Below are 72,089 nucleotides of genomic sequence, written 5' to 3'. Positions count from 1 at the left end.
GACTGTGTGGATCACAACAAACTGTGGAAAATTCTTAAAGAGATGGGAATACCAAATCACCTGACCTGCCTCCTGAGAAATCTGTATGCAGGTCAGGAAGCAATAGGTAGACCTGGACATGGAACAAAAGACTGGTTGCAAATTGGGAAAGGATTACATCAAGGCTGTATATTGTCACCCTGCTTATTTAACTTATATGCAGAGTACATCATGAGAAACTCTGGGCTGGATGAAGCACAAGCTGGAATCAAGATTGCCAAGAGAAATATCAATAACCTCAGATATGCAGATGACACTACCCTTACGGCAGAAAGTGAAGAAGAACTAAAGAGCCCCTTGATGAAAGTGAAAGAGAAGAGTGAAAAAATTGGCTTAAAGCTCAACATTCAGAAAATGAAGATCATGGCATCCGGTCCCATCACTTCATGGCAAATAGTTGGGAAAACAGTGGGAATAGTGACATACTTTATTTTGGGGGGCTCCCAAATCACTGCAGATGGTGACTGCGGCTAGGAAATTAAAAGATGCTTGCTCCTTGGAGGAAAAGTTATGACCAACCTCGATAGCATATTGAAAAGCAGAGACATTATTTTGCCAACAAGGGTCCATCTAGTCACGGCTATGTTTTTTCCTGTAGTCATATATGGTTGTGAGAGTTGGACTATAAAGAAAGCTGAGCACTGAAGAATTGATGCTTTTGAACTGTGGTGTTGGAGAAGATCCTTGAGAGTCCCCTGGACAGCAAAGAGATCCAACCAGTCCATCTTAAATGAAATCAATCCTGAATATACATTGGAAGGACGGATGCTAAAGCCGAAGCTCCAATACTTTGACGACCTCATGAAAAGAACTGACTTATTTGAAAAGACCCTGATGCTGATCAAGATTGAAGGCGGGAAGGGAAGGGGATGGCAGAGGATGAGATGGTTGGATGGCATGACTGACTCAATGAACACGAGCTTGAGTAAGCTCTGGGAGTTGGTGATGGACAGGGAGGCCTGGCATGCTGCAGTCCATGGCCTCACAAAGAGTCAAACATGACTGAGTGACTGAACTGAACTGAACTGGAACTGTCCTGCCACCTCTAGGGGTGTCATTTAGCTTGCAGATTGGGGATTAAGGTTTAGTTGAATTTGACTTGTCATCTGGACCCATTTGATTTTAATTGGTTTATGTTATGCCCTTGGGATATGTCATTCTTTCAAAAGTTGTGCCCTCTCCCCTTCTCTCCTGTTTCACACTTTTTTTCCTGAGCCTTGTCTGGGCCCACAATGTTGCCTCTGCAATTGTATGGAGGGACAATCAGAAAATAGCTGGCCTTTGGGAAGGAAATACTGTATGATATCCAATCCCTCTAGGTATTCAGGTCTTCATCTTCCATGTTTCCTACAATGTGTGCAACAACAGCATCTCTCAGTGAACCTGCTAAGGCAGGTGACAAGCACACAATACCTGCTAGAAGTTCATCTGGTGGTGGCATCCCTTCAAGGGCAATTGGGCTTCCAGGGATAATGTTTGCCACTTTGGGAGTTGTTAGCCCTGCAGGCTGTTTGGGCCCAAACATTTACCACCCTTCTAAAGTAACAAACATACCTGGATCCTTCCACTGGGAACCCCCAGCCTATTATCTTCCATTATTTTGACCCTAACAATTGACACACAATACCTGTTTTCACCAGGTTCCCAGTCTTAGAACATAGGCTTGGATTACATCATGGTATCTATTCCCATCCACGGTGGAAAAACCAGCAATGAGTTAAAATACAGTTCAGTTCAGTTGCTCAGTCATATCTGACTCTTTGTGACCCCATGGACTCAAGAGTCTTTTCAAATGAGTCAGTTCTCATCTAGTGGCCAAAATATCACGTTTGTTCTTGTATCTCCTTGTTGTCCAAGGGACTCTCAAGGGTCTTTTCCAACACCGCAGCTCAAAAGCATCAGTTCTTCAGCACTCAGCTTTCTTTATAGTCCAACTCTCACATCCATATGTGATTACAAGAAAACCATAGCCTTGACTAGACAGACCTTTGTTGGCAAGGTTATGTCCCTGCTTTTTAATATGCTGTCTAAGTTGGTCATAACTTTTCTTCCAAGGAACAAGTGTCTTTTAATTTCATGGCTTCAGTCACCATCTGCAGTGATTTTGGATCCCAAAACAGTACAGTCTGTCACTGTTACAACCCCTTAATCATACACAGCACTGGTCATGCTGGAGACTTTGGGGATGCCCAACTCCTGTCTGGGGATCCTAGGAAGTCAACCTCCCTCGACCTGCCTAGGGATCTAGTCTTGGAAAGATTGTCATGTCTCAACCTGTTTGGGGATCCGCCATTCCAGGCATCCCAGGTGGTCAACATTCTTCGACCTGCCCAGGGACCCGCCCAGGGGCCCAATTCTTGGGCAGCCAACCTGCCTTGCCCAGCCCAGGGATTCTATCTCCAGGAGGCTATCATGCCTCAGCCTGCCTGGGGATCCACACCCTGACCCGGGGACACCTGGCTCTCAGGTTTTGACAGTACTGGGTAGGATAAGCTTCAGAAAGACTCACCCCTAAGTCCACCCATGAAAATAGAAGGAAGCTTATTAGTTGTGGTACTGTGCCCAGTCTCAGCAATCACTCAGGAATCCAATGAGAACCCCATTGCTTTTCTGGAAAGTCGAAAAGACCCTTCAAAAGTTTACCAATCTGGACTTAGACTCTTACAAAGAATGGATGATTTTAAAGGACAAATTCCTGTCCCAATGTGCACCAGACATCAGGATAAAGTTACAACAGATACAGCAGCAGGACCCTGATGCCTCTTTAGATGAGATGGTCCAGATAGCCACCAATACCTTTTATAACAGAGAATAGGAGAGGGAGACCAAGGCCCAGGAAGGGGAGAGGAGGAAACAGACAAGGCATACCCAGATGCTGGCTGCCCTCCAAGAAAGCCCTATGACAAACCCCAAGTTTTTAAAGGACAAGGCATGAAGCAAATGCTTAATCTGTAGACAGGCAGGACATTGGGCCAAATAGTGTCCAAACCATGGCAAGCCTCCTAAAAGGGCTTGCTACAAATGCCATCAATTGGGACATTGGGCGACACTCTGCCCTTGGGACCCAAGAGCCTCAAGGTCAAGTGCCAAGCCTTCCCTCAAGATAATTCAACAGGACTGAAGTGGCCCACTCAGCCAGCCCATCTGTCACAGATAACCATCACTGGACTGGAGCCAAGGGTGCAACTGGATATGGCAGGTAGTTCCAAGAGTTTCTTGGTTGACACAGGGGCTACCTACTCTGTCTTGATCTCCTGTTCCAGAGCCTTCTCCCCCTAAACCTGTACCATTTTGGGAGCTACAGGAAAAACAATTACAAAAAGATTCACTTGAGCACTTCTTTGTTGCTGGGATGGACACATATTTTCCAACCAGTTTCTGGTAGTCCCTGAGTGTCCAACTCCCTTATTGGGAAGAGGTCTTTCTTGCCTTCGAAATCTTGCAGCTAATGTAGTCCTGATAGAAGATGCTTTAAAACTCTCTCTTGGGGGCAAATTAACTATTTTTACTAGCCATCAACTGAAACAACTCCTGAATGGGAGAGGCTATTTATGATGTCTGATCAAAGGATTCTCAGATATCAAGTAGTGCTGATGGAAAATCCAGGCATAACTACATCCCCTTGTGAGGTTCTTAACCCAACCCAACATTCTCTCCCCTTTCACTCTTCCATAGAAACTTTGGCCCACTGGACAAAACACTGAGAGGGATTGTCAGAAGATCCTCTTACTAATCCTGAGGAAATTTGGTGCACTGATGGAAGCAGCTTTGTCTTAGATGGAAAAAGAAGAGCCAGATATGCAGTAGTTTCCAATTTTGAGACCATAAAGTCTAAACCTTTTCCGCCAGGTACTTCAGCCCAATTAACTGAGCTCATAGCCCTGACTCAAGCTTTAGAGCTAGGAGAAGGAAAAAGAGTAGCCATTTACGCTGACTCCATGTATGCCTTTCTGGTGCTACGTGCACATGCTGCTATTTGGAAAGAAGGAGGCCACTTGACCACCCAAGGGTCCCCAATAAAATATGGTGATCAAATCCTTAGGCTCTTAGAGGTAGTACATCTGCTTGCTGAGGTTTGGGTCTCCCATTGTAAAGGACACCAAAAAGGGAGCATGAAAGTGGCATGAGGGAACTAAGCAGCTAATTAGGCAGTTAAGAGAGCAGCATTACAGAACAATGACTTAACAGGGGTTAACAGGGGAGAAGGCTCTGGAACAGGAGATCAAGACAGAGTAGGTAGCCCCTGTGTCAACCAAGAAATTCTTGGAACTACCTGCCATATCCAATTGCACCCTTGGCTCCAGTCCAGTGATGGTTATCTGTGACAGATGGGCTGGCTTGCCACCTTGGTTCCACAGACTAATATGCCAGAAACTCCTGCATATACTGAAGGTGAGACTCTTAAAGCTAAGAGTGAGGGCTTTCAAGAAGACCATATGGGGGTGGTTCAACAAGGAGGGACTCCTTTTTCTGCCTGGGAACCACCAATGAAAGTTGTTAACTCCTTACATTTAGGGGAGAAGGCTCTCCAAAGATGGGGGTCTCTTCTTGTCCCTCTTGCCAATTAAACAATCCCCAAACAGCTCAAAGATCCCAGCTGGCCCAACCTGTCCAATGGCATGGGACCTACCCAGGAGAGGACTGGCAGGTGGACTTCACCCAGATGCCAGTTTCTCAAGGGTATAAATACTTACTAGTCATGATAGATACATTCACAGGATGAATTGAGGACTTTATCACCTGGACTGAGAAGGCTGAAGAGGTGGTTAAAAAAAAAAAAAAAAAAAAAAAAACTGCTCCATGAAGTCATTCCAAGATTTGGTTTTCCCAGGTCATTACAAAGTGACAATTGGACATCATTTACTTCTAAGGTCACCCAAGCAGTCTGTAAAGCATTGGGCATTACTTATTATCTCCATTGTGCCTGGAGGCCTCAGTCTTTAGGAAAAGGAGAAAGAATCAATCAATTCTTAAAATCAGTGATGAAAGATAACCCAGGAGACCTCCCTGGGATGGAAGGAGGCTTTACCAATAGCTCTCCTCCGCACCCGTATTGCGCCTAGGAATAGGTGGTCTTAGTCGTTATGAGATGCTATATGGGAGACCTTTTATTTATGTCAATGACTTCTTCCTAGATCCAGAAGTTCAGACCCTCTGGTCTTATACCATAACCAGTGGGCAATTCCAACAGGATGTACACTTGTGGGATATCAACCAGGACTCAAAAGATTCTAAAGAGTCACCACTATATGCTCCAGGGGCTCAAGTCCTAATTGAAGTCTGGAAAGATGGGTCCCCAAAGGCTCAGCTCCAGCCCACGTGGAAGGGCCCCTACCCTGTAATACTTTCTACCCCCACAGCAGTCAAGGTACCAGGACATGACTCCTGGATTCACTACTCACAAGTCAAACCATGGAAGAAAACAGAAGAGGACACTCAATATACCTGTGAGCCCCTGGGAGATCTCAGATACCTATTCAGAACTGCCATTCTAATGCACAACCCCAAAATTAAGTTTCTGGAGATAAGATTTCTCAGGACAGCTCTAAAAAGCCAACACAGCTTGGCAGGGGTTGTACTCCAAAACAGACAGGAGATAGGTCTCTCGATCTCTGAACAAGGGGGACTTGAGCCATCTTGAATGAGATATGTTGTTTCTGAGTAAATACCTCCTGCTAGGTTAAAGAAAGTCTCACAGTCCTCAAGAAAAACATTTAAATCCTACTGGATCTCAAAGAATGAGCTGGAGAGTTCTCAGGGTGGCTACAATCTCTCTTTGGGGGATCCTTCTCCTGGCAATGGTGAATTTGGAGTTTGCTAAAGAAGGCAATGGCACCCCACTCCAGTACTCTTGCCTGGAAAATCACATGGACGGAGGAGCCTGGTGGGCTGCAGTCCATGGGGTCGCTAAGAGTTGGACACAACTGAGCGACTTCACTTTCACTTTTCACTTTCATGCATTGGAGAAGGAAATGGCAACCCACTCCAATGTTCTTGCCTGGAGAATCCCAGGGATGGGGGAGCTTGGTGGGCTGCTGTCTATGGGGTCGCACAGAGTCGGACAGCAGCAGCAGCAGCAGCAGCAGCAGCAGCAATGCCCCTACTAATCCTTGTTATCACCGTATTGATGCTGCTTATATTGATGTTGCTTATATTGATGCTCCGTATATTATCAATAGTCTAACTCCTTTTGTCTCTGCCTAGGTCAACAAGCTACGGGATGTTGTGCGAGTTCAACAAGGATATATAAAACTACAGCCAACCACAGAAAATATCACTCACCCTTAGATGGACACCGCTATAAGGACTCTGAGGCTTGAGACTAGCAAGAGAGGGAGGCCCAATAACCCTTGCTGTCTCAGTTCATCAGGAAGTAGCCAGAGAGACCTTGATGCCCCTATTCCCAAAAAATTGGGCCTCCCACCTCTTGAGGGGGAAGGTTAGGTAGTTATAATAGGAAAAATGGGTCCCAAATGGCAGTGGCTGAAAGACAAGAAGGGAAAAGCACATGAAAATAGCACAAAGGAAGGTCTAAGGACCAGAGTGAGAACCTCCGGTAAAACAAACAGCCCTCCTGGCTAGCCCAATTTACACAGGGCAGGCTCAGGGGGGAGGAGACAAATGTATAAAAGAAAGAAGCCTAGAAGGATTGGGACCTCTCTTCTCTTTTCGTCTTTTGGGTTGGCATGCCCTCATGCCTCCAGGATGTATATTCCTTTACTTTCTAAATAAAACTAAGCTGTAACACAGATCTGTAACACTGGTCCATTCGAGGGGTGTAACACTGGTCCATCACTTCAAATTTTTGTTGTGATGACACAGAACCGAGGAAATTACACACTCCCCTGACATCTGTCTCACTCCAGTCCTCAGACTTTCCTTTGTTCTATGTTCATGGGCTTTTCCCTTCTTTGTCTTTAGCCACTGTCATTTTGGACTCCTTTTCCCTATTCTAACTACCTAACAGAAATATTTATGCAGTTGTGGCAATATGAAGTCAGTTTCCTCTTACTAACATAATTATTTATGCTTTTATGTAATTGATTTCTTTTTGGTTCTTTATTAACAGACAAAGGAATAATGTTTTTGATACATTAGCAGTATAGGTCTCAGTTGTTAGCCTATTGAAATTTTCTGATAAAATTTCAAAATTTGAGTATTTGGTTTGGTTTAAACAACAAGATATTTTTCCCCCCACAGTGACTTGTTTCTCAAATTAGCATATGTTTCAATAAGAAAATGATATATGGATATTTCTATTATACTGCTTATATCTCTTTTTAAAATTATTATTCTAAAAGAATGAAGAAACTGAAGTTGAACGGTTTTATGAAGACCTACAAGACCTTATAGAACTAACACCCAAAAAGGATGTCCTTTTCATTATAGGAGACTGGAATGCAAAAGTAGGAGGTCAAGAAACACCTGGAGTAACAGGCAAATTTGGCCTTGGAATGTGGAATGAAGCAGGGCAAAGACTAATAGAGTTTTGCCAAGAAAATGCACTTATCATAGCAAACACCCTCTTCCAACAACACAAGAGAAAACTCTACACATGGACATCACCAGATCGTCAACACCGGAATCAGATTGTATTCTTTGCAGCCAAAGATGGAGAAGCTCTACACAGTCAACAAAAACAAGACCAGGAGCTGACTGTGGCTCAGATCATGAACTCCTTATTACCAAATTCAGACTGAAATTGAAGAAAGCAGGGAAAACCGCTAGACCATTCAGGTATGACCTAAATCAAATCCCTTATGATTATACAGTGGAAGTGAGAAATAGATTTAAGGGCCTAGATCTGATAGATAGAGTGTCTGATGAACTATGGAATGAGTTTCGTGACATCAGAGACGAGACAGGGATCAAGACCATCTCCATGGAAAAGAAATGCCAAAAAGCAAAATGCAGAGTTCCAAAGAATAGCAAGAAGAGATAAGAAAGCCTTCTTCAGCGATCAATGCAAAGAAGTAGAGGAAAAACAGAATGGGAAAGACTAGAGATCTCTTCAAGAAAATTAGAGATACCAAGGGAACATTTCATGCAAAGATGGGCTCAATAAAGGACAGAAATGGTATGGACCTAACAGAAGCAGAAGATATTAAGAAGAGGTGGCAACAATACATGGGAGAACTGTACAAAAAAGATCTTCACGACCCTGATAATCATGATGATGTGATCACTAATCTAGAGCCAGACATCTTGGAATGTGAAGTCAAGTGGGCCTTAGAAAGCATCACTATGAACAAAGCTAGTGGAGGTGATGGAATTCCAGTTGAGCTGTTTCAAATCCTGAAAGATGATGCTGTGAAAGTGCTGCACTCAACATGCCAGCAAATTTGGAAAACTCAGCAGTGGCCACAGAACTGGAAAAGGTCAGTTTTCATTCCAATCCCAAAGAAAGGCAAGGCCAAAGAATGCTCAAACTACTGCACAATTGCACTCATCTCACATGCTAGTAAAGTAATGCTCAAAATTCTCCAAGCCAGGCTTCAGCAATTCATGAAGGTGAACTCCCTGATGTTCAAGCTGGTTTTAGAAAAGGCAGAGGAACCAGAGATCCAATTGCCAACATCCACTGGATCATGGAAAAAGCAAGAGAGTTCCAGAAAACATCTATTTCTGCTTTATTGACTATGCCAAAGCCTTTGACTGTGTGGATCACTATAAGCTGTGGAAAATTCTGAAAGAGATGGGAATACAGACCACCTGACCTGCCTCTTGAGAAATCTGTATGCAGGTCAGGAAGCAACAGTTAGAACTGGACATGGAACAAAAGGCTGGTTCCAAATAGGAAAAGGAGTACGTCAAGTCTGTATATTGTCATCATGAGTACATCATGAGAAACGCTGGACTGGAAGAAACACAAGCTGGAATCAAGATTGCCTGGAGAAATATCAATAACCTGAGATATAAAGATGATACCACCCTAATGGCAGAAAAGTGAAGAGGAGCTAAAAAGCCTCTTGACGAAAGTGAAAGAGGAGAGTAAAAAAGTTGGCTTGAAGCTCAACATTCAGAAAACAAAGATCATGACATCCGGTCCCATCACTTCATGGGAAATAGATGGGGAAACAGTAGAAACAGTGTGAGACTTTATTTTTTGGGGCTCCCAAATCACTGCAGATGGTGACTGCAGCCATGAAATTAAAAGACGCTTACTCTTTGGAAGAAATGTTATGACCAACCTAGATAGTATATTCAAAAGCAGAGACACTGCTTTGCCAACTAAGGTCCATCTAGTCAAGGCTATGGTTTTTCCTTTGGTCATGTATGGATGTGAGAGTTGGACTGTGAAGAAGGCTGAGCGCCGAAGAATTGATGCTTTTGAACTGTGGTGTTGGAGAAGACTCTTGAGAGTCCCTTGGACTACAAGCAGATCCAACCAGTCCATTCTGAAGGAGATCAGCCCTGGGATTTCTTTGGAAAGAATGATGCTAAAGCTGAAGCTCCAGTACTTTGGCCACCTCATGCAAAGAGTTGACTCATTGGAAAAGACTCTGATGCTGGGAGGGACTGCGGGCAGGAGGAGAAGGGGACGACAGAGGATGAGATGGTTGGATGGCATCACTGACTCGATGGATGTGAGTCTGAGTGAACTCTGGGAGATGGTGATGGACAGGGAGGCCTGGCGTGCTGCGATACATGGGGTCGCAAAGATTCGGACACAACTGAGCGACTGAACTGAACTGAACTGAACTAAATTCTAAAAGAAGAGTAGATTCTTTTATGACCTATTCAGATATGCCACCGTACTAAAGAATGTGACTATCTTGTATATATTGATAGAGTCCTGTGGTCTCAACTGCCTCTCAACTGCTGGTTGAAGGACAACCAGCAGCTAATCACTTACATGATATTAACTAACATGAAAACAGAAATTAGTTAGAATCTCATCTGCCAGTAGTCCTTTCCATTGTCACAAATCTATTTTTATAAATTGAAAATGAATATCTGTAAGATATAGTTGTGAATATTTTCACCAAAGGCCCAGCAGCTCTAAAATACAATTAGCTTTTGATAGTCTTGGTAAAAAAAAAAAAAAAAAAAAAAGTATATATAGAAAATCTCTTGAGTGTTTGAGATCTTGGATTTTCCTTTTCTGTTTTATTTTGAGAAACAATTACTGTCCATAGACCCAATCTTTCTAATTGCAGTTTTATAATTATTTAATTCTCATAATTCTGTTTGGATGTAAATATGATTAATCCAATTTTGAAAATACTAAAAATGTTTTTCAAAGAGTCAAACTGAGTATTCAAACTTTCAAAGCAAAGCTACATTAAGGTAGAAATTGCTCTCTTTATCTGTCCGATTAATATATTTCTCTTTAGATGACATTCTTTCAGAATTATTGAAGACAAAGAAGAGTGAGGTAATTTAATCTGGTGCAGTATATTTGACTTTCTAACCCAGTTCACATTGGATAGGAGCTATATAAACCATGAACAAGGAAAAGTTACAACAATTTACTGGTTCACAAACCTCCAAGCTTTCTTAAATAAGGGGAATAGATAAAAAGAATGTAACAATTAATAAAGATGGGGCTTAAATTCAGTTTGGAAAAAAGGCAAGCAGATCAGCAGGAAATCCCACAAAGAAAAAAGAAAGAACAGGCCCTGCATTCTCAATAAGACAGCAACATTATATGCTCTAGCTAAAATTAATAAATTAGGGTAACAATATTTCAGCTGAGGATAAGAGTTTCCCAGGAAGGAGCTGTTCAACTGCACACAGGAGGGCAAGAGTGGGAAAGGGCTACCTTCAGTCAGAAAGGCAGGTCAAAATAAGTTTAGCTGGAGAATGTGGAGATCCTGCAGGGCCTTGAGGCTAAAGGGGAGTTATTAGACTTCTCTCCAAGCTGGGCTTCCCTGATGGCTCCCACGGTAAAGCGTCTGTCTGCAATGCGGGAGATTCGGGTTCAATTCCTAGGTCGGGAAGGTCCCCTGGGGAATAAATGGCAATCCACTCCAGCACTCTTGCCTGAAAAATCCCATGGACGGAGAAGCCTGACAGGCTACAGTCCGTGGGATCACAAAAAGTCGGACACTACTGAGCGACATCACTTTCACTTTTCTTTCAAGCTGGGAAGCCACTGAGATAGCTTAGCAGAGAGTGCTGTGATCTCTGTATATTCTCAAAAGGAAAACTCTAGCTGAGTGGGAATATACTATCTGAAAGATAAAATAGAGGACCATGACTCAAAAAAGAATACAAAATATAAAATTATACCAGTTGAGCTTCTGCCTCACTCATTTTTTTTTCTAATGGTTAGAATCAATTTTGATTAAATATAACAAAGTCCTATTTATTTTTATTCTTATAAAAAAGAATTAAAACAAGACAAATTTCACTTCTAGTATTATTTTTGTCAAATTTAAGAATCCAATATGATAGAAGAGGGTAAAAAAGAAAATAGAAATTTACAAACAGTCCCTAATGTTTAATATTAACATGTTAATTTTTATTGCTAAAAATATTTAAGAAAGTGATTCACTCAAATCTTATGATTGGTTGATAGTATAAATGCACTTTAAGTTGATTGGTGAGCAAATAAAGCTGCTTTGAAGAGCAAGAATAGAAATAAAAGTGGAAGAATAAAAAGTTTTAGAGAAACTCAGATGTACTAGTCTTTGTAATTAGGTGTTATTTTTATAAGAAAGTACCTCTCTAAAAAGACAAAGCAGGAAATGGAAGACAAAGTGAGATAAGTTCAAATAATTATCTGGAAATAATGTAAAATCTATATAGAACTGCCATAGAAATTCTAATCAGGATGTGTCTTTTTTCACTTTCAAATCAGAAGATGCAAGATATATTAACATATAATAAATTGTCTAGCAGATAAAAGCAATGCCTTCAGCATATCAGCACAGCACAAAAGCTTGTCTGTAAACTTTCATTCTTTGCCAGTGAAAAAAGAGATAGGAAAAATAATTTATGAACATTTCATTTCTTAACCTTTCCATTCTTGAGAAGACTTTTTAATTTTTAAAATCAACTAATTTGAAATAAACAATAAATTATATAAAAATCCCAACTCTTATTAAATCCTCTAAACCTCACTGTTTCCATCTGCACAATGAAAATAATAACAATGATAGGATTATTATAATGATTAAATAAGAAAATGCTTTTAAAGTACCTATCGAGTGTAGATATAATTCATTTTTCCACTAGTCATTTTTTAATACAACTATTCAAAGAAAATCAGAACAAAATGGTAATTTAAAAATTATAGCACTTATGGTCTTCTAAAGTTTTCTTCAGGTTTCTTTGAATGTCTAAGCATCTTATTTTATATTCACTAACTTAAAAATATTTTTCATCAGAACTCTTGCACATTTGCAACAAAAATCCACATATTTTAAGGAGCTATGATTAAACACTGGATTATAGTTTTAAATGTCAATTATTTTCTATTAATTTAATATGGTTCTGAGATACTAATTGTACAGATGTTAGTTCTTTCTTGACTGTCTTCCATTTCAACAAATTTGTACCTGGCCCTTAATTACCTTGCTTTTTTTAGAGCCCCTTATTACATCTTCATTCAAATAAATTCCACTTTAGGCATTTAGTAAATTAAGCTTTACTTCTGATTTTTTTCGCTATTTCTTTCACAATTTCAAACAATTCACATTTTACTTCTCTTTATTTTTGTCCACAATTCTTCACATCCTGTTGAGCATATGCAATTATATTTGGATGTTGCAGTATAATTACCATTAGCTTGTTTTTTGTTTGTTTGGTTGGTTTTTGTTTGTTTGCTTTGTTTTGGCAGAGAATTTTCATTAGCAGATCTTTATTACCACATCTTTATTTAAGGATCTTCAACCCAATGTAGACTGATATATTGCGATTCTCTTCTCTTCCTTTTTTGAGGGTAGCTTGTAGAAGTTTAATTACCAGACACATGTGGACTTACATCTATTGATTTTTTTTTCCAGTAGTTTTATATGGCATGACCTACTTTCTTCAGCAGGGTTTTCATTATGAGAATACCTCATTCTGCCATTTCTGATCTATTCTGTTCAGTTTCTTTTATGGATGTCTTATTGGTTGTTGTAGAGAGATGACTGGCATGTCTTAGTTCTTTTCATTTCTATGGGATCCTTATTTTCCTCCATTATTTCCTGTGTTTTTTTTTTTCTTGAAGTCCACCAATCCAAGAGGATCAGCCCCCTCTGTATGCATCTGATTCTACCTTAGAGGTGATGTTTCTCTGTGTCTAATTCTAATAGCCCTACTCACTTTCAAACTCCTCCCTAGAGTGAGAGTTGTGATTACCAAGTCCCAATCGGTTTTAGTATACTAATATTTAATTTTGAATCTTTACTAGTTTGGATTAGTTTTGTCTATCCATCATCTAAGTTATTCAGGTGTCTGTTCTGATTTCACAGAGTCTTTTAAGTCTTTTAAGATTAGAGAAATAGGTAACAGGGTAATAGATAACAGAATTTGATTTATAACTAAAAAGTTGTAATATTTTAGTTCTTTTATTGTATTGTTTTTATCTTTATTGTTTTATTTGTTTCCTTGTTGATTGCACTGTTTTGGTGAAGGATTTATAGAGAATTTCAAAATCGGGGAGTTATCATTGTCCTAAACCCTACAATTCTTTGTGACTGATTTTTTTTGTAGTCAAGAATATTGATGCTAATAAGATTTCTACTCAGCTTCCTATTCCCTACAGTCCTCACAAAAATATTTTTTGATAAATTAACTTTGCACCAGAAAGAATCATCAACTTTCACATTGTAATGTTAATAAACAACCAAAATATATAACCAGCTATATGCATATGACTAAATAAATGCATAAAGACAAAAATTATCTGGTATGTATACACATGGTTAAACTATTATATACTTCTTGTCAAGATTTTAATTCTACTCAACATTTTCTCATTCAAAGAACAGCCTCATACTCAGAAAACATGATGATTCAAGGAAACAATAATGATCAACATTGTTAATCATTTGGTTTCTAACTTGATATAATCAAATATCTTTGAATATTATGAATTTGTAAAAAAAGATTGCTAAAATGGAAGCAAGAATAATATCAGTTAAAAGGAAGTTACAAGGACAGATATTGCCTCAGTATTTATATGTTGTCATTACTAAATACTTCCAAGAGGTCCTGAAATGAGACTCAGACTTTAAAAAGCTAGTTCAGAGGATAATGTCCCCAGCATAAGCAATTGCAAATAAAACATTTTCCATTATTGAAAGATGCAAATATTTAGAATGTTTATATTTAGAATGGAAATCAAGTTAAGTGTATCGTAGACCAACGCTAATCACTCTGGAACTTTCTCCAAATTTTGCCATGGCTGTGATCTCTTATCTGACCTCACCCACCTGCCTAGTTTATCCTCTTAGAGCTCCAATATCACTTGATTTTATAAACATAACAGATTTCTTACATCAGTGTGGCTTTCAGAAAGTATTAATACTTCATCCATTATAATGATGAAAATATAACCTAGTGAAAAAGATAAAAATTGGTAAGGCTATTCCACCATATCTTCATTTGAAGTTCACCATACTAGCTATTTCCCATGGGTACTTTTCTATTTATTCCTTTTAAAATATGGTACACAGTGACTCTTGCCTTCAAATGTCACTAAAATTGGTGGAGTGTAAATCTAGAAAAGAAAGATAGAGGGAACAGAGGAAAGAAGAAAGGAAAACAAGGATAAGGAAAGAGAAATAGAAAGAAAGATAATATAAAGAGAAATTTGAAAGTTGATAAATTTTGGTGAGAATGCTATCTATTATTATGCATATTTTCTGAAATATTTATCTGCTAAGTATGCTAACTAGACATGCTTCATAACCTCCTACTCGGAGACAAACTTTTTTTAAAGATATCTGTTTAATATATTCAGGATTTGCCAAAAATTTTTCCAGCAACTAATAACTGGCTTAAATGCATTTCTGAAATCTGTAAGTATATATCTGAATCTGTTCTCATTTACTATAATAAAAAACTTCAGAAATCCAAATGTATCAGCCATTCAACTAAATTTGTAGTTCTGGACAAGTTTGGGGGTTTTATAGTATGTTTTCTTCTACTATTCCTAAAAAATTTATAATTTTTCCATTAAATGTTTCAACATTTATTTAGCATGAAGAGGTGAAGTCTTTTCAGGATAAAAGCTTTTAGTGAACAGCAGGGAAAAATCTTACCACAGTGCTACTGCTATTCAGGCACGGCCTGAACAGGCTTACTCTTAAAGGTTCAGTTGGAAACCCACAATCACAAAGTCCATTCATTAGAGGCAATCAGTGTGTCCTTTACTGCCACTAAACATAGCTTGTTCCATCAGAATATTGGTTGATAGCAGTAGGCAGAAAGCTACCCAGACTTAAGTAGATAGAAAGAAAATGAAATGAAGTGTTTGTGGCAATTACCAGAACAAGTCAGGATTAGAGAAAAAAAAAAAATAGTGCCAGACTGAAAAGAAAAATATTAAGGCTAAAATTGTGGTTGGGTTTTTGTTTGTTTTGTTCTTGCTTTGAAACTTTCAGAATATTGCATCAATATTCAAGTCCACTTTATCAGTAAAGATGCACATTTGTATAAAAGTACAATAGAGAATGAAAAGTTCTGTGCCATATTTGAGACTGAAGAAAGCTTGAAATGACCTAACAGTGGACAACAACTTATATGCAAGAAAGATCTAGCAATAAAGAAAAAGAAGAAAATTATTATCAAACAGTGTCTATTCACTACAACTTAGTTGGGGTATAAGTTCAGTGTTGAAGCAAACAAGACCTGGATTCTGATTGTGAATGCCATTTATTAATTTTGTATCATCACTGACATGTCCTGAGATTATGTTCAGCCTGTTTCCAATAGCGAAAAAGAGAATTAGAAATAATGGTTACCTTGCCTACCTTATACAGAGATATGGATAGTGAATGATAAAATGTGGATGAAAGAGACTACTAAATTTTTATGTTCCATTCACATTATTGCATATGGTAATTTCTAACTAATGTATTTAAACCTATGATTTCCAAGCACTTTCTGTTTTTGCCATCTTTACTATCTTTCACGAAAAAAAAGGAGCAAATAAGTTACATCAGTTCAGTTCATCAGTCGCTCAGTCACGTCCAACTCTATGACGACATGAATCGCAGCATGCCAGGCCTCTCTGTCCATCACCAACTCCCAGAGTTCACTCAGACTCACGTCCATCGAGTCCGTGATGCCATCCAGCCATCTCATCCTCTGTCGTCCCCTTCTCCTCCTGCCCCCAATCCCTCCCAGCATCAGAGTCCTTTCCAATGAGTCAACTCTTCGTATCAGGTGGCCAAAGAACTGGAGCTTCAGCTTTAGCATCATTCCTTCCAAAGAAATCCCAGGGTTGATCTCCTTCAGAATGGACTGGTTGGATCTCCTTGCAGTCCGAGGGACTCTCAAGAGTCTTCTCCAACACCACAGTTCAAAAGCATCAATTCTTCGGCGCTCAGCCTTCTTCACAGTCCAGCTCTCACATCCATACATGACTGCTGCTAAAACCATAGCCTTGACTAGACAGACCTTAGTTGGCAAAGTAGTGTCTCTGCTCTTGAATATACTGTCTAGTTTGGTCATAACTTTTCTCCCAAGGAGTAAGCGTCTTTTAATTTCATGGCTGCAGTCAACATCTGCAGTGATTTTGGAGCCCCCAAAAATAAAGTCTGACACTGTTTCCACTGTTTCCCCATCTATTTCCCATGAAGTGATGGGACTGGATGCCATGATCTTCGTTTTCTGAATGTTGGGTTTTAAGCCATCTTTTTCACTCTCCTTTTCACTTTCCTCAAGAGGCTTTTCCTCAAGAGCACCTCTTCACTTTCTGCCATAAGGGTGGTGTCATCTGCATATCTGAGGTTATTGATATTTCTCCTGGCAATCTTGATTCCAGCTTGTGTTTCTTCCAGTCCAGTGTTTCTCATGATGTACTCTGCATATAAGTTAAATAAGCAGGGTGATAATACACAGCCTTGATGGACTCCTTTTCCTATTTGGAACGATTCTGTTGTTCCATATTCAGTTCTAACTTTTGCTTCCTGATCTGTATAGAGGTTTCTCAAGAGGCAGGTCGGGTGGTCTGGTATTCCCATCTCTTTCAGAATTTTCCAGTTTATTGTGATGCACAGAGTCAAAGGCTTTGTCATAGTCAATAACGCAGAAACAGATGTTTTTCTGGAACTCACTTGTTTTTGCAATGATCCAGTGGATGTTGGCAATTTGATCTCTGGTTCCTCTGCCTGTTTGAAAACCAGTTTGAACATTAGGAAGTTCATGGTTCACGTATTACTGAAGCCTGGCTTGGAGAATTTTGAGCATTACTTTACTAGCATCTGAGATGAGTGCAATTGTGCAGTAGTTTGAGCATTCTTTGCATTGCCTTTCTTTGGGATTGGAATGAAAACTGACCTTTTCCAGTCCTGTGGCCACTGCTGAGTTTTCCAAATTTGCTGGCATGTTGGGTGCTGCACTTTCATAGCATAATCTTTCAGGATTTGAAATAGCTCAACTGGAATGCCATCACCTCCACTAGCTTTGTTCATAGTAATGCTTTCTAAGGCCCACTTGACTTCACATTCCAGGATGTCTGGCTCTAGGTGAGTGATCACACCATCATGATTATCTTGGTCTTAAAGATCTTTTTTGTACAGTTCTTCTGTGTATTTTTGACACCTCTTCTTAATATCTTCTGCTTCTGTTAGGTCCATACCATTTCTGTCCTTTATCAAGCCCATCTTTGCATGAAATGTTCCCTTGATATCTCTAATTTTCTTGAAGAGATCTCTAGTCTTTCCCATTCTGTTGTTTTCCTCTATTTCTTTGCATTGATCACTGAGGAAGGCTTTCTTTTCTCTTCTTGTTATTCTTTGGAACTCTGCATTCAGATGCTTATATCTTTCCTTTTCTCCTTTGCTTTTCACTTCTCTTCTTTTCACAGCTATTTGTAAGGCCTCCCTAGACAGCCATTTCCTTCTTTGCATTTCTTTTCCATTGGGATGGTCTTGATCCCTGTCTCCTGTACAATGTCATGAACCTCATTCCATAGTTTATCAGGCACTCTATCTATCAGATCTAGTTCCTTAAATCTATTCCTCACTTCCACTGTATAATCATAAGGGATTTGATTTAGGTCATACCTGAATGGTCTAGCGGTTTTCCCTACTTTCTTCAATTTCAGTCTGAATTTGGCAATAAGGAGCTCATGATCTGAGCCACAGTCAATTCCTTGTCTTATTTTTGTTGACTGTATAGAGCTTCTCCATCTTTGGCTGCAAAGAATATAATCAATCTGATTTCGGTGTTGACCATCTGGTGATGTCCATGTGTAGAGTCTTCTCTTGTGTTGTTGGAAGAGGGTGTTTGCTATGATAAGTGCATTTTCTTGGCAAAACTCTATTAGTCTTTGCCCTGCTTCATTCTGTATTCCAAGGCCAAATTTGCCTGTTACTCCAGGTGTTTCTTGACTTCCTACTTTTGCATTCCAGTCTCCTATAATGAAAAGAACATCTTTTTTGTGTGTTAGTTTTAAAAGGTCTTGTAGGTCTTCATGGAACCATTCAACTTTAGCTTCTTCAGCATTACTGGTTGGGGTATAGACTTGGATTACTGTGTTATTGAATGGTTTGCCTTGGAAACGAACAGAGATCATTCTGTCATTTTGAGATTGCATCCAAGTAGTGCATTTCAGACTCTTTTTTTGACCATGATGGCTACTCCATTTCTTCTAAGGAAAATCTGCCTGCAGTAGTAGATATAATGGTCATCTGAGTTAAATTCACCCATTCCAGTCCATTTTAGTTCACTGATTCCTAGAATGTCAAAATTCACTCTTACCATCTCTTGTTAGACCACTTGAGGAAGAGGGTACTTATCACCGTATAGAAAAATTAAGGAAGGAAATGCCTGGATTCCTTAGCCCCTGGGAGAGGCTTGCCTCTCCTCCTAATTCCTGAATATTCAGGAATTAATAAGGAACAGATAATTCCTGACAGATCCAAAAGAGCACATAGGAAGCCTCCTGTTGAATGTTTCCTGACATCAATCTTATTTTCAGTTTTGTCCATTAAAATTCCTAAAATCTCAATTTTAGTAGAATCATCCAACTACCTGCTACCCTACCCTTCAGATCTAGTTTTTTTCCTACACACAATTCTTTATCTCTCACAAACCTTTCTTTGTGTAATTGCTATATGCTCTATGTTAGTGAATGGATCTCCTCTGACTACATTCCCTCATATCCCTGTATCTAATAGAAACCTGCCAGTTCAATCTTTATTACTGCTTACATCAGAAACATCTTCTCCATATCCACTTATACTGCATATGTTTAGATTCTCACTATTTCTCAAAATGAACTTCTGCAATTATTTCCTAAATGATGACTGATTTATGCATGTGTCTAAGAATGTTATCTCATTTAAACATTTCAAGTTTCAAGATGAAGTTTTTTTGATTGCTTAAGTACTCAAGTTTTCCTGAGATTATGATACTGGTTTTATCCATTATAGCTTTTAGTAGGATTACTCCTGCACCCTTATTGCTTTGCCATTAAAACAATAATAATACAAATCTTACAGCTCTTTGTATATCCTGGGCTAATATATACCTGTGTACTTTTGCTCAGAACACATAATTCTATGTGAAGATGCTTACTTCTAATTTTGTTTCCACTGTATCTCAAATTGGCCTCTGATGAACACAAATCATCTTTTGTTTCAAAGCTCAATAGTCAACTTCTCTAACTTGCTCAAGTAAGTTTACAAATCTTAATCATACTAATTTCAAACAAACTAATATCACAATACTTCTTGCAATTAATTCTGTTTTTTTCTTATGAGCAGCTTTTTCTTTTTGGTTTAAATTATGAGAGGTTGGTCAAAGATTATCTCTTACTGATCTGAACCAGTTATTTTTTATTTATTTAAACCAAATTTAAAGTCTGATATATAAAACAATTGAAAATATTTATTAACATATATAAATGAATTTAAGCTAGGATTAAGCAAGTTGCCAAGTTGAAAAGCCTTAAGGACTAAGGATCTAGCAAAAGTATTTATCTTTTCTCTTTTTTTTTTTAATTTTTTTTTTAAACTAAAAATATCACATGAGATTTGCCAAGAAGCCAAACTGGCTTACAAAGTACAGGTAAAATCTCCAGGGTCAGAATTTGACTGATGTTAACTGAATAGTCTCCTCTTATCTGGAGGTCGGTCATTCATTTCAAGGCGCCAGTGGATACCTATAATCAGGGATAGTACCAAACTCTATATGCACTATGTTTTTGTCTATACATACTAACAAGGCAAGGATCCTGTACAACTTAAATACTCTGGATAAAGGGATGATTTCATCCTAGTCCTGAGCAGGAAGGGGAAGGATAACGTGAGATTCCCTCATGCTACTCAGAATGGCAGGCAATTTAAAATGCATGCATTTTTAATATCTGAAATTTTGTATTTTGTAGTTTTGGATCATGGGTTGATTGTGGGTTACTACAATCACTGTTGTGAAATGGAGACTAAGCGGGGAACAACTAAAACTTAAAATTTCTTAAGAGTGGTCTGATAACATTATAATCTTTATAATCATCATAATGTATTTTCAATAATGGGATGAGATTTTCCACTTAAGCTTCATCTTTTCCACTTATAGTTCATCTCTTGCTCCTTTTTTTCTTCTTTTGTTGTTTTATCAAATTAAGCCATGCTTTGATTGTTTAATCAAAACCTATTTTTGGCTCTTAAAAATATCAAACAATTATTACAAGTGGATGCAGCCTCAGGGAAGACAGACAAACATATTTCTGCAAAAAAAATGATCTTTGTATATTATAGCCACTGGGAGATAAAGCTGTCAGAATTTGCTGAGTATTGCAAAGTGTAGTGATACAGTCAAGTTGAATTTCTTTAAAGATCTAACTTATTCATTTAATGTACATAATGATGCTTCATGCACTCTGAAGAAATATCTTAGCTGTGGATTGTATCTGATGTCAGACACATACATTTCCATTTAAAGTAATTATAATTTAATAGATTAAAATTAACTCAATATACTATTATCACCTACAATGGGAGAATAATGTGATCAATCTTTATTACAAGATTAGAAACCTGAATTCAGACTGGTTTTTACATTCTTCATTGGGGAAATTAGGTCTTTAAAACAGGCAAGAACATGTCAAAGTCTTATTTGTATGCATGTGCCTTAGCCATGTCTGACTCTTTGCAAACCCAGGGACTACAGCCCACAGGGCTCCTTTGTCCATGGTATTTCCCATGCAAGAATACTGGAGTGGGTTGCCATTTCCTCCTCCAGGGGATCATCCCAACCCAGGGAGTGAACACAAGTCTCCTTGCTGGGGTCCAGCCCCCGCAGGATCCAGGGGAACCTGAAGGAAAAACGTCGTCGGCAGATGATTTAGAGAGAGATAAGGAAAGAATATTGTAGATAAGACAACAGAGGGGAGAAAGAGGCTGATATTCCTTGGTTTACATACAGAAACAATAAAACTCCGAGACAAAAAGTTTGCCCTGTTCACGGAGGCCACAGGTGCCCTCCCAGTCTCCCGAGGGAGTGAAGACACAGACGTCTTCACGTTCAGGTCTTAGAAACCTGGGCAGATAAGTGAATGCAGGGAGCCTCTATGCTCCAAGGGATCAGCCTGAAAAAGAGAGGGAGAAGGAGAGACAGAGAGGGAGAGAGAGAGAGAATGATTGACATGGGGTGACCAAGCTTCTTCAAGCGAGGCCCATTTTTTTTTTTTAAGGGTCTTTTATACCTTTACTTGTACATAGAGGGAAATGAAAGATGCAAAGTCATACAGAGTCATCCCAAACATTACATCTGTTTTGTCTTTACTGAAACCAGGATTTTTTCTGCAAGCCTTTCCCATAGACAATGTTGTGTACGTTATCTTCTGGCCTTGGAGGCCTGTGAACATTTTATGACCCTCTTTTGATAAAGGCTGCTCAACCAGAAAACTTATTTTCCCTTGAAATGTTTTTTCTTTGCATTTCTAATCTATGTCAGCCTCAGAAAGTATTAAACAAGTTACATTTCTCAAGGAGCAAAGGTGCAGTGAGTTACAAGAAAGAACCAATTAGCTCAAAAGTCTGATGTGGTTAATTTCAAGGCTACACTTGTTTTTCTTACATGCTAACTATGTTAACTAATGCACTCCCAGGTGCACAGTGGATAAGAGATATGGGAACTTAGCAACAAGCATTGGCCCAATAATGAAATCCAACACCAGCACTACTCTAATAACTTTTAACTCTTTGAAAAGCTCTATGTTTTAGGTTTCCTGTGCCTCTCACAGTTGGGGGGCTGTAAATAATTATATACATAGCTGCAAGAGTCTGGATATACCTGCCAAGCAAGCTAGAATGCTAACAGAGAGGGTTTGATTTGAAATATTCCTCTCATGTCCAGGAGACTTATTAGCTATAGCCCTAAGCTGATTTTCTTCAGAGAAAGGTGGTCGGGGATAGCCCCCTGTTAATGTCAGAGGAGTTGGTGAAAGTCATGAAATAGTAAAACAGACAGATTCTGGTTTTGGGGTAGATGCTCGAGAAAGCCTAGGGAACACCTTGAGTCCTGAAGCCTTGCTTAACAGTTCTCTTCCACATGACCTTGTCATGGGTGGGATCTCACGTGGTGGCTCCCGGCATCTCCTGCATCGGCATGCAGATTTTTTACCACTTATGTGGCCACTTAGGCGCCACAAAAGTTTTATTTCTTTTAAGATAAACATTTAACTACATTCCAGACTATAATAAAAATTTATATTTACAAATAGTTCAGTCGCTCAGTTGTGTCTGACTCTTTGTGACCCCATAGACTGCAACACTCCAGGCCTCCCTGTCCATCATCAACTCCCGAGCTTACTCAAACTCCTGTCCATTGGGTCAGTGATACCATTCAACCATCTAACCCTTTTTCATCCCCTTCTTCTCCCGCCTTCAATCTTTCCCAGAATCAGGGTCTTTTCGAATGAGTTAGCTCTTCACATCAGGTGGCCAAAGTACTGGAGTTTCAGCTTCAACATCAGTCCTTCCAATGGACACTCAGGACTGATCTCTTTTACGATGGACTGATAGGATCTCCTTGCAGTCCAACGGACTCTCAAGAGTCTTCTCCAACACCAATTGCATCAATTCTTTGGCGCTCAGCTTTCTTTATAGTCCAACTCTTGCATCCGTAAATGATTATTTGAAAAACAATAGCTTTGACTGGATGGACATTTGTCGGCAAAGTAATGTCTCTGCTTTTTAATATGCTGTCTAGGTTGGTCATAACTTTTCTTCCAAGGAGCAAGCATCTTTTAATTTCATAGCTGCAGTCACCATCTGTAGTGATTTTGGAGCCCAAAAGAATAAAGTCTGTCACTGTTTCCACTGTTTCCCGTCTATTTGCCATGAAGTGATAGGACCAGATGCCATGATCTTGGTTTTCTAAATGTTGAGTTTTAAGCCAACATTTTCACTCTCCTCTTTCACTTTCATCAAGAGGCTCTTTAGTTCTTCTTCGCTTTCTGCCATAAGAATGGTGTCATCTGAGGTTTTTGCATATCTGAGGTTATTGTTATTTCTCCTGGCAATCTTGATTCCTGCTTGTGTTTCATCCAGCCCAGCATTCCTCATGATGTACTCTGCATATACGTTAAATAAGCAGTGTGACAATATACAGCCTTGACATACTCCCTTCCTGATTTGGAAACAGTCTGTTGTTCCATGTCCATTACTAATCATTGCTTCTTGACCTGCATACACATTTCTCAGGAGGCAGGTCAGGTTGTCTCATATTCCAGTCTCTTGAAGAATTTTCCACAGTTCGTTGTAATCCACACAGTCAAAGGCTTTGACACAGTCAATGAGGCAGAAGTTCATCTAGAACTCTCTTGCTTTTCAATGATCCAGTGGATGTTGGCAATTTGATCTCTGGTTTTTCTGCCTTTTCTAAATCCTGCTTGAATATCTGGAAGTTCACAGTTCGCATACTCCTAGATAGAAGTATATCTGTATAGTAATATATATATATTTATATATTTATGTTCATTCCACATATTTATGTTATGTATTTATTATACAGCAAAATATTGTATACAACATATAAATATTTACTAATATTTTTAACAATTATATATATATTTATACAGCATTTATTCATCTGTAGCTCTTGAAAATGCATTGGAGGTGACAAGTTAACTGCTTCTAAAAACTGTACCTATCTTAATAAAGAGGTTTTGATCTTTGCATGTGCTTCTTTAAACATCTTTAGGCTGGAGATCTTCTCTTTTTTGTTCACTTTGGAATCCCTAGTGCCTTCAACCTAATAGACACTTGATAAAAATCTACTGAATAAAAAATAAATCAACAATGGATACCTGTGTTGAACTCTGGAGGAAATAATTATTGGTTTGGCTATTATTGTAGCTTATTTATTTACACTTATTATTTTATTTGGTATTTTAACTTGGTACATCCACTAATTACATAATATTATTATGAAAAAGAAAAGGAAGAAGACAAAAAGAGGGAGAAGGAGGAGAAAGAAATAGGAAAGAAGCAAAAGATAGAAGGTGAATGGCTGCAAAAGGGAAGGTAGAAGAGTGGTATGAACTTGAGAGAAGAGGAGAAGAGAAAGTATGTAAAATAGGAAATAGAATAGGAAGTGGTGAAAATTACATATTCAATAAATAGTGTTGTAATAATTAGCTATCCATATGGAAAAATAAAATTAGACTGCTTTATCACACCTCATAAAAATAAATTCCAGATGGATTAAAGATTTAAATGTTTCAAATAAAACTTTCAAACCTTTTTAAAGAACCTATGGAAGACTATTTTACAGCCTCAGAGTAGGAAACATTTCTTTTAAAAACAAATGAACATGTTTACAAGTAAAATGAAAATACTTTCATTGGTGTCAAATACAAAGTAAAACTGTAGAGCAAGGCATCACAAGAAAATTTTAAATGAAGTGGAAAACAGAAAACATATTTGCAACTTATATGATAGAGAAAAGCATTAGATATTTGATTAATTATGATACCCACACATCAACAGGAAAATGACATTTCAAAAAATGTTCAGTGAGAAACAGGTAAGTCACAGAAGAGAAAGAGAGAAAGTCAAACAAAGATAGATACACATATTTTCACATACAAGACACATATTGGAAAAGACCCTGATGCTGGGAAAGATTGAGGGCAGGAGGAGAAGGGGACAACAGAGGATGAGATGATTGGATGGCATCAGCGACTCAATGGACATGAATTTGCACAAACTCCAGGTGTGCTGCAGTCCATGGGGTCTCAATATGTTGGACACAACTTAGTGACTGAACAACAACATATATATGATACACAGGTATACATGCAAAATAAGTCTAAAAATACATAATGGGCTATATACAAATCACAATAACTGGCTAAAGGAGTATAAAAGGAACTCAATTTTATTTGCAGTCTTTTTTTATTTGTTCAAGGGGATTGATAAGATCAAATTTAAACAGAAAAAGAGTGTTATTATTGTTAGCGGTAGGTGTATGAGTGTTTATTGTATAGATCCATATATTTTAAAAAAAATTAACACTGTCCTTAAAAGGAAAAATACTTGCTTTAAGACTACACTGCTAGTAAAAGAGATTGACCTGGAATCCCAAATGATATTTTTCTGATTCTAAAATTGATGACCATCATGATGCTATACAATTTTGTTTCAAACTGTATTATTTGCTACATTATAGTCTAAAATAGTTGAAAATCTCCTATGTAAGTGTGTCCTACTCTTTGATTATTTTGTGTTTACCTCTGTCTTTGCTAACTGTGAAAACTGACTTGTTCAAGTTCTTCAATTTAAATATTTCATTTAGTAGATAGAAAAAAACACATGAATGTATTAAAGAAGCTTCTAAAAGCTTCTATTTACAAGCATGCTGGGTGCTAAATCACTTTAGTCGTGTCCAACTCTCTGTGACCCCATGGACTGTAGCTCTCCAGGCTCCTCTGTCCATGGGGTTTTCCCAGCAAGAATAGTGGAGTGGGTTGCCATTTCCCCCTCCAGGGGAACCTCCCAACCCAGGGATAGAACCCGCATCCCTTAGTTCTCCTGCATTGGCAGATTGATTCTTTATCATTTTATCACAAGCTTCCCACCTGGGAAGTTTGAAGGCTGAGAGACTGGGAAATCAATATGTTTTAACACCCAGGGAACGTTTACATGTTCATTTGCCTTATAGTCAGAGAATTTCCAGGGTATAAGTCATACAGGCAGAAGGCAAGGTACAGAGGAAAAGAGACAGAGACTGGGCACTCATACAGAGGCTTTGCCTGATCAGCCACAGAATAAAAGGCAAGCTTTCCCTCCTCAAGGTCTAGCCAGATGTCCACCACACTAGGTCTGTGTGAGTTGAGGACAGTTTCCTTGAATGTGCACCATGCAGAGAGCTGGCTGGTCCCTTTCCACTCTACACACCAAGAGCCTGTGGTCCTTCCTAGGATCTGGCTTTTCTTCATCCCTCCACAAGGTCACCCCAACTGTCCTGTGGCTACAATGCTGAGTGTCCACTGCTGATGCCCAGAAGAGAGGGTCTGGGAACATAAGGCTTGGCTGGAGGCAAACCTCAGGATTCCAGGGTTAGGAGTGTGGGAAGTGAGATACAGTCACCGTCCAGTGATCTGTGGACACCTTCAGATTACAGGAGAGGCTCCCAAGGTCAAAGTTTGGACTGAAGATGGCCTATCAAGCAGATGAAGAAGCCCTCTTGGGTGCAAGGTGACTCTGGTCAGGCAGTGAGCATGAGGAAGAAGATGGAGCTTCCAGGAATTCAACCTGTGTTTGTTCTTCAAGGGCCCATTGCTGCGTGAAATTTTCTTGTAATTTTCCCTGGATCTCTTCTAGGTCATAGAGAATATCTTTTATATTTTTGCTCAGGTGGGGGTTAAGTCACTAGTTTGGGAGAAGCCAAGGAAAGGTCACACCATCCGAAAAAGCTCCTTTGTCTGATTCAGATTCTGGGAGGTGTCTGATTAAATAATTATTTTATTTAATCTACAAGTATAGATTAAATGATTATTCCATTATTTAAAATATGTGAGCATTTAATGACATTTATTTCAACATGCCTTATACCTAACCTGGTTTCAGACAATACCTCTTGAATCTTGTTATCTGCATATTTTAACATTAGAGTTTGTTCATTGTTCTCTAACATACATTCTTATCTCTTTCTTTTAAAGAAAGGTCCCTCCAAGTTTTAGCTGGGCACATGGCCTACCAGTTGGGAACACATTCTCTCAGACTCACATGCAGCCATGTTGACCCCTGGCCAAGCCCTGGCCAGTGGGGAAGAAATAACAACACTGATTGTATATTCTGGGCAACAAACTCAGCAGAGAAGCTGCTTGCCCTCATTCTCCCTTCACCTTACACCGGCTAGACATGATGGTCACCAGCCTTAACCCTAGCCTCACAATAGAAGCCATGTGTTAAAGTTTACAAAGTCTCCTCATCAGCCCTGGACTGTTTTCATGAGAGAGAAATAAATTTCTTACTTACTCAAGTCATCATGTTTCTGGATCTCTTTGTGATAGCACACTAACTTTAGCTTATTCTCTATCTAAAATAATTAATATTAATCCGTATGTATCACAGAAGAATACATTTGTATTCAGAGAAATTGTAAAGTTAGCACACTAACTTTAGCTTGTTCTCTACCTAAAATAATTAATATTAATCCGTATGTATCACAGAAGAATATATTTATATTCAGACAAAATTGCTTTGTCCATGGTCGTAGACATAGAAAGCAGCAAAGGGATGTGTGAAGAGCGGGACTTCTGACTCCAAAGCCTGCGAATGCTATACCTGATTCCCAGGCAGGGAAAGCCTGATCCAAGCGCCAGTTCTCAAACGTGATTGCAAATGCTGACCTCAGAGTTCCTGCTGATTAAAGCCTAGGGTACGTAGTAACACTAATTAGGGAATATTTGGCTCTTTTATATTTGTTTTAAAAAGTGGTAGATAATGTGCTATGAAAAACACCTCTAGGGTCAAGTTTGGGGCTTTAATCTTGCTCACAGGGGATGAAGGCATTCTTCCCATTTGTGCCACCACATCCACCCTGACAAGAAACATAAAATATTTTGTTCCCCTAATGGGAAATTAGTTCTTAGAAGTTACAGTTAAATTTCCTCACTCTCAGCCTATAGTCCATAAAGTATCACAGAATGTTAGGAAAGAGACTGATAGAATCTATCTAATTTTCTCAGTAGCCTAATGAGAAGAGTGTCAGTGAAAGAGTTCAGCAGCCAATGTCCCAAGGAAGACTGACTATAAAATTCTTCCACATGGAGGTAGAAATACAATAAATCTAGACCAAGAAGAGCTATTTGGTTACCAAGCAGTCAATTGGAACCAAGGCAGCAATCCTCACTCAATCTAAAAAAGTATTTTTTTCTTGCAGCTGATTCAATTCAAATCACGCACATGAAAATATTACAGTCTCTTCTTGGCACCAGAGTTGCAGGAAGACTGAAGAGATAGTTAACACAGGCAATACTTCAGTCATAAAACCTAATCTGTTTTGTTTCTGATGTGTTCAGGGGAAAATTCAAACCCACCAAGTACATTCCAGTGGCTCAAATGCACAGCAGATTCAAAAAGCACGATAAAAACAGGAGCTTTCATTAGAGATTTCCTCACTGTGAGAACCACGGTCATCAAACAAAAACAACAAATATTTGAGGGGAAGCCAAAGAGTGAAAAAGGAAAACTGAACACTTGTCTTTGCCATTATATTTACAAGCAAAGAATGTGAGCAAAATAAAAACTAAATAGAAACTAACTTTAAAATTTAGTTTCTTCTTGAAAATTAGATCTGTTTTGTAACATAAATGTGTGTGAATACATATATAAATGTGTGTGTGTGTGTGTGTGTGTGTGTACGCACATGCTTAGTCACTCAATCATGTCTGACTCTTTGTATTCCCGCAGACTGCAGCCCTCCAGGCTCCTCTGTCCATGGTATTCTCCAGGCAAGAATACTGGAGTGGGTTGCCATTCCCTTTTCCAGGATATAGATGTTTATGTGTATGTGTATAAATATATACTAACATGTGCATATATGTGTATAGATATACAGGTGTCTATTTATATCTATATGCATATGTACATACATGTGTATATAATATGCATATGTTTGTCCATTTGTATCTTATCTACACACAAACACACACATATACATGTATGAATTCACAGTTTTTTTTTAAATGAGAATCTGAAAAACATCATTTTTCAACATAACAATTTAAGAAGAAGAATCTGTTTTCTTTTCACTTTATCATCATGACTTACAAATAAAAGAACTTCCATTTAACCTCCAACTTCCTTAAATATATTTGTGTGTAAAGTGAACCATAGAGCAACCCTAACATAGCTCTGCAGAGTACTGGAACATTATATAAGAGAATAAATTCTTCATATGTTCTGAGCTTTGGCAGAACTCTAAATATTTCTCTAACATAGGATTTTGAAGTTAAGGAGAACTAAGATGAAATAAATACTGTGGTCTCTTAATAGCTTTCCTGAGGTATAATCAACATACAACTAACTGCATCTATTTAAAATGTTCAGTGTAAAATATGATGTACATTGTTGATGTTGTTTAATTGTTGAGTCATGGTTGACTTTTGTGACCCCATGGACTATATAGCATGCCAGGCTCCTCTGTCCACGGGATTTCCCAGGCAGTAGTACTGGGGATGTGTAGTAGAGGTAGTAGATGTATTAAACTTATTACTTTTTTCAAAGATTTTTTTTTTTTAACTTCCATATGAAGTTTAGAGTTAGCTTGTCAATTTAATGAAGATTAAATTGAATATATTCAGAATTTTAACCATATTGCCTTCAACTTCTAGATAAATTTATAGAGAACTGACAAATTAGCAACATTGAATTTTGGGACCAAAAACACACATTCTCCATCCATTGCGGTCTTTTAAATTAAAAACTATTTTGTAAGTTTGGGTTAAATTTATCCCTCAGTACTTGTTTTTTTATATTAGTATAAATGGTAGCTTCAAAATATTTTAATTTCTTGAGAATTTCCCTGGCAATCCAGTGTTCAAGGTTCTAATCTTCCACTGCAGGGCCATAGGTTTAGCCCCTGGTCAAGGTACTATAAAAAAAAAAAATACAAAAAATTTAGTTTTGTTTTATTCTTTGCTACTATTGACTGTGTGTTGATCTTATATCCTATAACATTTGCTAAACTCACTTAAATTCTTCTTCTTCTTTCCAGCTTCCATTATATTTGACACATATGATTGGCAATTTGCTAATAAATATAATTTTGTTTCTTCCTTCTAAATCTTTCATTACTTTCCTGGCATATTACATTGGTTAAATCTTTCAATGCAATGTTGAATAGCAGTGTGAGAGCAGAAATCCTTGCTATTTTATATTATTTTTACTTAATAGGGAAAACATTCATTCTTTCAGTCTTAAGTATGATATTGGGCATAAGTTTTTCATAAATTACTTTTATCAAGATAGGAAAGTTCTCTTATATTTTTACTTTCCTGAAAACTTTTCATTAAATATGTTTTCTATATATTTGAAATTTTCATAAAACTTCTACTTTTTAATATGTTATGCAGTGAATTAGTACATTGATTTTGTAATATTTAGCCATGTATTCCTAGGATAAAGCCAGCTTATTCTCACCATGTATTATCTTTCTATGCATTATTATGTTCAATCTGTTAATATTTTGTTAAAATATTTTTTCATCTAGATTAATGATGGATATTGGTCAGTAGTTTTCTCCTTATATCCTCTTCTGGTTTTGGTATCAAAATAACTAGACTCATAGAATGATATGAGAATTTCCTCTCCTTCAGCTTTCTGGGAGAGCTTATTCAGTGGTAGGTTTGTTTGTTTGTTTGTTTGTTTTTCATAACTATATGGTAGAATGTACTAATGAAGCCTTCTGGGCCTGGAGTTTTCCTTTGTGGAAGGCTTTAACTACAAATTCTTTTTCATTTTTTAATAGATACAGGGCTTTTGGACTTTATTTCTTCTTAAGTCAGCCTTGTCTTTTACAAGAAATTTATCCATTTAATCTTAATTGTGGGATTTTGTTACTATTGCTGTTGTTTAGTTGCTAAATCATGTCTGACTCTTTTGTAATTCCCATGGTACACCACAGGTTCCTCTGTCCATGGGATTTCCTAGGCAAGAATACTGGAGTGGGTTGCCATTTCCTTTTCCAGGGACTCTTCTGGACCCAGGGATTGATTCTGCATCTCCTCCATTGGCAGAAGTATTCTTTACCACTGAACCACTAGGGAAGCCAAAGTTGTGGGATATATTGGTATAAAATTGCTTATGGTTTTTCCAGTAGTCATGTATGGATGTGAGAGTTGGACTGTGAAGAAAGCTGAGCGCCGAAGAATTGATGCTTTTGAACTGTGGTGTTTAGAAGACTCTTGAGAGTCCCTTGGACTGCAAGGAGATCCAACCATTCCGTTTGGAAGGAGATCAGCCCTGGGATTTCTTTAGAAGGAATGATGCTAAAGCTGAAATTCCAGTACTTTGGCCACCTTATGTGAAGAGTTGACTCATTGGAAAAGACTATGATGCTGGGAGGGATTGGGAGCAGGAGAAGAAGGGGGCGACAGGGGATGAAATGGCTAGATGGCATCACCAACTCGATGGATGTGAGTCTGGGTGAACTCTGGGAGTTGGTGATGGACAGGGAGGCCTGGCGTGCTGCAATTCATGGGGTCACAAACAGTTGGACACGACTGAGTGACTAAACTGAATTGAACTGAATATTACCGCTTTTTTTTTTAAAGTATGCATGAAATCCAGAGTGATTTTACCTCATTTATTTCTGATACTGCTTATATATATATATATATATATATATATATATATATTCCAAATTAGTCCAGCTAGAAGTTCATCAAAATTTGTTAACTTTTCCAAAAAGTCAGCCTTTGATTTCTGTTAATTTTCACTCTTTTTCCCCTCATTTTCTCTCTCCTTCTGATTTCTTTTTTTGGTTTGTTTATTTTCTTTCTTCTGCTTCTCTTGGATTTTATTTGTTGTACTCTTTCTGATTGCTTAAAACTGAGGCATTCAATTTGAGACTTTCTTCATATCTAATATAGACATCTAGTGTTATATATTTCCCTTAAGTGCTATATTAGCTGCATTCCACAAATCTTGATACATTTAGTTTTTAATTTTTCTCAGTTCAATGTATTTTCTAATTCTTCCCCCTCAGAAGTATGTTATTTAGTTTCCAAATACTTGAGAATTTTCCAGATATATTTTTTGAATTCTAATTTCATCTCATTTTTTTCATTTTATTAAAGAAACTACACTCTATGACTTAAAGCTTTTAAATGTGCTGTTCTTCTTTTGTGGATTAAAAAAAAATGCTTCATGTTAGAAAATGATTCCTGCATATTTGAATGTTTAGTATGTCATTGGGTGGAGGGTTCACGTGCTATCTATCCATAGTGATCTTTTTTCTTTCATTTTTAGTGATTTTCTGTTGACCAGTTCTACTAATTTGTGTTAAGAATTCTTTCCTCCTTTTTCCCTCTGGCTGCTTGTAAGATTATATCTTCAAAGTTTGATTACAGTGTACCTTGGGTGCTTTCATTTTTTCTTTTTTTCTTGTGTTTTAGGGATCTGTGGTTGTATACTTTATATCAGATTTTGGAAATTTTCAGTAAATATTTAAATATTTTTATGTACTACTTCTCATATTTAATGTCTCCAGTTACAGATATATTAGCATGTTTGAATTATCCCCACAGTTCACTCTATTTTCTGTTTGTTTGTTTGTTTTGCTATGTCACTGACAGGTACATTTAGTTTACCTGTTGGCAAAGAGAAAGAGAGAATGCCTGCTAGTGGTGGAGAATAGGAGAGTCAAGGGCTTAATTTGAAAGCAATAAGCTCAGAAAAAGCTCTTGCCTCTTGCTAGGGAGTGTCCTCTTGCTCCCCTCCTGATGATAAAAACATCTGAAGCGGTTAGAGGTAAAAATCCTCAGATTCTCAGGGAATCCTTTCCTCCACCTCTGTGTACTCGCAAAAGACAGGGATAGGACAAGAGGTCCTTCCTGAGGCCTGGCCAATCCTAAGGTTTAGAGAAGTCTACTATACCCACATGGAGAAGAAAATGGCAACCCACTCCAGTATTCTTGCCTGGAGAACTCCATGGACAGAGGAGTCTGGCAGGCTACAGTCCATGCGGTATAAAAGAGTTGGACACAATCGAGCAGCTAACACTGTACCCACTAACTCATTTTCTTATGCTACGTCTAAGCTGCCATTCATCCTATTCAGTGTAATTTTTTAGAAATTTTTATTGTCACTTCAAAAAGTTCAAATTGAGTCTATTTTTAGTTTCAATTTGTTTACTTTTCGAACATATGGAATACAGTTATAACATATTTTTTCAATGTCCTTGACTAATTCTAACATCTATATCAGTTTTCAAACAAAGGAATGATTATTCTCCTCCTTCTAAGTCATGTTTTACTGCTTCTTTGCATGCCTGATTGTACAAAACTGTGAACTTTATCTTGTTGGGTTCTAGCTGTTTTTGTATCTCTAATGTTCTTTCTTTAGCTTTGTTCTGACATGTGGTTATGTGGATATGATCTGATAGGTTTGGATCTTGCTTTTATTTTTCTTTTGGCTGATTAGAAGCAGAGGTCAGTCTAGGGCTAACTACCCTCCACTACTGAGGTTAGGCATTCCTGGGTACTTTACTCAATGCTCCATATTTTAATAAGTTTTCCAGTCTGACTGGTTGAAATAGGCACTGTTCTTGGTATTGTAAAATCCTGAACAATATTTTTTTCTTATAATTTAGATGGTTCTTTTCCTAGCCTTAGCTAGTTTCCTCAAACATATTCAGTAGTCATTACTCTTCTGAGTACTTAAAGAAGATTCTATACAGAGACTGCCTCTTTGATACTTTATCCTGAAAAATCTAGACATCATGATCTTCCTTGAAATTTTTGTTTGACATAGATCTAAGAAACTTACATGATACAGGACATGGGTTAAGTAACATAAATAAAATTATTTAGACTTAACAAGAAGATTAGACCTTGTTATTCCTGAATAACTAAATATTATGTATATTAACGTTCATTATTGTTTAGCTGATTTTTCCTAATTATCCAAACTCATAATCTGTTTTAGCACTAATTTTCTTTCTGCATAACTTTTTCATTTACTTTGTTCATTTCTGCTCTCCAAACATGGTTGTTTCTTCATATGTGGAAGAAAAAGTGTAATCTTTTTTTCACCTTGTATATTAATTTCCCCCACACTGACTGCCAAAATATTTTCCATAGACTTCTGCCAGAAGTACTACATTGATTAAATACTACAATGCCACTTCTGTGAACTGACAGACATACCTCCATATATTGAATTTATCTTGTCATTTAATGAGAAACTTCTTGCTAACCAGGAGATGTCAAATTGGTTTCAATCATGCTAAAAATGGGCAGAAAGTGAAGAGGAACTAAAAGCCTCTTGATGAAAGTGAAAGTGGGGAGTGAAAAAGTTGGCTTAATGCCGGGAGCCAGCACGAGGAGTCCCGCCCGTGGCAAAGTTCATGAGGTTAAGTGGCCCGACAGGCAAAGGCGAGTCAGGCCTTAAGGGAGCCTCGCTGGATCTGCTCGTGCATCTGCCCCCAAACCAGAGTCTGCCTGCCTTACTACATTGTGCTTTTCGTCCACTCTTCTGACATTATACGGGGGGCTATCCCCCACCACCTCTCTCTGAAAAGGAGTTAACTTAAGACTCCAGTTAATAATTCTCCTGGGTGTGACAAGTCCAAAAACCTCTCTGCTGGTAGACTAGCTTGTGTGACAGGATTATCCACACTCTTGCTACTACTTACATGATTGTTTACAACCTCTCAACCATAAATAGCACAAGAGAGTTTGGAGTATTTTGAAAGTGTTAGTTAGCATAGGGTTTTTCTAAAGATAAAAATCATGTTGGTGAAGGGTTTCATTGTTGAGTTAATGATTGCCGCCAGGCCTCCATATCCTTAGGCACCTGGGAGTATGTTAATCGATGTAATTGGAATGTAGAAAAGAAAATATAGTAGTTTTGATGTTAGCAATACTAGACTTTTGAGTTAATGAATTTTCTCTTTTGTTATAGATCACTGTACTCCTCTTTCCTTGTTATAAATCACTGTACCCTTGCTATGCAAAAATGTAACTTTATCACTGTCTTAAGACTGAGTAGAACTAACCTTTATCAATAGAAAGTAAGGTGGGGCCATAAAATGTTGATTGGTCTCCAGACCACAAGATATTTTAAACAAATGTAAGACCCTTGTAAGAACAAAGATACACTGAGAACAGTGTCTTTAGATAACGGTTGGAGCAGCTGACCCTGCGTGACTCTGTTTCTTACATTTATCTCTATGTATAACTAAAAGTATAAAAGTGAACCTGAAAAATTAAGAAACGGACCAGTTCCTGGAAAGGCTGGTTTCCCCCATGTGGTCTTTTCCCGTTCTCTTCTTTTCTGGCTGAATTCCCATCTGTAGTGTGGAGGCTCGCCATGTCTACTTACTTGCCCTGGCTTCTAAGACCCACACGAGAGGGAGCCCAAGGCGGGGCACCCTCTGCTATTCAAGTGGGCACCGGTGGCCTATATAGGTGGTGCAAACTCCTTGTCCGGAGTTTAATTGGTTTTCCACGTAAACCAAGTTATTGAGCTTTTTTTTTCTCCAGTAATATTTCCTACTACACTATTCTTTCCTAATCTCTCTTTATATTTCTAATTAAATAGCTCTTTCCTAGGACACCAACTCCATCCCTGCTTCGAATTCACTGGATTCACCAGGGCTGGACCTCGGCAGCTTAAAGCTCAACATTCAGAAAACGAAGATCATGACATCCGGTCCCATCACTTCACAGGAAATAGATGGGGAAACAGTGGAAACAGTGTCAGACTTCATTTTGAGGGGCTCTAAAATCACTGCAGATAGTGATTGCAGCCATGAAATTAAAAGACACTCACTCCTTGGAAGAAAAGTTATGACCAACCTGGATAGTATATTCAAAAGCAGAGACATTACTTTGCCAACTAAGGTCCATCTAAGTCAAGGCCATGGTTTTTCCTGTGGTCATGTATGGATGTGAGAGTTGGACTGTGAAGAAGGCTGAGCACTGCAGAATTGATGCGTTTGCACTGTGGTGTTGGAGAAGACTCTTGAGAGTCCCTTGGACTGCAAGGAGATCCAACCAGTCCATTCTGAAGGAGATCAGCCCTGGGATTTCTTTGGAGGGAATGATGCTAAAGCTGAAACTCCAGTACCTTGGCCACCTCATGAGAAGAGTTGACTCATTGGAAAAGACTCTGATTCTGGGAGAGATTTGGGGCAGGAGGAGAAGGGGCCGACAGAAGATGAGATGGCTGGATGGCATCACTGACTCAATGGACGTGGGTCTGAGTGAACTCCAGGAGTTGGTGATGGAAGGGAGGCCTGGCGTGCTGCGATTCATGGGGTCGCAAAGGGTCAGACACAACTGAGTGACTGAAATGAAGTGAACTGAACTGAACTGAAAGATGAGTAGATGTGATACCAATCTATAGTTCTATAGTTCAGTCTATAGAACTGGCTAAGAAAGGAGAAATTTCCTACTGAAACCATTTGGAGTGCCTTGGCATGATTTCAGTGAAAGTTATTCAGTAAATTAATCCCGCATGTAGAAAGAATATGCTCAGGGGAAATTCTTAGTTATTAGCATAGGAATCAGGCCTGTCTCTGTGTCAAGCCTTCCCTCTTCCTAGCAAAAATGGGGACACAACACAGCAGCAACAAAGAAACAGCAACAACAATGAAATCTGATTGTAAGAGAGATTGTGAGTATCCTTTAAGAGTGTTTTGTTTGTGTTTAAAATTCCAAGAAAATAGGGAACTCTTAAAAGACACACAGCAGAAATCAAGTCATAAGGTGCTGAAAGACAATATGAGAACTATAAAATATATATATGTTACACATTGAATATGGATTTTCAACAAATATTTTATGAAATCTGATAACAATGGAAATAAGAATAATTTCAGCTGAAGAGAGCAAGTGAAATGAATATAAATGGCATTTTTTTCTTGTCTGGTAAGTAGAGCTTTACATAATTCATCATGAGAGCCACTTTTATAATCCACATAAATGAGTTTTATGATGATGGCAAATCAGAGGTATGTGAGAAATATAATCTGACTCAAAATAATTTTACCATTAATGTCTGGTTTAGTTTACTGATAACATAAATTTATTGTACTGTAGATTCAGAGAGATGAGGAACATATGCCATTCAATAAACATTATGAAGAATAAAAGAAAAACTAAGCTGAGGGTCACTGGAGAATAGTTCTTTGATTGTTTGCTTAGAGTAGGTGTAAAACTCAGTGTAATGAATCTCATGAGGGCAGAAAGAGAACATAAATGAAGAAAGATCATATTTTACCAAACAGCACCATGGGAAGTTCCAACATGAGACTTTTTTTTGGTTATAATAAGATTATCATTACTTTGAAAGTTTATAGTTTAGGACAGGCCAGTTGATACTGAGTTATGAGAAGAAAAGTGATGAGAAAATGCTAAAGAAATCAAGAGAGTAACAGCAATAATTGAATTGCCCTCATTGGCTATAAAATAAGAAGGTACTTTGAAAGCATAATAAACATATGAATTATGTTTTGAGAAATTCTGGCTGGAAGTTAAAGCACAAACAGGGAAACAAAAAAGAACTTGGGGTTGAAATTAATAAGAATTGACTGATGTTTTCTGGCATGGTTTTTATTTTGTGTTATCAAGAATTTTCATTCATACCTTAATATTAAAGTTGATGACAGAGTTTCAATAAGGTCAAATTATATTGATCCTTAGTCTTGGCTCTTTTTATTAGTTTCTTGAATAGGAAGCAAAAGAACACAGAGAATAATTGAAGGATCTGCTTTATATAGTAAACATTTTAATATTGATAATTGCATTTTGAAAACTAAGGTAAGGTAATCATTAATCGTCACATTTGAACCCAAGCTATTGCAATTTGCTAATTTGAATACTTGAATTACATTTTTATAATAAGACTCTATATTGGTCTTCCATTTTTATTCATCATATCTTCTTAAATTGTAAGCAACTAATGATGACCATTCAGGTATGACCTAAATCAAATCCCTTATGATTATACAGTGGAAGTGAGAAATAGATTTAAGGGCCTAGATCTGATAGATAGAGTGCCTAATGAACTATGGAATGAGGTTCATGACATTGTACAGGAGACAGGGATCAAGACCATCCCCATGGAAAAGAAATGCAAAAAAGCAAAATGGCTGTCTGGGGAGGCCTCACAAATAGCTGTGAAAGGAAGACAGGTGAAAAACAAAGGAGAAAAGGGGTCGCAAAGAGTTGGACACGACTGAGCGACTGAACTCAACTGAATGATGGGGATAATAGAATAGCATTAAACCTTGATTGAATAATAAATGCTAACTTTTCCCTTATGTTCATAAACAGATGCTTTAGAAGGAGTAGCTTAATCATTTTTCCAGAGAAAGGGGACACAAACAAAGGAAGCTTCTTGAGAGAGGCATGCATCACCATCCTTGTAGATTACTAGCTAGCACATAACTTGAAGGTGGGGTCAAGCCCTTAATTACATAATTCAATAAATAAGCATTCTTCTAGACAATAATAGTATATCAGTAAAAGCATACAAAATCTCTGCACTTATGGGGCTTACATTTTACCTTGCAAAAAGATTGAATAAAAAGAATAAGAGCAGTATATAGGGATGCATATAATAAGTTCTAAGGAGCAGAACAAAACTGAAAAGAGGGAGAGAAATTGTTGATGTGGGGACTTCCCTGGTGGTGCAGTAGATAAGAATCTACCTGCCCATGCAGGTGACACAAGTTTGATCCCTGATCTGGGAAGATTCCACATGCAGTGGAATCTTAGAGCAGGTAAGCCTGTGTGCCACAACCACTGAGCCTGCGTGTTACACCTACGGAAGCCTCATGCCTTAGAGCCCATGCTGTGCAACGAGAGAAGCCACCACATTGAGAAGCCCAGGCACTGCAACTAGAGGGTAACCCATGCTTGCTGCAACTCGAGAAAGCCCACACAACGCAATGAAGACCCGGTGCAGCCAAAAATTAAAAATTAATTAATTAAAAAAATTGTTGATGTGGGAATGGAGATTCTTATACAGATGAGGTAATGGGGCAGGTCTCACTGAAAAGATCACATTTACTTAAAGGAATACAATTAATGAAGGGTATATGATACAAATATCAGAGAAGAACATTCCAGAAAGAGACAACAGAAAATGCAAAACTATTCTCTGAGGCAGGAGGTACCTCGGATGGTTTTTGAACAGAGACAATGAGGTCCACACAAGTGAAATGAAACAAACAAGACAGAGTGAGTGGCAGAAGATAAAATAACTCAGGTTCAAAGCTGTCAACTATATACAGCTTTACACATCACTGTGGGCTTAGATTTTCAATGTGAATGATATAAGAAGCCATTCACAGTTTGTCGAGCAGAAATATAACATGATCTAAGTTACTCCGGCAGCTGAATTAAAAATACACTTTCGGAGGCACAGCAGAATCAGAAATACCAGTTAGGAAGCTATTGCTTAAAAGCAAACAAGATACAAGGAAAGTGTGGATTTAAGTAGAATATTGGAAGCAGTGTAGACACGATTGGATTTTGGATGTATTTTAGCAATAGAGTAAAAATTATTTAATGATAGATTGGACATGGAGTACATACAAAATAAAACAGTCAAGAATGGCACCAAGTTCTTCAGGCTACACATCAAGAGAAATGGAGTTGTTATTAACTAAGATGTGAAAGACTGAGAGAGCAGCAGGCTGTGGGGAAGGTAATCAGGTTATACTGACAAGAACATTTTTGCAGGATTGGACCAGGTTCAAAAAAAAAAAAAAAAGCATGAAAAGCAGCTGAAATAGACTACTTCTTCAGGGAGTTTTGCTTTATAAGGAAGGAGATGAGCAGGACTACAACCAGAAGTAGAAAGGTAGTTGAGCTTGCATTTTATTGTATTTTAAGATGGGGGTATAACTGGGTATGTATTTGAAAATAGAATGTCCAGAGTTAAAAATGATCATTCAGGAGAGGAAAGGGAAACTTACTGGAACACCATGACTGATTCAGCTTCTGGGTTAATCCACAAACTAAAGCAGCCACACACTACATTCATTACCTTTAATCCACTACATTAAACTCTAATTTTCACAAAAACTTGGATAATAATATTAATACTCATGTAATAATCTAATACCAATATAAAATTAACAAAGAACTCAGAGGGACTAGAAAATTTTCAATCACTACTTATTCCCCTATTAGCTTTTAGCAAGCAACCTAAGGCAAGTAACTTAGTGACTATTTGCCTAAAATCTTAGGTTCTAAGGTTCTGAGTTGAAAACAAAAACAGCAACAACAAAAATGTTTGCCAAACAAACATGCCTTCATTTGGACTAATGGAGCCAATTTAACCTCTGTCACAAATTAGTCTGAATAAACCTGGTTATGCTACAGTAACAACATGAATTGTTGGTCTTTTATCACAAAATTAATTCATGTTTTAGTCTCACAATGTCTGTTATGAGTTGACAATGGTGATTATCCACTGCAGTCATTCAAGGAGCCAAGTTACTAAAAGCATTTCCCTCTTACATATGTTTCCATGATCTGAGCTCTAACACATATTTTAGCTCCAAACAGGAGAAGGCAATGGCACCCACTCCAGTACTCTTGCCTAGAAAGTCGCATGGATGGAGGAGCCTGGTAGACTGCAGTCCATGGGGTTGCTAGGAATCAGACATGACTGAGCAACTTCACATTCACTTTTCACTTTCATGCATTGGAGTAGGAAACGGCAACTCACCCCAGTATTCTTGCCTGGAGAATCCCAGGGACGAGGGAGCATGTTGGGCTACCGTCTATGGGGTCACACAGAGTCGGACACACCCTAAGTGACTCAGCAGCAGCAGCAGCAGCAACCCCAAACAATATTGTATTTATAAATTGCCAACACCAAAGGCATTTTGCTCTTCTAAATTGTAATCACTTAGTAATCGGTGACTGCAGCCATGAAATTAAAAGTCTCTTACTCCTTGGAAGAAAAGTTATGACCAACCTAGATAGCATATTGAAAAACAGAGACATTACTTTGCCAACAAAGGTCCATCTAGTCAAGGCTATGGTTTTTCCAGTGGTCATGTATGGATGTGAGAGTTGGACTGTGAAGAAAGCTGAGCGACAAAGAATTGATGCTTTTGAACTGTGGTGTTGGAGAAGACTTCTGAAAGTCCCTTGGACTGCAAGGAGATCCAACCAGTCCATTCTAAAGGAGATCAGTCCTGGGTGTTCTTTGGAATGAATGATGCTAAAGCTGAAACTCCAGTACTTTGGACACCTCATGTGAAGAGTTAACACATTGGAAAAGACTCTGACGCTGGGAGGGATTGGGGGCAGGAGGAAAAGGGGATGACAGAAGATGAGATGGCTGGATGGCATCATTGACTCGATGGACGTGAGTCTGAGTGAACTCCAGGTGTTGGTGATGGACAGGGAGGCCTGGCGTGCTGCCATTCATGGGGTTGCAAAGGGTCAGACATGGCTGAGCGATTGAACTCAGCTGAACTGAGTAATCATTTATCCTTTCTTGGAAAAGCACCAAGAGAATAATTAGCACCTGGCAATTGATTCCTTTCTGTTCTCAATGAGAATGTGTGTCAACAGCTCACTGTGAACTATTACCTTGCGGCTTCCCTTGTGGCTCAGCTGGTAAAGAAACTGCTTGCAGTGCAGGAGACCTGGGTTTGATCCCTGAGTTGGGAAGATCCCCTGGATGAAGGGAAAGGCTACCCACTCCAGTATTCTGGTCTGGAGAATTCCATAGTCCATGGGGTTGCAAAGAGTCAGTCATGATTGAGCAACTTTCACTTTTTGGCAGGAGGAGAAGGGGACGACAGAGGATGAGATGGCTGGATGAAATCACTGACTCGATGGATGTGAGTCTGAGTGAACTCCGGGAGTTGGTGATGGACAGGGAGGCCTGGCGTGCTGCGATTCATGGGGTCGCAAAGAGTCGGACATGACTGAGCAACTGAACTGAACTGAGATATATATATATATATATATATATATATATCCCCTAGCAGTACTCCATAACAGTTTCTGCTTATTCCTTTAGCATCAGCATGTTCTTTAACCTTGAGGCTAGTTGTTTTGAGAGTTTGCATCTGTGTGTAAATGCCCTGTTTTGCAATGCAGAGGTCATACTGCAATATCTTGCTCTAAAGATCACATTAATTTTCAGTGAAAATGACAATACTGTTTTATACGTCTCCTATAAACTCTGTGAAGGATCATATTGGATACTATAATTTCTGTCTAAAACTAGGCAATCATAAAGCAGATGACATGTTTTTTAACTAAGAATCACAATGCAATTTAAAAAATTGTCTAACTATATGTTATACACACATTGGGAGAAGTAGTAGTTCTGTATGCATCAGAAGTACGTATACATCAAAATTACATATACATGTGGAAAAATTCTCTTTGAAAACCAACTGAAAACTGGCAAAAGGACTCCTGGACAAACAAGGCTATAAGAAAAACACACAGGTAATTGGGTAGGAAGGGAAGAAAGCTATTGGGTCAGGGTCTGTGCCCCTGGGAGGGGATTCAGAGGAAAAAGGAGATAGCATGGCAGAGAGGGATGGATATACACCTGCTCTGGGGAAGGAGTGGCAAAAGCCACAGATTGGATGCCCCATTCCTGAGGTCCTACGCATGGGACCTGCCACTAAAAAAGATCAATAAACATTGATAGAATATTTCACTAAATGACGATGATTTAAGTAATTAATATCATAGGCACTGTTCGACATTTTAGGGAAGAAAGGCACATTCATTTCACTGATTGTAAAAATCACTGTCGCTTAATGAAAGAGACAGGGGAATTCAGAGTGGCATGGGGAATTTCCCAAATGTTTCACTTGGAATTTCTTACTTTTGTGAAGAATAACAGAGATAAATGCAAACAAAGTAGAAGACATTCCAGCTGTATGGAACCAACTCTTGATAAATGACTCAGAGATGTTCAGTACACAATAAAGGAATTCTTAAGAGAAATAGGAGCTGCTCTTAAAGTGGCCTGGACACAATGCAGTCACATTTGCCAGATGTGGTGAAATTTGCTGTGGTCTCAGCATCTCTGTAGTCCAGGGAACTGAGGTTTATGGAGAAAGTGATGTCAGATTGTCAGGACATTAGGGATGAGGGAAGAAGCTAGGGATGAAGGAAACCTCAGAAGAAAAAAAGAGAGAGAGAGAGAAAGATCTTCACCTATTTTTCCATCTTCTTGTCTTTCTCTTTCATACTAAACTCTTTTTCATTTTTTTCCCAACTTTATTGAGGTATAAGTGAAGTCGTTCAGTCGTGTCTGACTCTTTGCGACCCCATGGACTGTAGCCTACCAGGCTCCTCTGTCCATGGAATTTTCCAGGCAATAGTACTGTAGTGAATTGCTATTTCCTTCTCCAGGGGATCTTCCCGACCCAGGGATCGAACCCGGGTCTCCTGCATTGTAGACAGATGCTTTACCGTCTGAGCCAATTGACTTAAAATTTTGTAAGTTCATTATATACAATGTGATGTTCTCAAATAAAAAATACTGCAAAATGAGTACCAAAATAAAGTTAACACATTCATTACCTCACTTAGTTACTTTATGGGATGGCATGAGCTGAATATATTTAAAATCGACTCTCTTAGCAATGTATACAATGTAGTATTGTTATCTATTGTTACCAGGCTATACATTAGATCTTTTAACTTATTCATTTTATAGCTAACTGGAAGTTTGACTCCCATCATTTATCCCCCCGAACCCTAGCTCCTGACAACCTTCAACATAGTCTCTGTTTCTAAAGATCAATTTTTGAATTCCACATGTGAGTGAGATCATATATTGTCTTTCTTCACTTAGCATAACACTCTTAAGCTTTATCCATGTTGTTACAAATGGCAGGATTCCTTTCTTTTGAATCACTAAATAATATTTCATTATATGTATATCTATCACATTTTCTTTATACATCCATCAAAAGACACAGGTTGAGGGTTTGGCTCAAGTTGGTGGAATAAAAGACAATGGAGCTCACCTCCAACCATGAACACATCAAAAGTACATATACATGTGGAAAAATTCTCTTTGAAAACCAACTGAAAACTAGCAAAAGGACTCTTGGACAACAAAGGCTATAAGAAAAACACACAGGCAATTGGGTAGTAAGGGAAGAAAGTGATTGGGTCAGGACCTGTGCCTCTGGGAGGGGACTCAGAGAAAAAGGGAGATAACATGGAGGGGGGAGGGATGGATATACACCTGCTCTGGGGAAGAAGTGGTAAAAGCCACAAATTGGATGCCCCAGTCCTGAGGTCCTACACGGGAGATCAGCCCCTCTGGCTGTTCAGGGGACACCTGAGACCAATAGAAGGGCTGTAGGAAGCCTGGACTGTGCATGTAAGGAGAGCTCAAAAAAGGTTTGCGCTTGAGGGAGGGTTCAGAGAGCTCTGCTGCAGTGGCTGCTGGGTTTCCTGTGGCTCCTTGTCCTGCTCTCCAGCCTAAGCTGAGAGACTGCACTGGCCCTCTCATAGTGCAGCTCTGGATCTGGGGTGGCCCCAACCAGGGAAAAGACCTGACCACGTGATGCAGAGGCCACCCAGTCTAGAGGAAGAGGCTGCATGAGGCAGCAATGCTCTTTGAAAGAAAATCTGTATCTTAAAGAGAAGATTTTCTTAAGATTATTATTCTTGGGGTTTAATAAGGGTAGGGAGCAAGATACGAAATGGATATCACTTTCTGGAAAACAGTCCCATTTGTTCAATCTTTATCAACTGATTAGCTTTAAAGTAGAAAAATGGCCCATTTACCCCACACATTTTGCCAGGAATGTATAGGTTGAGCTAAGTGAAATGGTTGTTTTATAAGTCAAAAAGAGTCAAATGTTAGCAATTTTGTGATTTACCTAATAGAATTAAGCCTATTTGGTTTCTCAGTTCAGTAGCTTAGTTGTGTCTGACTCTTTGTGACCCCAAGGACTCCAGCACACCAAGCCTCCCTGCTCATCACCAACTCTTGGAGTTTACTCAAACTCGTGTCCATTGAGTCGGTGATGCCATCCAATGATCTCATCCTCTGTCGTCCCCTTCTCCTTTTGCCATCAAATTTTCCCAGCATCAGGGTCTTTTTAAATGAGTCACTTCTTTGCATCAGGTGGTCAAAGTATTGGAGTTTCAGCTTCAATCAGTCCTTCCGATGAATATTCAGGGCTGATTTCTTCTAGGATGGACTGGTTGGATCTCTTTGCAGGCCAAGGGACTCTCAAGAGTCTTCTCCAACACCACAAATTGAAAAGCATCAATTCCTTGGCACTCAGCGTTCTTTAGAATACAACTCTCACATCCATACATGACTAGTTGAAAAACCACAACTTTGACTTGACAGACCTTTGTTGACAAAATAATGTAATGTTTTTTAATATGCTGTCTAGGATGGTCACAGCTTTTCTTTCAAGGAGTAAGAATCTTTTAATTTCATGCTACAGTCAACACCTTCAGTGATTTAGGAGCCCAGAAAAATAAAGTCTGTCAGTGTTTCCCCTCTTTCCCCATCTATTTGTCATGAAGTGATGGGACTGGATGCCATGATCTTAGTTTTCTGAATGTTGAGTTTTAAACCAAATTGTTTTCAATCCCCTCTTTAATTTTGTTCAAGAGTTATTTCATCTTTAGTTCTTCTTCACTTTCTGCCATAAGTGTGATGTCATCTGCATATATGAGATTAATGATATTTCTCCTGGCAATCTTAATTCCAGTTTGTGCTTCATCCAGCCTGGCATTTAACATGATGCACTCTGCATGTAAGTTAAATCAAGGTAACAATATACAGACTTGACATACTCCTTTCCCAGTTTGAAAACAGTCTGTTGTTCCTTATTAAGTTCTAACTGTTGCTTCCTAAACTGCATACAGATTTCTCAAGAGGAACGTCAGGTGGTCTGGAATTCCCATCTGTTGAAGAATTCTCCACAATTTGTTGTAATCCACACAGTCGAAGGCTTTGGCATAGTCAATAAAGCAGAAAGAGATGTTTTTCTGGAAAACTCTTGCTTTTTTGATGATCCAATAGATATTGGCAATTTGATCTCTGGTTCCTCTGCCTTTTCTAAATCCAGCTTGAACATCTGAAGTTCGCAGTTCATGTGCTGTTGAAGGATGACTTGGAAAATTTTGAGCATCATGTTACTAGCATGTGAGATGAGTGCAATTGTGCAGTAGTTTGAGCATTCTTTGGCATTGCTTTTCTTTGGGATTGGAATGAAAACTGACCTTTTCCAGTCCTGTGGCCACTGCTAAATTTTCCAAGTTTGCTGGAATATTGAGTGCAGCACTTTCACAGTATCATCTTTTATGAAATAGCTCATCTGAAATTCCATCACTTCCACTAACTTTGTTCATAGTGATGCTTCCTAAGGGCCACTTGACTTCCCATTCTAGGATGTCTGGCTCTAGGTGAGTGATCATAACATCATGATTATCTGGGTCATGAAGATCTTTTTAGTATAGTTACTCTGTGTATTCTTGAAACCTCTTCTTAGTATCCTCTGCTTCTGTTAGGTTGATACCATTTCTGTCTATTGTCCTTATCTTTGCATGAAATGGTCTTGACATCTCTTCCTGAAGAGATCTCTATTCTTTCCCACTGTATTTTTTCCCACTATTTCTTTGCACTGATCACTGAGGAAGACTTTCTCATCTCTCCTTGCTATTCTTTGGAATTCTGCATTCAAATAGGTATATTTTTCTTTTCTCCTTTGCCTTTTGCTTCTTTTCTTTTCACAGTTATTTGTAAGGCCTCCACAGACAGCCATTTGGCCCTTTTGCATTTCTTATTCTTGAGGATGGTCTTTATCCCTGTCTCCTATACAATATCACGAAACTCTGTGCATAGTTCTTTAGGCTCTCTATCAGATTTAATCTCTTGAATGTATTTCTCACTTCCAATGTATAATCATAAGGGATTTGATTTAGGTCATGCCTGAATGGTAGTCCAAGTCTATGTCCTGACCAGTAATGCTGAAGAAGCTGAAGTTGAACAGTTCTGTGAAGACCTACAAGACCTTCAATAACTAACACCCAAAAAGATGTCCTTTTCATTATAGGGGACTGGAATGTAAAAGTAGGAAGCCAAGAAACACCTGGAGTATCAGGCAAATTTGGCCATGGAGTACAGAATGAAGCAAAGCAAAGGCTAATAGAGTTCTGCCAAGAGAACGCACTGGTCATAGCAAACACCCTCTTCCAACAACAGAAGAGAAGACTTTACACATGGACATCACCAGATGGTCAAAACCAAAATCGGATGGATTATATTCTTTGCAGCCAAAGATGGAGAAGCTCTATACAATTAGTTAAACAAAAAAAAAAAAAAAGACCGAGAGCTGACTGTGACTCGGATCATGAACTCCTTATTGTCAAATTCAGATTTAAACTGAAGAAAGTGGATAAAACCACTAGACCATTCAGGTATGACCTAAATCAAATCCCTTATAACTATACAGTGGAAGTGAGAAATAGATTTAAGGGACTAGATCTGATAGACAGAGTGCCTGATGAACTACGGACAGAGATTCATGACATGTACAGGACAAAGGAATCAAGACCATCCCCGAGAAAAAGAAATGCAAAAAAGCAAAGTGACTGCCTGAGGAGGCCTTAAAAATAGTTGTGAAAAGAAGGGAAGTGAAAACCAAAGGAGAAAAGGAAAGATATACCCATTTTGAATGCAGAGTTCCAAAGAAAAGCAAGGAGAGATTTAAAAAGCCTTCCACAGCAGTCAGTGCAAAGAAATAGAGGAAAATAATAGATTGGGAAAGACTAGCGATCTCTTCAAGAAAATTAGAGATACCAAAGGAACATCTCATGCAAGGATGGGCTCAGTAAAGGATAGAAATGGTATGGACCTAACAGAAACAGAAGATATTAAGAAGAGATGGCAAGAATACACAGAAGAACTGTACAAAAAGGATATTCATGAGCCAGATAATCATGATGGTGTGATGACTCATTCCACATCCTGGAATGTGAAGTCAAGTAGACCTTAGGAAGCATCACTATGAACAAAGCTAGTGAAGCTGATGGGATTCCACTTGAGCTGTTTCAAATTCTGAAAGATGATGCTGTGAAAGTGCTGCACCCAATATGCCAGAAAATTTGGAAAACTCAGCAGTAACCACAGGAATGGAAAAGGTCAGTTTTCATTCCAATCCCAAAGACAGGCAATGCCAAAGAGTTCTCAAACTTCTGCACAATTGCATTCATCTCACACGCTAGTAAAGTAATGCTCAAAATTCTCCAAGCCAGGCTTCAGCAATACGTGAACCGTGAATTTCCAGATGTTCAAGCTGGTTTTAGAAAAGGCAGAGGAACCAGAGATCAAATTACCACCAACTGCTGGATCATGGAAAAAGCAAGAGATTTCCAGGAAAACATCTCTTTCTGCTTTATTGACTACGCCAAAGCCTTTGACTGTGTGGATCACAATAAACTGTGGAAAATTCTGAAAGAGATGGGAATACCAGACCACCTGACCTGCCTCTGGAGAAATCTGTATGCAAGTCAGGAAGCAACAGTTAGAACTGGACATGGAACAACAGACTGGTTCCAAATAGGAAAAGTAGTATGTCAAGGCTGTATATTGTCACCCTGCTTATGTAACTTATATGCAGAGTACATCATGAGAAATGCTGGGCTGGAAGAAACACAAGCTGGAATCAAGATTGCCGGGAGAAATATCAATAACCTCAGATATGCAGATGACACCACCCTTATGGCAGAAAGTGAAGAACTTAAGAGCCTCTTGATGAAAGTGAAAGTGGAGAGTGAAAAAGTTGGCTTAAAGCTCAACATTCAGAAAACGAAGATCATGGCATCTGGTCCCATCACTTCATGGCAAATAGATGGGAAAACAGTGGAAACAGTGGCTGACTTTATTTTTCTGGGCTTCAAAATCACTGCAAGTGGTGACTGCAGCCATGAAATTAAAAGATGCTTACTCCTTGGAAGGAAAGTTATGACCAACAAACACATCATATTCAAAAGCAGAGACATTACTTTGTCAACAAAGGTCCATCTAGTCAAGGCTTTGGTTTTTCCAGAGGTCATGTATGGATGTGAGAGTTAGACTATAAAGAAAACTGAGCACAGAAGATTGATGCTTTTGAACTGTGGTATTGGAGAAGATGCTTGAGAGTCGCTTGGACTTCAAGGGGATCCAACCAGTCCATCCTAAAGCAGATCAGTCCTAGGTGTTCATTGGAAGGTCTGATGTTGCAGCTGAAACTCCAATACTTTGGTCACCTGAAGTGAAGAGCTGACTCATTGGAAAAGACCCTGATGCTGGGAAAGATTGAGGGCAGGAGGAGAAGGGGACGACAGAGGATGAGATGGTTGGATGGCATCACCGACTCAATGAACATAGGTTTGGCTGGACTCCTGGAGTTGGTGATGGACAGGGAGGCCTGGCATGCCGTGGTTCATGAGTTCACAAAATGCCAGACATGACTGAGCAACTGACCTGAACTGAACTGAACTGAATGGTCTAGTGGTTTTCCTACTTTCTTCAGTTTAAGTCTCAATTGGCAATAAGGAGTTCATGATCTGAGCCAGTCAGCTCCCGGTCTTGCTTTTGCTGACTCTATAGAGCTTTTCCCATTTTTGGCTGCAAAGAATATCATCAATCTGATTTTGGTATTGACCATCTGGTGATGTCCTCGTGTAGAGTCTTCTCTTCTGTTATTTGAAAAAGGTGTTTGTTATGTCCAGTGAGTTCTCTCAGCAAAACTCTATTTTTCTTTGCCCCGCTTCATTCTGTACTCCAAGGCCAAATTTGCCTGTTACTCCTGGTGTTTCTTGACTTCCTACTTTTGCATCCCAGTCCCTATGATGAAAAGCATATTTTTGGGAGGGTGTTAGTTCTAGAAGATATTGGAGGTTTTCATAGAACTGTTCCACCTCAGCTTCTTCAGCATTACTGCCTAGGGAATAGACTTGGATACTGTGATATTGAATGGTTTGCCTTGGAAACGAATAGAGATCATTCTGTCATTTTTAAGATTGCATCCAAGTACTGCATTTTGGACTCTTTTGTTGACTATAATGGCTACTCCATTTCTTCTAAGGGATTCTTGTCCACAGTAGTAGATACAATGGCCATTTTTGTTAAATTCACCCATTCCAATCCATTTTAGTTTGCTAATTCCTAAAATGTACACATTCACTCTTGCCATCTTCTGTTTGACCACTTCCAATTTGTCTTGATCCATGGACCTAAATCCAGGTTCCTGTGCAATATTGCTCTTTACAGCACCAGACTTTGTTTCTGTCACCAGTCACATCCACAACTGGGTGTTGTTTTTGCTTTGGCTCTGTCTCTTCATTCTTTCTGGAGTTATTTCTCCACTAATTTCCAGTAGCATATTGGGCACCTATAGACCTCGGAGTTCATCTTTCAGTGTCCCATAGTTTTTCCTTTTCATACTGTTGTTGGGGTTCTCAAGGCAAGGATACTGAAGTGGTTTTCTATTCACTTCTCCCATGGACCACATTTTGTCAGAACTCTCCACCATGTCCCGTCCATCTTGGGTGGCCCTACACAGCATGCCTCATAGTTCCATTGAGTCAGACAGGGCTGTGATCCATGTGATCAGATTAGTTAGTTTTCTGTGATTCTGGTTTCAGTATGTCTGCCCTCTGACGGAAAAGTATGAGTCTTATGGAAATTTCCTGATATGAGAGATTAACTGAGGGGGAAACTGGGTCCTATTCTGATTGCTGGGGCATGCTCAGTAAATCTTTAATCCAATTTGCCATTGATGGGTGGAGCTGTGTTCCCTCCCTGTCATTTACCTGGGGTCAAACTATGGTGCAGATAATGAAAATAATGGTGACCTCCTTCAAAAGATCCCATGCATGCACTGCTACACTCAGTACCCTCAGCCCTGTAGTAGGCCACCACCTACCCACACCTCCTGCTGGAGACTCCTGGACACTCCCAGGAAAATCTTGGTCAGTCTCTTGTGGGGTCACTGCTCCTTTTCCTGGGTCCTGGTGTGCACAAGGTTCTGATTGTGCCCTCCAAAAGACACTCAAACACAGTTCTGTCTCAGTCTCTATGGAGTCTCTGGGTCCTGGTGCACACAAGGTTTGTTTGAGCCCTTTGAGAGTCTCTGGTGGGAATGGGGTTTGATTCTAAATGTTAATTTGCCCCCCCCCCCCGCCCCAACCACCACTGTCTTGCTGGGGCTTTTCCTTTGCCCTGGACTTTGGGTATCTCCTCAAAGTTTCCCCAGCACTGCTCAGCTGCTGCTCCAGCACAGCACAGCCACCCTTCCAGGGGTTTGTCACATTGTACCATATATTTAGTGTTTTGTCTCTTGACTTGCCTTCCCTACTCATCCACTCAGGCTTGTCTAATCTCCTCCTGGCTCCACTTGCTTCTCTTTTCTAAGAAATCCTCACTTAATGTTTGTAGCCAAGAGAGACATTTTCTGATGTATTCCAGATTGTTGCTCACTGAGGCAGAGGTTCTTCACCCCAGGCCTACTCCATTAAACTGGTGGACACATGGGATTTCATTAACCAGTAAGTGGAATCATAGCTATGTTCATTCCCAATAGCAGGAGTTTGAAGCTCTTGGTAGGTTTTATAATGTTATTTCTAGGTGTGAATCCTACTTTTAACTTCATAAATACTGCATGTCTGGTAAATGAATTAAGTTCCCCAAGCTTCAACTTTCTTACCTAAAAATGGGAATAATATTACTTACTTTAAGGGGAAACTGAGAAGTTCCATCTTAGAACAGTATAAAATGAAAAACATAATTAATACTGCTATACATGCAGAATAGAATGAACTTTCAAGCAAATGGAGTGGGAGCCAGTTTTCTAATTGTTGGAGTGGGAGTTTACAGATATGCAAGGAGAGAAGATTAGAATGATCTGTACAATAACAGATTAGAGTTAGAGACTAATGTAAATTCACATGTGGCTTAATATAAATACAAATTGTTTGCTGTTTTTATTCAGTTACTCAGTTGTGTCCAACTCTTCGTGATCCCACGGACTGCGGCACAGCAGGCTTTCCTGTGCTTCACTATCTCCCAGAGTTTGCTCAAACTTGTGTCCTTTGAGTCAATGATGGTTACATACAGAAATATTACAGATATGTGCACAACCACAAATTAGTACAAAAAAAAACCATTTCTTTATTTGTCAACTGTGAGTGCCTAGAAATGATAATACCCTAGTAGCATTGAGTCCACCTGGCATGCAAGTCATGATTTCTAATACTACTTTTAAATAAAAGGCACTATGGTTCCTTGAGAAAATAGTTTATTTTAGGACTGAGAAAGGAGATGTGCAGATGATCCTGAAATATATTGCAGTGTCATAAAGTAAAAGCGTGCTAAAACTATTACTGCTGTCACCACCATCAACAATCCCTACAATGATGGAATTTGTTCAGGGGACACAGGAGTTAACTAAAAGAACTCCCAAAGGCCAAGGACGAAACACTTTGAATGACAAAAGTTGTACAGGATTATAACAAAGTATACATAAATATTCATGGGTCCATCATGACAGAGATGAACTATTAAATAAATAAATAAATGGCAAAGAAGAGACAAATATTCCATGTAGAAAAATTCCAAATAATTTATGCCAATACTTTGACCTCAAAGATATGGAGCAATGCTACCGCTGCTGCTGCTAAGTTGCTTCAGTCATGTCTAACTCTGTGCGACCCCATAGACGGCAGCCCACCAGGCTCCCCCGTCCCTGGGATTCTCCAGGCAAGAACGCTGGAGTGGCTTGCCATTTCCTTCTCCAATGCATGAAAGTGAAAAGTGAAAGTGAAGTCTCTCAGTCGTGTCCAACTCCTAGCAACGCCATGGACTGCAGCCTATCAGGTTCCTCCATCCATAGGATTTTCCAGGCAACAGTACTGGAGTGGGGTGCCATTGCCTTCTCCAACAATGAGAAGGGAGGTGGTCAAATTAGTAAAATAAGAAATGAAGGAGGGAAAGTCACTACCAAATTTACAAAAATGATCAAGCTCTATGAGGCAACACTATGAACATTTGTTTACCAAAAAATTAGGCTGCTTAAATGAAGGGGATAAATTCCTAGAAAAGTGCAAATTACTGTAGAGGAAAAATTAAAAAAGAACCACAACTGACCTAGAAGAAGAAAGCAAAAAATAAATGCATAAAATGAAAAGAGATTGAATTCATAATTTTAAAATTCTCATTAAGAAAAATTCAGACTCAGATGGCTTCACCTATGACTTTTACCAAAAAGTTAAAGAATAAGCACAAATCCTTCACCACTTCTTTCCCAAAAATAGCAGAGAAAATATTTTCCAACGTACTATATAAGGCCTGTATTAACCTGATTCCAAACTCAAAGAAAACAAAACTACAAACCAATATATCTTATGATGATAGATATAAAAATCCTTAATAAATAGGAGGAATCTAAATCTATAAGCATATAAAAAAGAATTCTATACCATAACCAAGTAGGACTTAGCTCAGTAATACAAGGCTATCTTTAACACCCAAAAATCCATTAATGTAAAATGTCATAGAAATGGAATGATGACAAATTGAAAATTACAATGGAGTAATCATAGTTAGGCATACAAAACGTCATCGGGTGGCCATTGAACATCTGGTCTCAGAACTGTTTCTGTGCTACTGAGAATGTGAATTTTCTCAACTGTATCAAACAATGACCTCCCAAAGACACCACCAATCATTTAGAACATCTCCTATCTGCAACCATGTGGTCTCAGAGTTACCCCTCCCACCCTCCACTGCATCTACAAAAGTTTTTAAACCTCAAACCATCCTTTTAATAAGCACCCTTACTTCTTGCCAGTTGCAATCATAATTCCTGGCAAACAGCTTATGTAACTAACTGTGGCTTTGCAGGCTTTGCTTTGATAAGCTTCCTCTATTTTGTATTCTGACACCTGGTGGCTCAGATGGTAAAGAATCTGTCTGAAACGTGGGAAACCTGGGTTTGATCCCTGGGTTGGGAAGATCCCTGGAGAAGGAATGACTACCAACTCCAATATTCTTGCCTGGATAATTCCATGGACAGAGGAGCCTGGCTGGCTACAGTCCATGGGGTTGCAAAGAGTTGGACACAACTGAGCAAATGACACATTCACACTTTCCCACATGACACAATTTATGTGTTTCTTGAATCTGTGTCTCTGAGGCTGCAGTACTAACAAATCCTAAATAAATGTTTCTTTATCTCAATTAGATCTTCATTTCTGAAAATCTTGGTTAACAGGAATAAAGAACAACAACATGATATCAGTAGATACCTAAAAAAACATGTGATAAACTCTAATACCTTTTATGAAAGAGTAAAACTTGACACACTTGGCATAGAAGAGAACATTTTCAACCCTATTTCTATAAGGTGACCAGAATAAGCACATCTATATAGATAGAAAGTAGATTGGTGGTTGATGAGCTGAGGATGGGAAGCATGGTGATAGACTGCTAATGAGTACCTGGTTTGTTTTGAAGATGACTCAAAACTAAAATCACTGAACACCTCTGTGAATATACTTAAAACCACTCCCCAGATAGCTCAGTTGGTAAAGAATCTGCCTGCAATGCAGGAGACCCTGCTTCCATCCCTGAGTTGGGAAGATCCCCAGGATAAGGGAAAGGCTACCTGCTCCAGTATTCTGGCCCGGAGAATTCCAGGGACTGTATAGTCCATGGGATCGCAAAGAGTCGGACACAACTGGGCAATTTTCACTTCACTTCACATATTTTATGAGAAGGCAATGGCACCCCACTCCAGTACTCTTGCCTGGAAAATCCCATGGATGGAGGAGCCTGGTAGGCTGCAGTCCATGAGGTTGCTAAGAGTCAGGCACGACTGAGCGACTTCACTTTTGCTTTTCACTTTCATGCATTGGAGAAGGAAATGACAACCCACTCCATTGTTCTTGCCTGGAGAATCCCAGGGATTGGGGAGCCTGGTGGGCTGCTGTCTATGGGCTCACACAGAGTCGAACACGACTGAAGTGACTTAGCAGTAGCACATATTTTAAATGGTTGAATCATGGCTAGGTGTTATACCGCAATGAATCTCTTTAAAAAAAATATTGATCAAGGTAAAAGAGCTTAGTCACTTTCCTCTTAATTGCTATTACTCCTTACTTGTTAAAATAAGCAAGCCTTGAAAGAGTGGCTAACCCCCTCATAAACATCAGAAAGCCAGCAATGGTTTAGAAGAACAGCCATATATGTAAAGGATAGACTTTCTTAATACCTAAGTCCTAAGGTGTTCTCAGCTTAATAAAATATTATTAACTTTCAGCAATACATGCCTCCTCAGTTTCCTGGTACATATCAGAACAGTAAAGCTGGGCCCCTGAATTACTTTGACTTTATGAAATCCATTCTGGCCATTGCTACACACCAGTTTATGTGGCTAGCATTAAAAATCCCACTTTGCCTTAGTTATGTCATTGGGCTTTCCTGTGCTTCTGACTGGAGCTTCAAGGTCTTACTCCTTATTTTTCTGTCTTTCATGACATTAAACATCAAGGATCCTTAGATTAGGTGCTTCTGCTCGCTTTATTATATTAACAAGATTTCCTAAGCCTTTCTGCTCTTTAAGTACACAGAGATAGAAATAATAATCCCTTTTCCATTTGTTAAATTTGTAACTAAGTAAATTTAGATATTCAGTTTAAAATGTAGTCAATCTAGTTCTTTGGTCAATTAAAATAACCTAATATTTTAGTGATATATATACAGAGCATAAGTGTGCTGAAACACTAAACATGATTTAAAATCAGAATCATTCTCTCCAAAGATAACTTAATATTTTCTAACTCTTATATGTTTTGTGGACAACCAATTTTATTCCTTGTATAATGTTGTTTAATGTTTATATTGTTGTATTAGTTGGATTTGCATCGAATTCCATAAATATTAAATGTTATAAATTTCTTACCTATAATTATACAGAACTAATGTTTGCACATGCAAGATCCTTTACCAATGTGTTTGCATATAATGTGACTTTTTCACAAGTTATCATTTATTTATGTACATCTTTAGGAATTGTGTGCTGCTCTTAGTCACTAAAATTTAGCTGAGATGAGGGCATTTTTAAACAATGTAATTGCAATTATCAAAACATTTCTTAAACAAAGGTCAATTCATTAGCTTTATTTCAAATGGGTCTCCTCTTACTAGATAGACTTAATTGCTTCTATTGTGACATTTTTTTTTGAACTATAGGAAATGAACTCCACAGACATTCCTGTCTGTTGTTTTCAATTATGAAAATCATTTCCATTCATACTAAATGATTTTTATTCACTTAATACTTGACAAAAGAAAAAGGGAAAACACAAAACACACAGATATAATTACAGTACAGTCCTTACCACCAAGCTATGATTTCAGTCCTTCCTTGTTGCAGTCATCAAGTCCACTGATCACTGCTTCTAATTCCTTGAATATTTTAGCACCTTATCTACTGTTTATTCTCTTCAGTACCTCTCTGCTGCTGCTGCTGCTAAGTCGCTTCAGTCGTGTCCGACTCTGTGCGACCCCATAGACAGCCGCCCGACAGGCTTCCCCGTCCCTGGGATTCTCCAGGCAAGAACACTGGAGTGGGTTGCCATCTCCCTCTCCAATGCATGAAAGGAAAAATGAAAGTGAAATCGCTAAGTCGTGTCAGACTCTGTGCGACCCCATGGACTGCAGCCCACCAGGCTCCTCCGTCCATGGGATTTTCCAGGCGAGAGTACTGGAGTGGGGTGCCATTGCCTTTTCCACAATACCTCTCTAATTACTAGCAATTTCAATATCCATATTAACTTTTCCAATAGTTTTTGAGCTCCTCCTGGTTTCTTGATGCCCTCTGCCTCTGATCTTATCTGCCATGTTTCCTCAATCCTCACTGCTACAACCACAGATACCACAGTTACTGTCAATATCCCTCTTCCGCCATCTCACTTTCAACATCTCCTCATCTGAATACAACTGTCTACTTTCCCAGTTGACTCACTCTACTTCGGCAAGTAGTACAATTCTTTGCCCTCACTGCTGCTGCTGCTGCTAAGTCGCTTCAGTCGTGTCTGACTCTGTGCGACCCCATAGACAGCAGCCCACCAGGCTTCCCTGTCCCTGGGATTCTTTAGGCAAGAACACTGGAGTGGGTTGCCATTTCCTTCTCCAATGCATGAAAGTGAAAAGTGAAAATGAAGTCTCTCAGTCGTGTCTGACTCTTAGCAACCCCATGGATTGGAGCCTACCAGACTCCTCTACCCATGGGATTTTCCAAGCAAGAGTACTGGAGTGGGGTGCCATTTCCTTCTCCAAAGCATGAAAGTGAAAAGTGAAAGTGAAGTCGCTTAGTCGTGTCCGACTCTTAGCGACCCCATGGACTGCAGCCCACCAGACTCCTCCACCCGTGGGATTTTCCACTAGACCGTAAATAAAACTTCATTTGATTCTACTAGTTTGTTACTATTTATTACTCTTCTATATTCGCCAATCCCTTACTACTCAGCATTGTGTTTGTGACCCATTTTTAGCCTAATTTATCTTGCATGAACTCTAGCTCTATACAATCCTGTCTCCTGATATCCACTTAGTGAAACCCCAAACCTTGTTAATCAATTACCAGTATCTCTTATATTTGTATTTTGACAGTTGACTTAGGTGGGGAAAAATTCAAAATTATATTGATGCTATGTTCTTTAAAAATAGACCAATTACTTGGCACTTAATGCAGCCTAGATTCTATTTACGTTTTTTGTTGTTGTTGTCTAAATATACTTCTGCCCTCAGTGAAAATTCTTTAATACTATTTTCTCATGCCTTTAACAATGCTCCATGCTCCTCATTATGACCCTGTTACCTGGTATGCTATGCAAGTAAATGTCTACAAAATGATTTTGTAATATATTCCAGGGATGCAAGGATAGTTCAATATCAGCAAATCAAAAAATGTGGTACACCACATTAACAAATAAGAAATAAATCATAGGATCATTTGAATACATGTAGAAAAAGCATTTTATAAAATAAAATATCCTTTCATAATAAAAACTCTCACCAAACTGAGTTTACATAGAATGTATCTCAATATAATAGAGGCCATATATGATAAGCCCACAGTTAACATAATATTAAATGGTGAAAAGCTGAAGCTTTTTCTTCTAAGGTTAGAACCAAAGACAAGGATGCCTACTGTCATCACTTTTATTCAGCATAGTACTGGAAGTCTTATCCAGAACAATTAGTATAGGCAAAGGAAAAAAAAAAAAAAGGCATTCAAATCAGGAAGGAAGAAGACAAATTTTCTCTATCTGCAGATGACATGATCTTATATATAAAAACCCTAAAGATACCACCAAAAATCTTAGAACTAATAAACAATTTCAATAAAATTGTAGGACACAAAATCAACATACAAAACAACAAACTATTAACAAGTGAAATTAAGAAAACCATTCTCATTTGCAATAGCATCAAAGAGAATAAAATAGGAAACAATTTAACCAAGGAGGTGAAAAATATGCATACTGAAAACTATCAAATGCTGATGCCGAAGAATTGATGCTTTTGAACTGTGGTGTTGGAGAAGACTCTTGAGAGTCCCTTGGACTGCAAGGAGATCCAACGACTCCATCCTAAAGGAGATCAGTCCTGGGTGTTCATGGAGGGACTGTTGAAGCTGAAACTCCAATACTTTGGCCACCTGATGCAGAGAGCTGACTCATTTGAAAAGACCCTGATGCTGGGAAAGATTGAGGGCAGGAGGAGAAGGGGATGACAGAGGATGAGATGGTTGGATGGCATCACTGACTCAATGGACATGGGTTTGGGTGGACTCCGGGAGTTGGTGATGGACAGGGAGGCCTGGTGTGCTGTTGTTCATGGGGTCACAAAGAGTCAGACATAACTGAGTGACTGTACTGAACTGAACTGAAATTGAAGAAACAAAGGGAAAGATGTTGTGTTCATGGATTAGGAGAATTACTATTTTTAAAATGTCCATCCTAACTGAAGCAATCTACAGATTCAGTTCAATCTCTACAAAAATTCCAAGGACATTTTTCATAGGAATATGAAGAAATCCTAAAATTTCATGTCACCACAAAATTTCCAAATAGCCAAAACAATCTTGAGAAAGAGGAACAAATTTTAAGGCATCAAATTTTCTGATTCCAAACTCTACTAAAAGCTATAGTAAACAAAATAGTAAGTAAAGGCAGGAAAAATGTACATAAACAATAACAACAACAACAGCAGCAAAGAAAGATGTATAGATCAATGTAACATAATTGAGAGCCCAGAAATACATTCATGCATATATGATCAATAATTTCTGAAAAGGAGCTAAGAACATAAAATCAGGATAGAACAGTCTCTTCAATAGACAATGTTAGGAAAACTGGATACATACATGTAAAAAAAATGTATTATACCCTATCTTACACCATATTAAAAAAAGCAACTCAAATTGCAACAAAGACTTGAATGAGCATGGAGCCTATTATACAGAGTGAAGTAAGCCAGAAAGAAAAACACCAATACAGTATACTAACGCATATATATGGAATTTAGAAAGATGGCAACAATAACCCTGTATGCAAAACAACAAAAGAGACACAGATGTATAGAACAGTCTTTTGGACTCTGTGGGAGAGGGAGAGGGAGAGGGTAGGATGATTTGGGAGAATGGCATTGAAACATGTATAATATCAATATATGAAACGAATTGCCAGTCCAGGTTTGATGCACGATACAGGATGCTTGGGGCTGGTACACTGAGATGACCCAGAGTGATGGTACAAGGAGGGAGGTGAGAGGGGGGTTCAGGATAGGGAGCACGTGTACACCCATGGCAGATTCATGTTGATGTATGGTAAAACCAATAGAATATTGTAAAGTAATTAGCCTCCAATTAAAATAAATAAATTTATATTTTAACAAAAGACTTGAATGAAAGCTCTGAAACTGAAAAATTCCTAGTAGAAAATATAGTAAATAATCTCCTTGACTTTGGTTTTAGCAATGAATTTTTTAATTTGACACTAAAAAGGAAGGCAACAGAAGAAAATAAACAAGTGGGACTTCAACAAACTAAAAAGCTTCTTCATAGCAAAGAAAATGATCAATAGAATTAAAATGCAACCTACAGAATGAGAGGTAATATTTGCAACCATATAGCTGATAAGGGGTTAACATTTTAAATATACAAGGATCTCATGCAACTCAATAGCAAAAAACTAATCAATGAAATAAATGGCAAAAGATCCAGAAACTGCATTTTTCCTATGAAGACATACAAATGACCAAATGGTAATAAGAATGCTTAATTTTACTAATTATCAAGGAAATGAAAATCGAAACCAGAACAATATATTATTTCATATCTGTTACAATGTCTATCATCAAAACAAAAAAGAGATAACAAATGTTGGCTAGCAAGAGAAAAGGAACTCTTGTACACTGTTGGTAGGAATGTAAATTGATACAGCATTATGAAAAACAGTATGAGGCTTCCTCAATAAATTAAAATAGAACTAACATATGATTTTCTTCCAGTCCAGCGTTTCTCATGATGTACTCTGCATAGAAGTTAAATAAGCAGGGTGACAATATACAGCCTTGATGTACTCCTTTTCATATTTGAAACCAGTCTGTTGTTCCATGTCCAGTTCTAACTGTTGCTTCCTGACCTGCATACATTTTTCTCCAGGGGCAGGTCATGTGGTCTGGTATTCCCATCTCTTTCAGAATTTTCCACAGATTATTGTGATCCACACAGTCAAAGGCTTTGGCATAGTCAATAAAGCAGAAACAGATGTTTTTCTGGAACTCTCTTGCTTTTTCCATGATCCAACAGATGTTGACAATTTGATCTCTGGTTCCTCTGCCTTTTCTAAAACCAGCTTGAACATCAGGAAGTTCATGGTTCACATATTGCTGAAGCTTGGCTTGGAGAATTTTGAGCATTACTTTACTAGCATGTGAGATGAGTGCAATTGTGCGGTACTTTGAGCATTTTTTTGCATTGCCTTTCTTAGGAATTGGCATGAAAACTGACCTTTTCCAGCCCTGCGGCCACTACTGAGTTTTCCAAACTTGCTGGCATATTGAGTGCAGCACTTTCACAGCATCATGTTTCAGGATTTGAAATAGCTCAACTGGAATTCCATTACCTCCACTAGCTTTGTTCGTAGTGATGCTTTCTAAGGCCCACTTGACTTCACATTCCAGGATATCTGGCTCTAGGTGAGTGATCACACCATCATGATTATCTTGGTCATGAAGATTTTTTGTACAGTTCTTCTGTGTATTCTTGCCACCTCTTCTTAATATCTTCTGCTTCTGTTAGGTCCATACCATTTCTGTCCTTTATCTAGCCCATCTTTGCATGAAATGTTCCCTTGGTATCTCTAATTTTCTTGAAGAGCTCTCTAGTCTTTCCCATTCTGTTGTTTTCCTGTATTTCTTTGCATTGATCACTGAAGAAGGCTTTCTTATCTCTTCTTGCTATTCTTTGGAACTCTGCATTCAGATGCTTATATCTTTCCTTTTCTCCTTTGCTTTTTGCCTTTCTTCTTTTCACAACTATTTGTAAGACTTCCCCAGGCAGCCATTTTGCTATTTTGCATTTCTTTTCTATGGGGATGGTCTTGATCCCTGTCTCCTGTACAATGTCATGAACCTCATTCCATAGTTCATCAGGCACTCTATCTATCAGACCTAGGCCCTTAAATCTATTTCTCACTTCCACTGTATAATCATAAGGGATTTGATTTCGGTCATACCTGAATGGTCTAGCGGTTTTCCTTACTTTCTTCAATTTCAGTCTGAATTTGGCAATAAGGAGTTCATGATCTGAGCCACAGTCAGCTCCTTGTCTTGTTTTTGTTGATTGTATAGAGCTTCTCCCTCTTTGCCTGCAAAGAATGTAATCAATCTGATTTCGGTGTTGACCATCTGGTGATGTCCATGTGTGGAGTCTTCTCTTGTGTTGTTGGAAGAGGGTGTTTGCTATGACCAGTGCATTTTCTTGACAAAACTCTATTAGTCTTTGCCCTGCTTCATTCCACATTCCAAGGCCAAATTTGCCTGTTTCTTGACTTCCAGGTGTTTCTTGACTTCCAACTTTTGCCTTCCAGTCCCCTATAATGAAAAGGACATCTTTTTTGGGTTTTAGTTCTAAAAGGTCTTGGAAGTCTTCATAGAACCGTTCAACTTCAGCTTCTTCAGTGTTACTGGTTGGGGCATAGACTTAGATTACTGTGATATTGAATGATTTGCTTTGGAATGAACAGAGATCATTCTGTTGTTTTTGAGATTTAATCCAAGTACTGCATTTTGGGCTTTTTTTTGACTATGATGGCTACTCCATTTCTTCTGAGGGATTCCTGCCTGCAGTAGTAGATATAATGGTCATCTGAGTTAAATTCACCCATTCCAGCCCATTTTAGTTCACTGATTCCTAGAATGTTGACATTCACTCTTGCCATCTCTTGTTTGACCACTCCCAATTTGCCTTGATTCATGGACCTGACATTCCAGGTTCCTATGCAATATTGCTCTTTATAGCATCGGACCTTGCTTCTATCACCAGTCATATCCACAGCTGGATATTGTTTTTGGTTTGGCTCCATCCCTTCATTCTTTCTGGAGTTATTTCTCCACTGATCTCCAGTAGCGTGTTGGGCACCTACTGACCTGAGGAGTTCCTTTTTCTTTATCCTATAATTTTGCCTTTTCATACTGTTCATGGGGTTCTCAAGGCAAGAATACTGAAGTGGTTTGCCATTCCCTTCTCCAGTGGACCACATTCTGTCAGACCTCTCCATCATGACCTGCCCATCTTGGGTTGCCCCGCGGGCATGGCTTATTTAACTTATATGCAGAGTACATCATGAGAAATGCTCATCTGGAAGAAACACAAGCTGGAATCAAGGTTGCCGGGAGAAATATCAATAACCTCAGATATGCAGATGACACCACCCTTATGGCAGAAAGTGAAGAGGAACTAAAAAGCCTCTTGATGAAAGTGAAAGGGGAGAGTGAAAAAGTTGGCTTAAAGCTCAACATTCAGAAAACGAAGATCATGGCATCCGGTCCCATCACTTCATGGGAAATAGATGGGGAAACAGTGGAAACAGTGTCAGAATTTATTTTGGGGGGCTCCAAAACCACTGCAGATGGTGATTGCAGCCATAAAATTAAAAGACGCTTACTCCTTGGAAGAAAAGTTATGACCAACCTAGATAGCATGTTCAAAAGCAGAGGTAGTTGGACCTTTGCCAACTAAGGTCCGTCTAGTCAAGGTTATGGTTTTTCCAGAGGCCATGTATGGATGTGAGAGTTGGACTGCAAAGAAGGCTGAGCACCGAAGAATTAATGCTTTTGAACTGTGGTGTTGGAGAGGACTCTTGAGAGTCCCTTGGACTGCAAGGAGATCCAACCAGTCCATTCTGAAGGCGATCAGCCCTGGGATTTCTTTGGAAGGAATGATGCTAAAGCTGAAACTCCAGTACTTTGGCCACCTGATGAGAAGAGTTGACTCATTGGAAAAGACTCTGATGTTGGGAGGGATTGGGGGCAGGAGGAGAAGGGGACGACTGAGGATGAGATGGCTGGATGGCATCACTGACTCAATGGACGTGAGTCTGAGTGAACTCTGGGAGTTGGTGATGGACAGGGAGGCCTGACGTGCTGTGATTCATGGTGTCACAAAGAATCGGACAGAACTCAGCAACTGAACTAAACTGAACATATGATTAATTAAGTCCACTTCTGGATACATATCCAAAGGAAATAAAATCATTATCTTGGAGAGAAATCTGTACCCCCATGTTTATAGCAGCATTATTCACAATAGCGCCGGGATGGAAAAACACTAGGTGTCCATCAATGAATAAGGGCTTCCCAGGTGGCTCAGTGATAAAGAATCCATCTGCCATGCAGGAGACCCTGGTTCCGTCTCAGGGTCAGGAAGATCCTCTGGAGAGAGGAATGGCAACCCACTCCAGCATTCTGGCCTGGAGAATCCCCATGGATAGAGGAGCCTGACAGGCTACAGTTCATAAGGTCACAAAGTGTCAGACACTACTGAAGCGACTGAGCATGCAGGCATGTATCTATCAATGAATAAGTGGATTAAAGGAACACTGTATCACTCCCACACAAACACACACAATTGAATACACTCAACTCTAAAACAAAAGGAATTCTATATATTGCAGGAACATGAATAAAACTGGAAGGCATTACAGTGTGTAAAAGGCCATACAGAGAAAGACAAATATGTCACAGTATCAGTTACACATGGAATATTTTAAAAAACAACACACACACACAAACACACACACACACACGCAGGGTGTTTCAGTAGTAAAGAAACCGCCAGCCATTGCAGTAGACATGGGTTCAATCCCTGGGTCTGGAAGACCCCCTGGAAGAGGAAATGGCAACTCATTCCAGTATTCTTGCTTGGGAAATCCCATGGACACAGTAGCCTGGCAGACAAGTCGCGAAATAGTCAGACATGACTTTGTGACTTAACAAGAAAAGCAATTGCCAGGGAATGAGGGATAAAGGAAACAGAAAGAGGTTGGTGATAAGGCACAAACTTTCAGTTATAAGATGAATAAGGCCTTGAGGATCTAATGTATAACATGGTGAATATAATTGATAATGTGTGTGTGTGCATGTGAAAGTCACTCAGTGGTGTCTGAGTGTTTGTGACCCCATGGACTATACAGTCCACGGAATTCTCCAGGCTGGGATACTTGAGCAACTAGCCTTTCCCTTCTCCAGGGGATCTACCCAAACCAGGGATCAAACCCAGGTCTCCAGCATTGCAGGCAGATTCTTTACCAGCTGAGCTGCAATGTAAGCCCATAATTAATAATACTCAGATGATTGAAATTTCCTGAGAGTAGAACTTAAATGTTTTTACCAAAATAAATAAGTAAATAATAGTTGACTTAATGGGGTAAATTCTTTCATGATGTGTAGTATATGAAATAATCAAGTTGTACACTTTAAAGATCTTACAATTTTATTTGTCAGTTGCACCTCTAAAAAAGCTAGAGAGAAATAAAAGCTACTAAAAGGGAACTTTTTATGCTACCACCATCAGACACCACACCCTATTAACCTGTCTACATCTAATATTCATGTACTTTCTCCTCCTGCTTGCAACTTATATTTGCATGTCTATCTATGGTCAAGACGTGCTTATGGACTTAATCACAACCTCCTTGCCAATTCAAGAAGGAATTCCTCTGGAATTACCTTTCTTTACTCCCTTGCCATTAATATTTACCTTCCTAATAACCGGTCAAGATGTAAATATGCTATAACACCATCTATCTTTTAAAAATTGCACACATTCTTATTTCATTGGTGTCCTTTTTCTGTGCTCATTGTTTAGTATAGTGAAAGTATGAAATAAGAAAGACCTGGTTTCCTTTTTGGTCTGCCATCTATTAGATATGTGATCTTAAACAAAGCACTCAAAATTGAACCTCTGTTTATCAATCTATTAAATATAAATTAATATTATCTCTAGTGATGTAACAATCACTTCATGGCAAATAGATGGGGAAACAATGGAAACAGTGACAGATTTCATTTGGGGGGGGGGGCTCCAAAATCACTGCAGATGGTGACTGCAGCCATGAAATTAAAAGACACTTGCTTCTTTGAAGAAAAGCTATGACCAACCTAGACAGCATATTAAAAAGCAGAGGCATTACTTTACTGAAAAAGGTCCATGTAGTCAAAGCTATGGTTTTTCCAGTAGTCAGGTATGATGAATATGAGAGTTTCTTTACATATACATATTTCTGAAAGCTGAGCACCGAAGCTTGGACTTCAAGGAGATCCAACCTGTCAACCTGAAAGGAAATCAGTCCTGAATATTCATTGAAAGGACTGATGCTGAAGCTGAAACTCCAATAATTTGGCTACCTGATCCAAAAAACTGACTCATTGGAAAAGACCCTAAAACTGGGAAAAATTAAAGGCAGGAGGAGAAAGGGACAGAGGATGAAATGGTTGGATGGCATCACTGACTTGATGGATATGTGTTTGACCAAGTTTCAGGAGTTGGTGAAGGACAGGGAAGCCTGGCATGCTCTAGTCCATGGGGTAGCAGAGTCAGACATGATTGAGTGACTGAACTGAGTGATATAACAGTAATTTTAAGCATTGTTTCAAAGCATTCAAAATTCTTTAAATGTGGTGACATTTACTCTTCACCATAAATCTGTGAGTGGGTTCTTTTACCCCAGTTGATGAACAATCATATGAAAGAAACAAGAGACAAAGTAGATTAAGTTGCATAAATATTACAGTGCTGCTGCTGCTGCTGCTGCTGCGTCGCGGCTGCTGCTGCTGCTGCTGCTAAGTCGCTTCCGTCGTGTCCAATTCTGTGCGACCCCATAGATGGCAATGCAACAGGCTCCTCTGTCCCTGGGATTCTCCAGTCAAGAATACTGGAGTGAGTGCAAAGCTAACATTGGAACTCAGGTATGGTAAAGGGAATTGGGCTTTCCTCAGGTGACAGAGGCTATTAGGACCACACCAAATTTCATTCTACCCTTTCTCCACACCAATAGAATTTTAGGAGGAACAAATCTACTCAACATTACAGTTTTTAGTTTTCACTGTGATTAGAGATGACTGATTTCCTCCAGTTCAATATGAGGAGAAATGATATGTGCTGCTGCTGCTGCTGCTGCTGCTAAGTCACTTCAGTCGTGTCCGACTCTGTGTGACCCCATAGATGGCAGCCCACCAGGCTCCCCCGTCCGTGGGATTCTCCAGGCAAGAACACTGGAGTGGGGTGCCATTTCCTTCTCCAAAGCAGGAAAGTGAAAAGTGAAAGGGAAGTTGTTCAGTCGTGTCTGACTCTTCGTGACCCCATGGACCGCAGCCTACCAGGCTCCTCTGTCCATGGGATTTTCCAGGCAAGAGTACTGGAGTGGGGTGCCATTGCCTTCTCCGATATGCGCTACTTCTAGCAATGGTACATAGGACAATGGACACTGTTCTCATTTTATCCATCCTTCCAACTGGCAAATACCCCAAAAGTGGGAGCAACCCAGCTTCAGCTATGTGACCATAATGCCCTAAGGCAAGGTTCAGAAAACTATGGTCTGTGGGCTAAATATGTTCCATCTCCTGTTTCTGTAAAAAGTGTATTGGAACTTGGGGACATCCATTTGTTTACATATTTTCTATGGTTGCTTTTATACTAAGATAACAGAACTGTCATCATTGATATAAGAGTCACAATATTAGGTTTTTCTGTTTTATTAATATACAAGACATAGTTTTTGACAATCACATCCTTTTAAATTTTAATATTGTTTACAACAATTTCAGTCAGCTTAGACTATGGGAAGATGATACATCTTAGCTACCATTATGAATAACATCTTCTAAAATATATATTTTGTTATTTAAAAGCTTATTTGCTTTATATAGATTCATATTACACATGAATTTTCAGGGTTCATTCATGTCCCAGCATAAGTTTCTGTAAGGACCACTGCTTATATTCTCCTAATTTTGGTTAAAATAAAGAGTTTCTTTGTACTTCATTTTAAAACTTGAATTATATAAAATGATAAACATTGTAAGAGGCAGCAAAACTTATTCAATAATATTCTAGTTTTTCTTCTGTGGTTTAAAGAATATTGGGCTTTGTAGGTGCTGCTAGCAGTAAAGAACTTGCCTGCCAATTAAGTCTTTAACAAAAAAATGTTTATATTTGCAGTAAATTAGGTAAATAAATACATTGCTGCTGCTGCTGCTAAGTCACTTCAGTCATGTCCGACTCTGCGACCCCATGGACGGCAGCCCACAAGGCTCCCCTATCCCTGGGATTCTCTAGGCAAGAATACTGGAGTGGGTTGCCATTAGATAATGATTTATAGGATTTTCCTTCCTAATTCATGCACACTTGAAATTGATGAAATTTTCTAACAAATACAAAGGGAATTTTCTATGATATTGTGGCCCAATAATAAATTCCTCTATTTCCTTATTTCTTTAAACTTTCTTTTCCTGTGGCTTCATTTATTTATTCTTATCCTTGAACATATCCTTTATTCATATCCTTGGACTTTGGTTTGCATATATAAAAGGTGATATCTATAAAGTTTCTATTTTTAATATATTATATATTGAGCAATATTGTATGGCAAGAACTATAAATTAAACTTATCTCTAATCCTTAGCAAACTCTTTTAAGGTAGTCATTATTATCACCAATTCATTAATCATGGCTACTTGCTTAAAATCATATAGCTAAAAATGTCTTGAAATTATGATTATTTCCTAGGCATGTTTAACTCTTAAGCTATGACCTTCCATGAAGTTGTTCTGCTTCTTTATTGCCTATCAATCAGACTAAAGACTACCTGAAATAATGTGTTTCTTTATGTGTGGGTTAGACCTTAGGATCATGGATAATTCCAATATTTCTTAATATCTACCCTAAATAAAATTTTCTACTAGGTTTATTTTCCCTAAAATACCATTTTGCTACTTGATTTTTTATTTTACTTTTAACTTTTTACTGAAGTGTAAATTTCATGCAGAAAAGTATATAAATCGTAAGCTCAGTAACTCTTCATGATATGAACACACTTATGTAACCAGCCCCCAGATCCAGAAACAGAGTTTCACCAGCATACATACAACGTGTTCTCTTTGTACCTAGATTCTTTTAGTCAATGCTGTTTGTAAAATTCATCCATACTTTATGTGGAGCAATAGTTTTACATTTCATTGTTGGAATAAAACCAAACATTTACTTATTTTGATAGACATTTGGGACTATCATGAAGAATAATACTATTGACAGTCTCAAAAATCATTTTTTATATATGTGAATGAATTTCTTGTAGTTATATGAGTGGAACTGCTAAGTCATTTAGTAATACTCCAGTAAAGAGAGACAATCATTCTTCTAAAGTGTTGCCCAATTCATATTTCTACTAGCCTTATATGTGTTCCAGTTACTCACCAATAGGTGGAACTGTCTGTGATTTTATGGTTTTCAATTTCATTTCCCTGATAGCTAGTAAACATCTTTTAATGTTTATTGACCATTTGGGTATCCTTTTTTATGAAGTGCTGATTCAAATATTCTGTGCTTTTAATTTTAGTTGTGTCATATTTTTTCCTTGTTGACTTGAATGAATTCTTCAACTGTTCAAGTACAAAGTACTTTGTACATCTTACCATGTCCTTATATAAATCTTCTCCTACTCTTTATTTTCACATACTAATGGTGTCTTTTGATGAAACATTTTTAACTGTAATGTATCTAATTACATTTGAAGGAAATTAAGAAATCTTTATTTCCTTTTTCTTTGATTTTTATACTTTGCTTTCTATTCTAGATGACAGTATCTGGTTTTTAAAATATCTAGAAGACAAAGCACCTCACATTTTAATTTTGTCAATATACAATGTTTTGGAAGGGCCCTTGCAAAATATATAACATTGAAATTTTATCAATAAAGTACTTTATCTAGAAACAATTTTAACAACAAAAATATACCATGCCATAGAAGTATTATCATTAATGCTTAATATTTTAAGATCCTTAATTTATTAAACTGTCATATCTCCAAAATGGATTTATATAACTTAAAATATGAATAAAAGATAGCAGAGTACTTGTATACTTTAAGGAAATGATGTTTGTACAACACCACTTAAATTTCTCATCAGCAAAGCTGGTTTTATTTTCTTGATTTAACAGTTAATTATACTGGAGCTAATTATTAAGCCTCATAATAAGTGAGGCAAGAGCAACTGCAGTATATTCCCTCAGAAAATGCAAATAAGCAATAAACATTTTTTTCTAATTTACTCCTCTTTAAAATTTTCATATGATAGTTAACAACTGTCTGATCTCTGCCCATTATGCTTATTCACATAACTAAACTTTAAGTAGAAATGAAATCTCTCCTTATGTACTGATTAACTATACAGAAATGCTTAAAAAGAAAGGCTGATTATCATAAACTTTGTGGAAACTGCTTGGCTTGGGTTTAACCACAATGAAAAGTGGTATCTCTGTTTCTAGACTGTTCAGTCATTTTCAAAATGAAAACGATTTTGTACTTATTTATGGAAAATTTCAAATTGTTCTTAAAAAATACATTCAGAGACAGTGGTGCCTATTGAGTTAAAGCCAGTATCTCTTGCACCATTTAAACTTGAGTCACTATATAATAGATTAAAAACAATTTGCTAAGATATATAAAGTTGGATATAATTAATCTCATTTTTTAAATGGCTGTACATTTTGCATTTCTCTTTTTGGCTCACAGACTGTGCCATTTTTCTAAGAATGTGTTGCTCCAATACGGTTTCAGTCTGAATATAGTTGTCAGTATCATTTCCCCCCCAAGATGATGTGGTCAATATGTATTTTAAGTGTCATCAAAAGAATAATATAGGTGCTTTTAGCATATGCTTAAAATTAATTTTCCAGCTTGAATTTGCCATTTAGCAATAAGCATATTTTGGAGTTACACAAATTTGCTGTAGAATTCACAAGGAGAGCCAAGTGTGAAAAGAAAGGACTCCTAACATTTGTTGAATTATTCCTTTTCAGAAGACTCATGATAGGTAAAAAAACTTGAGGACCATTTTTATGGTAATGTCATTGCTATTGCTTGGCATTTGCTGTCCCTATTGCTTTAAGATTAGTGTCTCTCTCAGTTCCAAGGATCAGAATTGGGAAGGAAATAGGCTTGTGTATTTGTAGACATGACTGACTCAGGAGACAGGAAAATTTTCATTCACATTTGATTCTAATGAGGAAGGACATGTCTTGCTAGCAATGAGGATGAGAAATAAATGAGTGGAAAAAGTGAGCAAAAAAATGTACAGTGGAAAAGTCTGCCCAGTAGCTGGCATGAGAGAACCAAAGGAGAAAAAGTCACAAGACCATAGAACAAACTAAGCAAGAAGGCCATAGAAATGAAGGATGGTATCCTTTCTAGGCCAAGTTTGGAGATGTAATAGAAGAGTCAAGAAAAGGGCTGTGAATTGCTGCTGCCTTGGGCTTAAAAGCCCATCTTGCCATTTTCTACATCTGGGATTTAGATACCCTGATTAAAGCAACACCTGTAGCTGCCTCAGGAGTTTGCTGCAAGGTTTAAGCGTAACTCATGACTAATGGAGAAGGCAATGGCAACCTACTCCAGTACTCTTGCCTGGAAAATCCCATAGCCGGGGGAGCCTGGTAGGCTGCAGTCCATGGGGTCACTAGGAGTTGGATACGACTGAGCAACTTCACTTTTATTTTTTTATTTTATTTTATTTTATTTTATTTTTTTCTTTTTTTTCCCCCCTCCCACCTCCCTCCCCATAACATCTCTCTGGGTCATCCCCATGCACCAGCCCCAAGCATGCTGCATCCTGCGTCAGACATAGACTGGCGATTCAATTCTTACATGATAGTATACATGTTAGAATGTCATTCTCCCAAATCAACTTCACTTTTAATTTTCACTTTCATGCACTGGAGAAGGAAATGGCAACCCACTCCGGTATTCCTGCCTGGAGAATCCCAGGGATGGGGGAGCCTGATGGGCTGCCGTCTATGGGGTAGCACAGAGTCGGACATGACTGAAGTGACTTAGCAGCAACAGCAGCAGCAGCAGCATGACTAATACCTAACACAGTACCTTGCAC

The 72,089-nt window shown here is 38.5% G+C and overlaps 1 pseudogene; it reads right to left on the bottom strand.

Annotated features, from left to right (window-relative positions):
* Positions 1 to 26,293: 26,293 nt before the first annotated feature.
* LOC114111655 (E3 ubiquitin-protein ligase RNF135-like) lies at positions 26,294 to 44,855 on the bottom strand (annotated as a pseudogene).
* Between the last annotated feature and the right edge of the window lie 27,234 nt (positions 44,856 to 72,089).

Source organism: Ovis aries, chromosome 1 (assembly GCF_016772045.2).
Source record: "Ovis aries strain OAR_USU_Benz2616 breed Rambouillet chromosome 1, ARS-UI_Ramb_v3.0, whole genome shotgun sequence".
NCBI lineage: Eukaryota > Metazoa > Chordata > Mammalia > Artiodactyla > Bovidae > Ovis > Ovis aries.
Note: the sequence above shows the minus strand (reverse complement) of the source record. Positions and strands in the feature narration are given on the sequence as shown.